The sequence below is a fragment of the Bidens hawaiensis genome, unplaced genomic scaffold (assembly GCF_021521415.1).
Source record: "Bidens hawaiensis isolate Kalapana, Puna unplaced genomic scaffold, B.hawaiensis_p1.1 tig00024808_1, whole genome shotgun sequence".
In the NCBI taxonomy this organism is placed as follows: Eukaryota; Viridiplantae; Streptophyta; class Magnoliopsida; order Asterales; family Asteraceae; genus Bidens; species Bidens hawaiensis.
In genome coordinates this window covers 254,659-326,747 of record NW_027493921.1, presented here as the reverse complement: position 1 = coordinate 326,747, position 72,089 = coordinate 254,659, and the positions used below count along the sequence as shown (strand labels likewise).

At 35.8% G+C, this 72,089-nt stretch overlaps 2 protein-coding genes across 2 annotated transcripts in view; one reads left to right on the top strand and one right to left on the bottom strand.

Annotated features, from left to right (window-relative positions):
• The window catches only part of LOC143569957 (uncharacterized), a 3,413-nt gene extending 2,487 nt beyond the window's left edge, over positions 1-926 (bottom strand). Inside the window, exons 1-2 of the mRNA XM_077055737.1 lie at positions 640-926; positions 1-453 (exon numbers count right to left, since the gene is read on the bottom strand). The exon at positions 1-453 is cut by the window's left edge and continues 91 nt beyond it. Of these exons, the coding sequence (XP_076911852.1) occupies positions 1-453; positions 640-926 (740 nt within the window). The remainder of the gene's footprint in view (positions 454-639) is intronic.
• A 35,986-nt stretch (positions 927-36,912) lies between these two features.
• On the top strand, positions 36,913-61,062 carry LOC143569956 (uncharacterized). Its single transcript, XM_077055736.1, has 7 exons — positions 36,913-36,967; positions 37,740-39,104; positions 59,033-59,155; positions 59,228-59,386; positions 59,452-59,565; positions 59,677-60,110; positions 60,199-61,062. The coding sequence occupies exons 1-7, from the start codon at positions 36,913-36,915 to the stop codon at positions 60,844-60,846; spliced, it is 2,898 nt and encodes a 965-aa protein (XP_076911851.1). The 3' UTR covers positions 60,847-61,062.
• Positions 61,063-72,089: the final 11,027 nt, after the last annotated feature.

Here is a 72,089-nt window from a genome sequence, read left to right as displayed (position 1 = left end):
TGCAAGGCCCAACGGGTCCTCGAACTTTGTTTGAGATCTCTTGTTTTTCTATTAGCCAATTCAGTTAATTCTTTCAAACATTCCCACCTTACCCAGTCTTCTTCCTCATTTAAATCTTTTGATTCCGCCTCTATTTCTAACTTCTCCAACTTGGTCTTCCATAACTGTTCATTCTCACCTTCTTTGACTTTAGTCATATCCCACCATTTTTTAATCTCGGACCTCAAAACTTTGAATTTCTTCATTAAACCCACATCCGCCGGACCAACCCAAGACCAGTTCTCACACGCAGACCGAACTACTCCCTCAAAGTCTTGGCGTTCAAGCCAAGAATTAAAGAAGCGAAAAGGGCGATGACCGAAATTAGTGTCCTTTAAAATTAGAATAAGCCTAGGCAGAACTCTGGAGCTTGCAGTTAGCCATTTATTCATAACTCCTTGACTAACAAGAAACCTGTCAATTTTGCTAAGCTTATTACAATAGAAAACGTGAATTTACCCCCTTTCATACTATACTCAGCGAGATCGTTCTAAAAAATAAAGGCATTAAAATCTCTAGCACAAACTAGTGTGAAACAAGAATTTCTCCTTTCACTTGGAAATTCGACCACATTAAAATCCCCCATCATTAACCATAAACCCATCATTGGCCTCTTTCAAACTAGCAATTCGATTCCATAAACCTTTCTTGTCACCTGTACCTTGAGGCGCATACACATTCAAGCAACAAAAATTCTCATCCCTCCCAACAACCATACCTTTAATAAACAAGAAATTTCTATCTTTGATAACATCCACAGGTTTGAAAACAGACGAATCCCGCACACACAGAATACCCCCAGATCTTCCAGACGCATTTACAAACTCCATATCAAACGGGGAATTATCCCAAAATTTGCAAACATGACTTTTCTCCAACCCCGACATCGTATTTCTTGAATAGCTAATAAAGAAATCACTTCTTTAATTTTAATTTCTTTAATCCACCTAACTTTGGAGACTATCCCCATACCCTTTATATTAATTGAAAGCATATTCATTGATTAACCATGTTAACACCTTCTCCTTTAATCACTTCTTTTACCAACTCAGAGAATTTACTTACCTCTGCTCCGACAATTGTACCCACCTCTATGGTTGTTGTAGCTTCTTTGTCTAAATCATTCCCATGAATTTCTAATTAATCCATTTGTGTCTCATCCACCTGATCGATTTGCATATCCCAGTCGTCTTCCTCAATCTCCAGAATCGCATCTAAATCCCCTCCTTCCTCTTCTTTCTCCCTATCTAGACTTTTTCCTCCCTTTCCTCCTCTGGACCCTCTTTCTCCACCTCCATGACCTTAAAAATACTAACTCTATCCCTTCCAATACCCAACAAGTCGTCAAACCCAAACGGATCCTCAAACCTTGGCCTTTTCTTTGCACGAGGCCTTTCCACAGCTGGGCTTATATTTTCCTAGGCCCTACAACTTTACTTTGTATTTTTCTATTTTCTTTGTTACTTTCTTTTGTATTAAAAATAAAATTTGACGGTGGGAGCTCAACTTCATTAATGCTTTATTGCTGATTCCGGCTCCCTAGCCGATATTCCCCCTCGGAACTTAAACTTTTTTCCACGTACGCCCTTTCATTGATTCCCAATGCCCCCTCCACCTTTTCACTTGATCTTTCATCTTCGCCTTTTCCGGTCCGATTCTGATCCCGTGATCCTCTATTTTCTGGAAGCCCCATGTCACGACCAATAACTTCCGGCTCCAAATTATCGGTAATCTCCACCCTCCCGGCGCATTCCGGGTCCCATAAGCCCATTTCTTCCGTAATCCACACTTTAAAGGACTTCTACCTCTAATTTAGTTTTTATCTCCTCATTAATTCTTTTCCCGTCTCCGACCAGTTTTCCAATACACTCAATCGACAAGTCTACATTGTTCCATGATATCTGAGACTTGTGAACCACTTTACCAATCTGAGATCCGATAGCATTAAAAACCTCCTCATCAGACAAATGTAACGGGACTCCTATCACACGAAGCCAAGTGATCCTTTGAAACGGTAAGGATTGCCCGCACCATTCCGCAAACTTTGAGAACCAACTATCTCAAATATCTTTTTTATTCAAGAAATTTTTGGCATCTAGAAGAACATCATAGGCAAGCATAATGTGTAAGCCCCCTATATAATGAATGTTCAAACCATATATGCATGCTTCCATCAAGAACTTTTTCAGATTCCTCAGACCATTAGGTCCTTCCCTTCACCACCCCTATCAAGGCTCTTTTATGAAGGTTTTCTAGAGCATTGATATTAGATGGAACTTTTACCTCAAGAACCTTAGGGACAATTTGTTTATTGTTCTCACACACCTCTTGGTTGTCTTGAGAGAACACCTCTTTCATAGTTCTACGATCAATTGATTTGGCTATCAAAACCAAATTCCCTTTAAGACTTATAAATGATGACGGTGCTTTGAGGTGGTTGACAAACATGTTTAAGGCCTCTTTCAAATCTAGGTTGGCAGAGTAACGAGTTGGATTGGGAATAAATGAGAACTCTTAGTTAGAATATAACTTATAGGGATATATATAGACGACGAGTTCATTCGTTAGACACTCCCTAAAGAATGTACCTCATTCGCTATCAGATCACATACGTTACCCTCATTTGTTAACATATCTTAACGAATGAGGATGAATAAACACGCGAAGCTCATTCATTATTAGCTACTTTAACAAGTGAGCTTTACAATAGCGATTGTAAATTTAAATAAATTACGAAAAGACCGAGACGCAATATGATGTACTAACACCCCCCCCCCCGTATCGAGCTCTTTGTACTGTTTGTCTTCCAATCAGCACAACTATGTATCCCAAACACATAATATACACATACAACCCTCTGGAACTATAAAGCCTGCTCGTTATCATTCACGTCGCCCATTTGATCCAATTCTTGTATAACATTTCATTATCGGACTCAGGCAGGTTGACTAGCCACATTGGATTTATAATTCTTATAAACTCGGTCTTTAAAATCTTATCCAATACATTTACAGCCTCTTCGGTCTTGTTATCATAATAACACCGATTAAACTTCTTATAAATAATCTGAGGAAATTCCTTTCTAGGAACCTTCTTCAACATACGCGGTGGCTTTACGTTAAGTACCAGTTTCCTCCAACCGGTACGCGGATTGATCTCATCGATATACATACGTGTAGGCATCTATGGTTTGAAGAATTTAAAACCATAATTTACCACGTGTACCGAGTGTCGATAGATCCAATTAGCTAACTGATTTCCTCCACGGTTCATGAACGGCTTGATAGCTAACGCACGAACATCCCAACATGGCATGGTAGGCACGTTAGTAATATGCTTAAAGTACTCAACTCTGTGCTCATACTTCACGATGCAAACCTTAAGATCACTTTCGTACATCCACAAGATAAAGTTACCTTTGACCATCTTAACCGCAACAAACTTCTTCATCTGGTATGCTGATTCTCGAGCCTTTATCAACTTATAATCTTACGTTCAGCATATCTCAGAGCCTCAGTCGTAGATACTTTAGCTTTCCCCTTTTCCTTCTTTTTCCCCTTCTTTAGACGTTCTTCAGGTTCTTGAAAATGCTTAGTCGTGAGCTGTCACGTATTCGCCCACAACATCATCATAATTAAAAGATGTATTCCCAGATGAAACACTCTTATCATACCTCACCCCCTCACTTCATTTAAATTAAGAAGCAAGGCGATATGTTCTTTTGTTAATGTGTGGTCCACAAATTCACCTTCTTCTATATCATTGGCATTCACCATACTCATGACAATCCCTCTATCATCCACAAATAGATGCAATATGTACCATAAGTGTATTCACGAGTTGCACGTTAGTGGAATCATGATACACTACTAATTGCTTCCCTGAACCACCTTCAACAGTGACATTCCCAGATGCTGAGGTACCAACACCTGGTTGCTGATCAAATCCTCCAGCTTCGGGATCTTTATTATCATTATTACCCTTCTATATCTTCAACATATCCTCTTTTCATGTCAATTGAAATTTAATCTCGTCGTGTTTATTCAATCTCTCCCCCCCGAGCAGTCACCAGGACCTTTAAATCCCGGTTCACTTTCTGAACAAACTACAAATGTCTCACCATTTGTCTTTTACATGCCCACAATTTCTCTTGAAATTGTCTGTCGGAAGCCATATGATTTTCTTGAATATGTATCAAATTCATCAGTTGTAACATTTGTTGCTAAAACGGCAGATTATAAAAAGTCGGATGAATGAGCTATATAGGACTAGCATGTCTATTAAACGACATAAATGAGAAGTCTGGCCTTTGCATAGGACGTGCAGGTACCGTTAGACGTGTGGTAGCCAAGGCTTGTTGTGGAAAAGGCATCGGAGACAACAATGATTGAGGAATTGACGTGAAGCGCGGATCTGTCAATGTCGTTGTCATATTGTAACCACAAGTGTACTCGGTGAAGTAGTAATCACCGGTGTTGGTAGAGTAGATAAATTACATACAGCAGAAGCAGACACCACAATCCTCGGAACTTGTGATTGTGGCTATTGTATCTCCACACCAGATCCTCTACGGGTTCTCTTCTTCTCAGGCTTATCTACCACAATAGCCTTACCCTTAGCTTTACCCTTACGTGCTGCCATCGTAGCACCATCACCGCCATCATCACCTCCCAGACCATCATTCCAACCATCATCACCACCATTATCATCATCACCACCTTCACGTTCCGAATCCGAATCGTCATGAATCCAACGATCATTAGGTGGAGCTACGTAATCAACCCAAGCCAAATGACCAATCAAATTCTTGAACTTCGGCCTAGTCTACAAACTTTGACCATGATATGCTTGAATTCTTCTCATTGAATCTTCATTCATGTGATCTAAGACAATACGATATGCCTTAACCTCTGGATCTTTGACTAAATATGGTTGTAAGTGGTTGATAATCATCTGGAGGAATCGTGGAACCATTTCTGAAAAGCTGAATGGCTAGTTCAATATCAATGCAACAAAAGCGAACGGTATCATCACCCTGCACTCATCATAACCGCCTCCTCCAAGGCAATGAATAAGTACGTGTAATAAATACTTATACTACTCGCACAATTTCGCCTTGTTATATATCGACTTATTCAAGTCTCCCATATACTTAAACCTTCTAAAGAATCCATTGATCAAATCCCGATCGAACTCACATTGATCATCCACCGGGTCAGATAATCCCAATATCTTACGAATAACATCAATATCGACAGTTATCTTCTTACTTGTGAAAACGTTACTCTACGTTATACGAATAGGATCCGATTGCAGAACATGATACGTACACGCGAGACGATACTTAAAACTAATACTTTATTTATACTTTAATGGTGATTACATTATGAATAACTTAATCCTAGAGAGAATCCAGCATGGTAACGGTACTTGGATAATTTAGGCACGAATCTCTACTCAATTTTGAATAGGAACTGCCTATATATAGGCCCAGGCCCCATTCGGTAACATCACTAACGATGGAGTATTCCATTAAGAATGAGCCCCCGTTCGTTATGATTCCATAACGAATGGGGATTAACTTAACTAATGAGCATCCACTCGTTATATCTCCATAACGAATGGGCTCATAACTTAACGAATAGCCTAGTCTATAGAGAATGGACCCATTCGCTATATAATCCATAGCGAATGGCCATATGACATTAAACATAAAGACTAGACTATCTCTAACTTATTCGATCGGCTACGGACACCAAATCATACACTTACAACTTGTACTTCAGCAATGCTATGATTTTCGCCCGACATACTTAGTAGTCTCCCATATTGTCTAATGATGCTATAGTGGACAGGAAGATCAGTAGATTTGGCATGATGGATTCTTGATCTCTTCAGAAAAGCAATAATCCCTAAACATAGCACAGCCAAATAAGTCTTCTTTTAAGAATGCACAAATGTTGTGCTTCTTACCAGACACAAGTTGATTAGCGGGCTCTTCATCTTCTTGTTGTGCTTGATCAACATATGGTTGTTCAATAGCAACATCTTGAACAAATGACTGAATTTGTTCACCCTCGTGAAAACTCGCCTGAGGAATATCAGCCATACCTGAAAAAACGAGTACGTTAATACTTGAATGATACTAAAACGATGACAACTCTCTCCTGATTCATTATACTTTAAAGAATAACAAATGAAACACATCTCATTCGTTAAGTCATTGCACATTCATTAAGTAAACAAATGCTCATTCGTTAAAGTATCCAACGAACGAGGCCATTCGTTTAAATTATCAACGAAAGTGGTCATTAGTTATCAAATAGTACACAAATATGAGCCATTCATTACTTGATAAAGGAATAAAGTTTAACGAATGCAATTTGTTGACAATCAAAGTCAAAGTCCAAATTAGAATGAACCCAGAAAGTCAAAACATGCAATTTGATTTATGAATTCACTCAATACTTGTCCAAATACTTTGAAATTTGTTTCAAAAGCATCGATGACATATCGATAACAAATCCATAGTATCTAATTAGTTTTACATATCATATTTAGGATCTAACTGAATGATTTTATGTCTGTTAACGAGCTTATCGTCAAATTCACTCAATCCTTAACCGAAACTAAAATTAAGAATATCATTATGACTTTCTATAACTTATGCGTACTTGTAGATGATAAACAATCAAAACCACACTCAATTGTTATGGAAATATTTTGCAAGAGTTTTCTTTGGTTTTGGGTTTTCGAGGGCAAACAATGTTAGACAAATGGACTCCCTTTCGTCTCTTAGGGTTTAAATATGCAGTACATACTTGCACATTTCCCAAGTCACATGAATGTCACATTCGTTTAAATAATTTAATGAATGGACCTTCATTCGTTAAAGATTTAACGAATAACACTTCATTCGTTAAGAAATGAAAGAATAACCCTTCATTGTTTCTTCATTTGTTAACTATTTAACGAATAAACCTTCATTCGTTAGCTATGAGTGGAAGCGAATGTGTGAGGATAACGAATAACAAATGAACACTAATGAATGGGTGAACATTACTTTTAATGAATGGAATTTTTATCATTCAAAACCCTTACATTTATAATCAAAATATACCTTTTTGATGCCATTTTCTTAAATATTACGTTAAAAATTATCTTAAAGGCTTATTAACTTAACCTTTTTTAACTAAAAACGTGGGCAAAATATTTCTATTTCAAATTTAAATTCGCATAGCTCGGTAATCAAAATAAAGCAGAATAGAAAATCTCTTTGAATTTTCCTAAATTTATATCAAAACACACCAAAAATATTTTTGATATTCTTTCAAATATTCAAACCAAATCTAAACGAAAACAAAAATTTAAACTACGAAAGTAGTACATGTTTTTGTGAGTTCGAGTAGGGAATCATATTGATCAGATATTCTTTACATCACAGTTTTTATATTTCAGCATATTATGACTGGAGTTAAGTCAGTCATTGGTATTATTGTCCACCTAAGCCTTTCAACAATATTACAAAAATTTTTGTGACATGCTTTAAGTTTAAATTAGGGAACATAATATCAGGAATATCAGTCTTTAATCTCAATTCAGGCTTATTTTGATTTTTACCATGTAACCCCAACTCGACTTAAACGTTAGAATCAGTAGATCAAAACATTTATATTTAAGTTTCTTAATAACTAACTAGCAAATAATCTTCACTACAAGACATACTCCCGTTATCAAGCAATACCGCGAGGTTCTTTCCCATGGATAAGTATGCACGATTTCATCTTTAAGGTTTGCAGACATTGTGTCCCTTGTGGCCCGTTTCTTAACGGTAATAAACCGTGAGCAAGGGGACAATGTATGACTAACAGTGTGGTTTGATCAAGTCAGTAGTCAATTTGTACAATGAAGTACTTTTGTGTTCAAGTTTAATGACTTATATTGGCAGAAAAATAGCGGGTTTGCTCAAAAAGAAATTTAATATTCACCGAAGTGAATACCCATTTGATATATTGCATAAAGACCTAATGGAGTCTGGAAACCCGACGCATCTCATTAATACGGGATTTAAGGGCATAACACCATACATTGTTGAAGTGTTAACTATTAATTAGAAGCTTAAAAACAATTTTTTATAACAATTTTGGGTGATCATACTAAAAAAGGCTTGAGTATGACAGGCTATTACATTTCTGCATTCATAACCAAGACTTTGCAAAAGACTAATACCCCCTTAAATTTGGCAAATTTAGGTTTATATTACATACTCTTCCTTACATGTTTGTTTAAGGCCTACCAATGCACCAATACAATTAAGCACACAATCGTTTTGCCTATTTCTTACTAGATATGAGATATAAATGATCAATGTACTATCATTTTCCATTTTTGTTTCAAAAAACTCATTTTGAAGAGCAATTTTTCAATGTTTTTGGCTTCTCATAATATTTGAATGTTTTTGGATTTTATCTATACAAACAGAAATCACACTATTTTTGTGTTTTCCCATTTTCTCCCCCTAAACCAAAAACATAATGAAAGAAAAACCGAACAAAAATAAAAATAATTAACCGAGCAATTGAATTTATGTTAAAGATTTTAAACCATTAATACCAAGAAAATAAAAGCAATCATGGATAAAATGTTAACGAATTTCAGTATGTTTCGTTTTCGAGTGGTGAATGGGGTTTTTTCGTGATACTTATTGTAACAAAATTATTAATAGATATGGGATTAGTAAGAAACTTCAAACCGTAATCCCGCAGATGTTGCTCGATCCACAATATCTGTGGACAACAACTCTTGGCTACCATGTATTCGGCTTCGGCAATTGAAGTAGAGACCATTGTCTGCTTCTTATATTGCCAGAAAACAAGCCGGTTTCCTAAGAATTGACATCATGCTGTGGTAGACTTGAAGTTATTTTTGCATTCTCCATAGTCAAAATCTGTATAAGCCATAAGATCCAAACTATTATCATTGGGATACCATAACCCGATGTCAAGATTACCCCTCAAATAGTGACCTCTTAACAGCCACCATATGAGTCACTCGGGAACTCGATTTATACATAGCAATAAAAAAATAGCAAACTTGATATCAGGACGAGATGCAGTTAAGTACATTGAAGAACCAATCATAGTTCTATAGAGGGTTGAATCAACGGTTTTTTTACAATTCGTCCGGTGACAAATTGTGACCCATGGGAAGAGTTGTCAAGAGCATTTTTCCGGGAAGAGTCTGGTAAACCTACAACCCCTAGAAGAAATTCATCTCTCCCATCGAACTCATCTCAAACTTATTCTGCATTGTCTTCTCAAAGTCCTTACATAACTTGCCATTTGTCAAGCAAAAATGATATCATCGACATATACTTGGACAAGGATAAGATCTTCTTCCATAGTCTTGTAAAGGAGAGTACAATCCACAGTCCCTCGTTTTAAGCCACTGTTTATCAGATGGTTAGCCAATGTGCTATACCAAGCTCTCAGGGCTTGGTGAAGACCATAAAGAGCCTTGTATAATCGGTTAACACTCTCGAGATAGTCCAGATCTTCAAAACCACGAGGCTGCCTCACATACACCTCTTCGCGAAGTTCCTCATTCAAGAACACACTCTTAACGTCCATTTGTAAACTTTAAAGCCGTTGAATGATGCGTAGGCCAAAAAGATACGTATAGCCTCAAGTCGAGCAACCAGAGCATATACCTCGATGTAATCTATGCCTTCTTGTTGGTTAAATCCCTGGAAGACTAATCGTGCTTCATTCCTTATGATTACCCCATGATCGTCCTTCTTGCATTTAAATACCCATTTTTCCAGGATCGCTTTCTTGACCCAAACCGGTTGATCAATACGATCCCAAACATCCATTCATACAAACTATTGCAATTCCTCTTACATTGATTCTACCCAAGACGATTCTTGACGTATCATTGAAACACTTGTCAGCTCGATTTGAAATAGAATACAAGTGTATTTGGTGATACTCATGATCCCTAATGCATGAGTATCCACATATGCACACAATACATTATCATCGCATACGTTAGTAGCCTGACATCACCTACGAACCCTCTCATGTATATCACAAATAATGTTGTCCTGAGGATGATAAGAGTGAATCGTATGTGTTAGAATCTTCAAAGTCGGCATCATCAGCAGATATAGAAACATCATCTGATGCTTTCGGTTGATCAGATTCAATAAGAACTTCATAAATTAACGATCTCGGCGTCCGTCAAAAATGTTCTTTAAGATAAGCACGAATAAGATCTTCATGTAAAACATCGATAGAGGGAGTAAAGGAATCGAATAGACCATCATAATCGAACATCCAATCAGGTCACTTGCCGGCAGGCGGTGTGATGTACCATTGACAATCAACATGGTACCACTCTTCAACAAACCAAGAAGAGAAGTTAAATACTCGTTTCTTAGGAGATGTGTACCCAAGAAAGAAACCTTCAAATGATATCTCTTCAAATTACCCGCTTCTCTCTTCAACATTGTGCAAGGACACTCAAAATGCTCGAGGAATTGGAGATTCGGCTTACGATTCTTAAGCAACTTATAGCGTGTCTTCTTGAGCTTCTTAATCGTGAGACCTCGGTTCAATGTATAACATGCAGTATTCACAGTTTCGTTACAGAATTGAATGGGAATTTAAGAATCCGCCAACATTGTTCTAGCCGCTTTAATTAAGTTCCTTTTCTTTCTTTAAGCAACACCGTTATGTTGTGGCACATACGGGGCACTGTATTCATGACGAATATCCCTTTGCAGACAAAAAAAACTCCATCGTGCTATTCTTGAAATTCGTGCCGTTATCACTTCGAATTCATCTACCTTTAAATTTATAATGTGATTCGATCTTGGTGATCAAATTTAGCACGAGAACGGGTGTTTGATCTATTATACCATAAATAACACCCACTAGAATAGAGAATCGTCTTCGGTAACAACCAAACAATAAAGATCTCTAGCAACACTCACTCTATTTATAGGACCGAAAAAATCCATGGAAGAAGTTCTAGAGGAGTATTAATGGAGTTGATCTTATTTAGTGGATGCGATTTCTCCTTCTGTTTACCCTTCTTGCACGCAACACAGTGATCGGTAATCTTATAAATCTTCAATGTAACACCATCCACCAAATCATTTGCCATCAAATGATTCATCTTTCAATGTGGGTATGGCCCATCCTTCTGTTCCCATGGATCATATTATTCTATGCTGTTTTGGAGACATAACACGTTTTTATAGATGAGGAAGTCGCTTTTGACGCCATGTTAAGAAGATAAATATCATTAAATCGAGGTGATCGCATGACAGCCATGTCCTCGGGAATAACAAATCCCGGTTTGCGAATAACAAACTCCTTATCCATGAACAAAGTTGTAAACTTTTTATCACAAACCTATGAAACTCTCAACAGATTATGCTCAACTTTTTCACAATAATTAACCTTCTCATATGTAATATGACCATTTGAGACTTATCCCTCCTTTGTAATAAAATCCCCTTGATTACCCGCAAAAGTCGCATAACCCCTTGGATATATTTCACATTTGATAGGAGATTATGATATTGACAGTAATATGCCGAGAACATCTACTATCCATGATCCATTTTCTCCTGAAATAGTCTTGGATGAACTTTGCACAATGAAGTAAGTGATTAGTTCAAAAGGGCAGCCCAGGACTCAGTCATGGGCTCATCCTTTGTTTCCTTTCGGCATAATTTAATTTCAGGTTTCCTCGTTGGAAGAACATCAACAAAAACCTTGATCTCATTTGAATTCTGTTTCAAGTTATGCCGGTGCAATTGATGAACACGAGTATAAGTCAAAGGTGGTTTGACTTTCATTTGAAATACTCATCACGAATAACACCAGTGTTTGCATTCTTACAAAGAGGTTTAACAATCTCAACATTTTTGTTAGATACATAAACTCTTGAAAATTAACCCTCACAACTTTCCTAGTGTTAACTTCATGAAACATAATATGAGTCCCATCAACCTTGAATTTAGGAGGTTGTCTTTTCAAGATGCTTTTTAACCATAGGAACTTATTCCTTTTATTTTACATTAAGCTTCACCTTAGACTCACACTTTCTGGAAATGTAGCCACGTTCCCCACATGAGAAACAAGTTCTCATATCCACAAAAGCTTGTGATAAATTAGCAGTAGTGTCACTTATAAGGTTGAAAAGACACAACCTTTACTTTAGGAAATTCTGCCATGTTTGTATATGTATTTTTGTAAAAATCAAGATTTGAACAATTTTAAAAACTTTTGAGTATATCTAATCCGGATGATTTCACAAACTTGATCGGCTTTAGAAAACTAGGTCTTTCTTTGACTTGAGACTTATTAAGCACTTTTGATTTCTCAAAAGCCTTTTCAATCTTAGTCAAGCTCGATGTCTCATTTTTAAACATATTCTCAATCAATTCAGGCTAAATCAAACTTAAAGGAATATCTTGTTCATCAAGTACTTTATTCACCCATTTTAGTTTGAAAAACCCGACCACTCTTTACTTTATCACATTGAATCAGATTAATAAACTTTATTAAATCTGCATAAAAATAACAGACTTTTCTGATGATATAACAATCTTAGAATCACATGGTTCACAAAGAATATGATTAGCAATATGTATATTCTTACCTTCGCAACCTACATGAGGTTCAAACATATCTTCAGCCTACACCCCATGGTCAGTTTCAGTAAAAACCATATTACTATGATTTTTAGGTTTTGGAGTTAACTGTGGTTCAACTAGTTTGGTTTCTCCTCACGAATAACCTTATCCACGCTCACATGTGAGTTAATAGTCAAAGGATCACCAATATCAACTATATTATCTGTGTGGGATTTCAACATAATCTAAACAAGCTTAACCAGATTTCAAATGTATGTTATTGACTTTAATTATTTCATTCAACTGGAAAAGATGAACTTCTAAATTTTTCCTAGTTTATCTTTTAACTCCATTGCCTCATTTTTAAGTTTGGTGATTTTAGTTCTCAACTTAAAAATGTCTTGAAACTGTCCATCAATGATGGTTTGTTTGAAAAACATCTTAGCTTTCAAGTCATGATTACTAATCAACAAGGCCTCAATTTTATCTTTTGATTATTGGTAAAGTTCAACCACTTGTTGATAGTTATCACGAATGACGGTGAGATCTTAAAAAGTTTGATCATTGTGATGACGAAGTGAATCAAGTTTTGACTTACATTCACCACAACGACAACATTCTATTTCATCAACACCAGATGAAATACAATTATCAGGCTCAATAGAAACAGATTAGAAGAGTTGGAACTAACCTCTTCTATTTCTTGCATGTCAACAGTTGACTCATCTGATTCTGTCTCTGAATCATCACTCTCATCCATAAGCTTATCTTCCTTAGCATCCTCAGCCTGCTCCATTTGTTCAGTCACAACCAGATTAGCTTGATTTCCCTCAGAAGATACATTACCCAACATTCTTTGGGACCAATCAATTCCTTCTTGAGTAGTCAATGCATGTGACCCTCCAGTTTTAATAGAATCAGCTCTTTTAGTTTATCCTTCAACTCAGTGTTATTATCCTTCTTTTTGTTGTATCTTGAGTTCTTGATGAAGAAAAATATTCCTTTCGGGGCTTGTCACACTCCTTGGAAAAATGACCAAACTCTTGGCGGTTATAACATTTGACTTTCAAATTGCCAAATCCAATCCTCTTGCATATGGCAGACAAATCTTTACAAGTTCTTTGCAAAAACCTTTTTACCTTTATCACAATCATCTTCATGTTCCATTTCAAGTCTATTAACTCAAGATCATCAGGATCAATATGGTCATAATCCTCATCAATCATGTCATTGTTTGCTACTTGACCACCCCCAGTTGTTCATAAAAATCCATAAAAGCTCTCATGAAATCAAAATGCATTCCTACTTCCTTCATGTTTACATTCGCTGGTGGAGTGACAATAGGAACTGAACCAACATTACTAGCAGTTGAACTTGAGAATACATTAGGTTCAGATAGAGTCTTTTGAGAAATGTCTTGAATTGTTTGAAAATAAAAGGCAGTGATCAGAGTAGATATTTGTGCACTTTTACTTACTTGATTTGTACCACCATATAAAGTAGGGTCTTGATTACCCTTGGATGACTCTTGAAATTTTAATTCAAATTTCCTTTACTTCAACTTTTGTATAAACTTATTTGTAGTTAGTTCTTCATTCTTGAAATACCTATTTTGTTTGAGGGCCGTCAGGTAAGTTGAATAAGAAGGCGGTAGGGAATTCTTCAATGTATCAGTGAGATCACCGGAAGCATATTGAAATTGTGCATTTCAGCAGTTAAACGACATAATCATGTGATCGGTTCACAAACATTCTCTCCTTGGATTAAGTTAAAGTTTCTAAACGTATACTTTAACATTGACTTCTTGCTCTCCTTTGTATTCCATAAACTTATTGATTTCAAGGCTTGATACAATTTAGCAAAGATCTTAATGTGACTCAATTGGTGAAAAATATTCTCGGGTAATGCCACAGTCAAAGTAGAATAAGCTTTAGTCTCAGTCTCATAAGCTTTTTTTTCCTCAACAGGCATTTAAGAAAATAACTTCTCATTATTACCCGGTGTAACAATGTTTACTATTATTGGTACGTAATCATCTTCAAAACTATGCATACACTCGGGATGAACAAATCCCAAATGTGCTTTAAATTTTGGTTCCCACTTCGGAAAAATCTCAGCTTATTGAGTCTTGAGCACTTAGTGTGAGACCCGATCTCATCATCAGTGGTTAACACTTGCTGCATGAGTGTGTTTTGAGATACTATTGCATAAAGATCATCCATGATGTTAAAATTTGAAAAGTTCAAGGGTTAAAACTGTCAATTCTATAAAACTTGATTAACGAATTAGAGAATTCTTTCATGAATGAACACCACGAATGAGATAACAAATGGAACTGTTCAAACGTATGAGTAATAACAAATGAAAGAGTAATGAATGTGGTGAATCAGGTAACGAATAGGCTAACGAATAAGGAACAGTATGTACGAATATGAGAACGAATGTGGTTGATATGAATGAGTGAACAAGGTAACGAATGAGTCTGAAATACGTGAATAGGTTGTTAGAAGTTGTTGGAAATCATTAACACAAACTAACAACCGTCTAACAAATGAGTCATGAAAATAACGAATGAACTGAAGAAAACAACGAATGATCATTCATCGTGTTCATCATTTTTCAGAGTCAAACCAATTCCAAACAAATTGAAACCTATCCAAACAAGTCCAAATCACACAATTCATCAATCAAACTACTCGTAATCCAATTCTAAACCTCAACAAACCAATCCAAACATCACAAACACCTCAAATCCAGTCCAATTTAACTCAAATACAGTCAAATACTTGAATACCTTCCTGCGTAATTCAATTACACCAATTCAAGGTGAATTAATACATTTAAACGATGTCAGATTATCAAATCAACATCGCGACCAATCCTAAGGTTAGTTCAGATCCAATTATCATGATTCAGATCCTTATTAGATCAATTTTAGTTACTAACAGTCCAAATATCAATTCCTTTACAATTAGTTACAATTAACAATCAAATCTTCAATCATATGAAATGAAATGGATCTCTAAACGTAATTCAGTTAGACAATGGCTTTGATACCACTTGAAAACCATGATCTAATCAATTACAAGTTCATTACATTAATTGATCTTGTTATTGATATGAATACGTTTAGGTTTGGATCAATTACGTAAGTTGTGTGTAAGTGTGTGTTGAGGGTAGATTTTGGCAGAGTAACGAGATTGATTGGGAATAAATGAGAACTCTTAATTAGAATATAACTTGCAAGGTATATATAGATGCTGAACTCATTTGTGAAACATTCCCTAAGGAATGAGCCTCATTCGCTATCAAATCACATACGTTTCCCTCATTCGTTAACATATCCTAACAAATAAGGACGAATAAACACGCGAAGCTCATTTGTTATTAGCTACTCGAACGAATTAGCTTTACATTAGCAAATGTAACTTTACATAAATAACCAAAAGACCCCTATACATTATTCTAATGAGAAAATACTTTAAACAAAGACCGAGATGAAAAATGGTGTACTAACAATTAGGCTCCAAAAACAAGAGAGAAGAAAAGAAACAGAACTTGAGGAAATTTTTTGCTTTTCTTTTTTATTCTTTTTCCTAAACGTAGATTACAATTTATAGCAAAAACAAAGACATAAAAATAGAAAATGATAAACAATAAGGAAATCTAGTTATAATATAATAAGAAAACTAAATAAAAGATAAACTTAATTAATATTTTTAAACTTGAATAATAATTTGGATATTATCAATACATGTATAATTAAATAATATTTTCAGAGAAATTGTACATACAAAGAATGATAACAGTAAATATTTTTTATTATGAATATATATATATATATATATATGAAAGGTTTTTAATTCATTAAACAAGACCAACATCCTCTAATGCAGTTGGCAAACTCGATTTCACACAACACTAATTAGGTCTCATGTTTGATTGTTGGATTGAATTTTTGGCTTATAATAAATTCTCCAACGTAGCACAACCCACAACTACATTACCGGTCCGTACGGTTCCAAATCATGTTCACCCTGGTCTAATTTTAACTCGGCCTATTTTTTAAGAAAACGAGTTATATCGCTTGACACATCATGTCCTGGTTGAACCGGTCTAACTGGCCGGTCCGGTCCGGTTGACGAGTTATATAATGTGAAACGGACCGTTTGACACACCGGGTCCCGGTTGAACCGGTCCAACTGGCCGGTCCGGTCTCGGTTATGAAAACAATGCTTTTTAAAAAACTCTTTACTGTTTCGTTAACTTTACAATCAAGAACGAATTGATAACAGAAACACAAACAAGAACGTGATATTTAGGTAAACCTGTCGCATTATTATAATCAAGAAACTAGCTAAAAACTTGAATACAATAATCCCTCTCATAATACAATAACTCCAACCACGTTTATATATTTATAGGGTGACCCATACTTGGCCAACAAGTACTTACCAAATATAAAGCCCAAATGCAACCCCATAACCCCATTACAACATTAATGAATTCCATGAGCCCAATAGGTCCAACCCGATCACCAACAAGTTAAAGGGCCTAATAAGATGGAAATTACCAAGTGATCCATTTGCATACTCTTTTAGTTTGTTGCATAAAAAAACATAATCTAATTTGTTAAACTTTATCAAGTGATCCATTTTTATATTCTATCAACGATATGCAGATTCAGCATCAGCAGAAATAGACACAAAAACGGGAACGGAAGACAACATGGCTTTAGGAAAATCATCTACTATCAACGAAGGTACATGTTTAGTAAAACGAGAAGTAAAAGTTCAAGATGCTATTCAAACTGAAACAAAGGGTAATTTTTTAAGAACATGGTACTTTGACCTGTTTACAAAGTAATGAGACCATGCGTAGTGGTAACTAAGCACATATGGACGTTTTGTAACTCGTGAGGTCCCGGTTAGTAGTTGCTTATTTTGAAAAAAGTGGTGTAGTGGTAAATGTCCCATAGCCCCCTTTTAATAATTACGCAGTTATTACTTCTGTAATCCGAACATGAACATCTTCTAGTTGCCACCGCCTTCTCATTAACTAACCTGAGGGCCCGTTGAAGCTCCCTGGAGCTCCAACACGTCAGTCACACCTGAAACTGCCACTGACACATTCTTTATCCCTACCAGCTCCCACTGTAACGAACTACTAGATTCTGAGATATTCTTGAGAACAGACACTTTTCATTTTCAACAAGTAATCCACTGAAGAAACTTTTACAGATGGAATACTAGTTTTCTTAATCCACTATCTACATGAAACTGTAACTGAAACACGACCTGTGCTCCCACTATCACAATTTCCTCTGACTGATTTAACCTTCCTAGCTCATTTATCATGATATTCACTTTGGCTCTGGTTTATTACTTGCAAAACAAACCATCAGCTAAGCACGAGATTAGGTGAAACGGGCTTTGTCTTTCACCAAAACTGAACCCACTCCTTTCTGTGACATATAGACCATATATAACGAACCCATTTTCTTTCCACGAGAAACCACAAGATTCCCTTCGACTACCTTCCACTGTCCATTACGGAAATTAACATCGTGCCCCTGGTCATCCAACTGCCCAACTAAAATTAAACGTTTCTACAAACTTGGAATAACCCTCACGTCTTCAAAGTCCAAGAAGTTCCGGCTGAAGTTATCAAATCAACATCTCCCATACATGTAACCTCTAGAATATCATCATTTGTTGTCGAACCTTTCCAAAATCCTTAAACTTTAGATTCTTCATCTTTTTACTACAGTGAGTGACATAAAACGATGCACTAGTATCCATAACACAATCAATAATGTTACTCTAAACACTACAAACCAAAGCCTCTTCACTAGTGACCCCATCATCTATATAGTCTTCTATAACATTCACTTCTTTCTTACCATTCAGACACTTGTTCCTGAGGTGTCTTTTCTCTTTACAACCCCAACATTCAATATCTTAACGAGTCATAAACTGACTCCTCTTCCTACTCCCGCTGCCTCCTTGTTTTCCCTTCCCTCTGTCTTCTGTGTCTAACATATTGCCTGATGATTCACCTGAACTTCTGCGTCTTGAATCATCTCTCAGAATCAAGTCCCAAATCCCATCAAATATAATTTTTGTAGACGAACTACAAACCGCAGTCACTATTTGCGACCAAATGTCGGGCAAAGAGGATAATAACAATAGGTCTTGAACTTCATCATCAAACTTAATGTCAACTGTCACTAAGCGGGACATGATTGAATTATTATTATTGTTACGCGTTGTAACTGATCCATCCTCTTTCATTCTAGTTGTCATTGGCTTTCGGATAAGATACACCTTATTCGCTGCCAAATGCTCCTCATACATGTTGGATAGTGCCTCCATCATACCACGGGCTGCGGTTTCTTTCATGATATTAAATGCCACATCTTCCGACAACGACAATGTAATACAAGCCCTAGCTTTCTTGTCTAACCTTTTCCACTCTACTTCTAACAACATTTATGGTTTTTCATTCTCAAGGACCGCATTCAAGTCTTTCTGACAAAGTAGTGCCTCAATATACATCTTCCACCAACCAAACCTTTGTCCGTCAAACTTCTATATCGAAACATATCTGTCTTCTGTCATGACAATGACTAAAACGAAAAATATGGATAAAAACAGAGACCGACACAACAATGGCACGGGCCTGAACTTAACGGTTGTTCTACTGAACTCTGTAAAAAATCAACCTATTTAAACGCAGCAGTATAACGAACTGAAAATTAGAAACTGGAACTTTAAACTGGAACGATAAAACCTAACAAACGCGGTTGACACTGGTTCTCCGTTTATTTATCGCTTCTTTTGTTTTGACAACCGTTCTTAAACAAAAATAGGATCTTGACTCAACCGTTCTTGGCTCAAATATGATCTTAATGGAAATAATTATCACTAGAGTAAACTGCCTAAACCATAGCCGACCCACTCAAAAATAAACCAACTGGTTACGCGGTCAAAAAAAATTGGTCTTCCCGTAAAACAAATTAATTCTCTTTCTAAGATGCTACTCTAGTTTCTTGACCCAAGAGAATATGTCATATGGCTACTGCGAACAACCCAAGAAATATTAATTTCCAAATTTAATCTACTCTAAACAAATTGAACTTCTGCCTATTTGTTAACTGATCAAAGAAGATTAGTTTTCAAAGCCCAATAAAAATGTTGAGCACGGCACTAAAATGAACCCTTGTCTAAAAATTCAACAATCTGCCTTCTTTTCTTTTCTTCTTAAATGGTCGGCGCTCAAGAAAAAAACACAGATGCAAATTCTTTTCAAAAAAAAAAAGATAAAAGAACCTGTAACGATCTCTGGACCGTGTAGAGATTTAACCAGATATTCTGCCGTTGATGATTACTTCTTTTGTCGACGCCGAAAGCCCAATTGGAGGCTAGCAGTCACGATATGGAACCCTAGCTCCAATCTCTGGTGCGGCGGCGACGAAAGAGGCTGGTTCAAACGTGTTCTCGTGTGATCTGAACTTAAGCTCTAGAAACCACTTGTTAGGACTAAACGCACACACGAACCGAACACAACACACGAAAGCAATAAACGAACACGAGAATTTAACGTGGATCGGTCTAAACTGACTTACGTCCACGGGTGGAAACTAGGTATTCTTTATTAAGTGACAACGATTACAAGTACAAAACATCAAATATATAGAGATACTATTAGAGTTTGTATCTTATTAAACAAGAAATCTAAACCAGGTCGGGCTTAGGTTTGGACACCCTACACCTGTCCGCCCTTTGGACATCAAATAATAAACCAGGCCACACAAGGCCTACGAACCCAACATGCGGCCACTAATCTAATCACCAGGTAAGCTGCCCGTTTAAGTGTATACACGTCTATATGTGGTTTGTTCTAAAACGGAAGGGTGTCATATAGATAAGTCAAATGTCAGTTCTAATTTGTTAGATCTGACAGTTTAGAAAGTGACCATTTTAGGTATTTTTGGTTTAGGGAGATCTGTTAAGAAATGTTTTTCATAAAAAGGTCCACTTTGTTCATTAACCCGAAAATTTTACATAGAATGTGTGTGTATACGTATGCATGGCTTGATACTAATTTAATGTGGCTAACGGTATGTAGATTCAGCCTCAACAAAAGTAGACACAAAACTAGAAACAAAAGTCAAAGAGGCTACTCAAATCGAAACAAAAGGTACCCTTTTATGAACAATGAACTTTTATTAGTAAGATGGACTGAAGTGATCAAATTTGATAGTAATAATACCCTACAAATCTACAATCAGAAAAGGGTTGTTGGTAGAATGCCGATTGCCGATTTAAGGAATTTATTTATGGGCATTTACGTATTTCCCCTTCCTAACATCCTTAATTACATATTTCTCCAATACTAAAAAAATAATTACATATTTCCCCTTCCTAACACATATAAAAAAGGGAAATATGTAATTGATTTTTGGGGTTAGGGATATATGTAATTAAGGGTATTTAGCAAAGGGAAATATGTAAAAATTCCTTTATTAATTAATTATTACTTTAGTTGACACAACAACTAGGATATAGCCCAGGCAATAAATGGGTGGTTGCAAAATGTATCAAAAAAGTTATACTTAATAATATACATAGTAACACATCTTATAAATTTCTAAGATATAAATTATAAATAATGATAAATAAAATTTTATAACTCATAAATATTTATAACCTCATTTAATACAACATTTAAAATTATATATGTAACCTCGTTAGTAATTTTATAAATAGTTATGGTATTAGTTATCATCATAGTTGGCTGCTCTAGTTGAATAACATGTGAAAGAATGATGTTTTATTTTAATAGTATAAGTAGATGGGTTATTAAATATATATTTGTTGGAATTTTGTTGGTTATGTCCTTGTAAGTATGTGGTTGGTGATGGTAAGAAAGTTAATAATGTACTTAGGGATTAATTTTTTATAAAATACCAGTTTTTATCCTCCGTTTTACGGGGGCTGTTTTACATTATGCATTTATGATATTTATAACTTTTTTAGATTTTAATTTTATTTATTGTAATAAAGTTAATAATGTACCTAGAGTTTGATGATTAAATGTTTTTAAGAAATATATGGGTTTTGTGAGACCCATAACCCACTTACTATTTTTTTACTATTAAATTGTTTCATAATTATAAATAAAATATTTTTAGAAAATCGGATATTAATGTTTAGTATATCCTATTTTATAGGATTTTCATATCAAATATTTGATAAGATTAATTTTTAATTAAATGAGATGTTATAAACCGTTTAAATGATAATTGGGCTTGGTGAGACCCATACTAGGGAATTCGGGTCAAATGCATGAGAAGCTTTCATTCACAAATAAAGCAATCTGGTGGTTTAAGAGAATATGAGCAACAACAAAGCATTTTTAAAGATTTCATTTATATATGTTTAAGATTAATTGAAGCAAAAGAAAGAATAATATTAAATGGTGAAGAGGTGTTTAAATAAAATACATACTATAATAGACAAAACATCTATTCATATTCTTTTTCATTGTATTTTTTATATATGATTATTTTTTGCCAAGATAAGTTTTTATTAAAAACAGATTTCTAAACCAAATCAGATTTTTTATTATTACATACATAAAAAATTGGTTACTAAAAATAATATTTTAACAGGTTTGATGTTTTTCGATAACAAACTAATTAAAAAAACAAAAATTATTTATAAACCAATATGTGTAATACCACTTTGCACAAACCACCATATTTCTCAATAATTAAATTAATCATATGTATAAAATCACCTATTCATTTTCTATAATATCATCAATATATTATATAAAACAAAATGTAATCAGTTATTACATAAAATAAAAAGTAACCACCTATTACAAATCTTCTCGTTCGCTGTTTCTTCATCATCATATTTGAACACCCAACAACCGTGAAAACAAGCAAAAAAATAATAACAATAGTTACATCACAAACACATAATTTACCTAAACTACAAAAATGATATATATAACTCAAACTATATCTACACCAATTACACAAATTACCAAATTACATTTATTACCCAATCATAAAATATGTAAAATTACATAAATACCAATTATATATAGTGCATAAAAATACACATATTGCACAAAATTACTCAAAATCATTCAAGTTACATAAATTATAAAAGTTACACACTTATGCAAATACATAAGTTTCAAAAATTAAATAACAAATTTCAAAAATTATACAAATTATACAAGCTACATACAGTACACATATTTCATTAATTACCAATTTCATATACTACACAAAAATAAAGATTATGATAAACAAAACAAATAATGTTTAAAACCAAAATAAAGCTAATAAACAAGAATTTCTTGTCTATAATAGTCTTGAAAATAGGAGACAATAATCTCTTGTTCAAATCGTTAGGGTGAGGCATCTAAATACTTCAATTTAATAAAGGGAAGGTCTTGGGTTTAAGTCACACTTGAGAGTCGAGAAAAACATAGGCGATTCAAGTTGGATAAGAAGGTTTTCTTACATACATGTGGGTTTCCTCCTTAGGATAGAATGGAGATGATCATGCTGGTATATGGGCCATCGATAATCCAAATTGGTAGCTAAAAAATAAATAAATAACAAGAAGTATATAAACACGATAAAAATATAAATTTAAATATATATGTATGTATGTATATATTTAGGGTGAAGTTATTATAATAAATGTAAAAAGTAATCTAATGCGTTAGATACGTTGATCTGACGGTGGATACGGAAAGTGTGTTTATTGTGAGGTGCGTTTTATTAGATATAATGGTGAACACATTTTCTACACTTCCTAAAAAAATCTACTTCTTATTATAGCATCGCTATATATATATATATATATATATATATGGAAAATGAATACGTTGTTGTTTGGCGCCTAAGCTTACACGTCAAACCCATCAAAACTATGTAGTTTTGATTAAAAACTTCATAATTTAACTACAAATCACATATAATTATGCAAGATTTTATAAAGTTGTAACTTTCCAAAAAAAATGTTCCTGTCACACCAAAATGTAACTGTGTATATCAAGTTGTTTATTTGTTTTTAGGATTTATTCATAAAACACATAAACTTTGCAACATTACATTGTATATTATGGATTTGTTCATATAGTATATACACAACAAATTAGAAACATTCAGTTATGTGTAGGGCGTTTGTAGGTCTCTTTGGACGGATCAAACAATACGAATACTAGTCTACTTGGATCAACCTCTCCACTAGCTAGTGTAGTGAGGACCGAGATATCGGATCTTGTTTGGTTATTATTGTCGTGAGGGAGAATAGAGGGAAAAGAGAAAAGAGAGTTTGAACTTGTAGATAAGATAGAGAAATGGCAAAAGTTGTTTGTGTATGAGTAACACACACTATATATAGTGTGTGTGCTCATACACCATTACTATATATTATTCACGACCATTGGGCTCTAAAATACATGGCCTTAGGCCCAAACATGCAAATAAACACAAGCCGACTAGCTAACATACATAAACGTTTGAAGATAAATAAATACAAAAAACTTAAACACAAAATGGGCTCTACAATTGATGTGTATCTAACGGATGCTATTTCTATGTAGCTCACAACTAAGCTTTAACTTTAAAACGAAACTCCTAATGAATCCAAAAACAACCGGCAAGTGTACCGATCACAAGTAGTATAGACCTAAGAAGTCTGAGTATCGAACACAAGGATATGTGAGAACGCCTATGATCACTAAACCCTAGATAAGACATTCCTAAGAATAATATTTTTTTAATTTGATTTTTAATAATTAAACTACTTGACCGAAATTACTCTAACTTAATTAATTAACTTAACTTAAATTAACTTGTCGAAACACTTAATGAAACTTAGAAGCAATGGAGAAAACGTCTACCTAGGTAAGAATCATATTGAAGGTCTAACAAGCTAATGGATTTAATGATCTCACGAGACCGGTATATAAGGATGACACAACTAAGGTTCGCTCAAGAAAGCTAGATCACCTCTCTGTCTCACTAACAAACCCTAACTTACACTTGATTGATTTTAAGAAATCGGGAAACGAATGCTAAGGTGATCTAATGCCGAATCTCCTCTCCGTCTCACAGACACACGACCCTAATGGAAACGAATACTACGCAACCAAGGATAGAGGAACAATTTGGTTTAACTTAAAATAGACAAACTAATCACTCATGAACCAAACCCGACAAGAACCGAACCCGGTCTCGCGCAATCCTAGTTCTAACAAGTAAAAGCAATGAGACGACTTTACTTCCCATCACCTCTCGGTCTCTAATAAGGTGTTTACCCGCTGAATTATACCAATTAACAATCTCAACAAAACCCTACGGTTGATCCTACCGCAATCAAACTCTAAACACAAATTAAAGAATTGAACATACAACTATCAATCAAAACCAATTCAATTAATCAAAGCACGAGGTTATGAAATAAAACCATCAAAATCACAGCCACTAAACACAACCTAATTCATCATTAAACCAAACTTTCAATAGCAATTTAAGTCATATTAATAAAACAATCCTTTTAGTTCATCAAAACCGAACAATAATCATCTAACCTAGGTTGAACAAAGAGGTTTAGCCAATCATAATCAATGAACAATAGATAAAATAGATAGAAATGAAAAAAATGTTCATATAAATCTGATTACAAAAGGTTTTAATGATTAAAAACCAAAAACGAACTCACAAACGTTAAAATAGTCAAAACCGACAACCGAATGATAAAAGATAGAACCGTAAGGTAGTCCTTGTTGGTTTCTCCTCTAGAGCAGGTGTGGTGGCTGGAAATATTATATAAAATCGTTCATAGGGTATTAGCCCTTTATATATATGTTTAAACACCTCATTCCTAATATAAAATAAGTTAAAACAAGCCCACAAGGCTCACTAGAAGACAAAATAGATGGGGTAGATGATTCCTGAACATTCTTGGCAGCATTTGGGACATGTGGGACGTTGCATAGCGCGGGCATGGATGCCTGACTTGGTCGCATAGCGCGGCCACATCAACAATCTCCCTCTAGTATTTAGTATTTGTTCTGTTATGTTCCATTTCTAGTTGGATTCGAACTCATACTCGAACACCTCGTCTTGATCGAATGGTTGCTTTTCAACAACCAGCCGAACAAACTTTTGAATTTACCAACTATTGCATCTGTGTTGTCATGACGAATGTCTTCAACTGTACACAAAGGTGACTCCAGAAGCTTCTTCAAGTCAGCCTTGCCGAACCCAGCTAGTTCGTGCTCATCAAATAACCGAAGGTTATGAGTTCATTCACAGTGAATAATGACCTCACCATGAACGTTGTCGAACTCCCAAGCAACAAAATCAAACCAGAAAGTCGTCGTCGAATGGCATGCCATGGAAAATAGGTTCTCCATGATCGTTTGGCATCATGTATCTTCATCCCTTAGCCAGATTCTTGGTGAAAGGGTTGACTTTCTTTGACTTATATGATCTACCCGGATTTAGTGTGAACTCAGGGTAGTCATGCTTCCATTCGTGGTTCAAAAACCGCTTGAACCATCCTTCAACAGTGCTCTCCTCCTCGCTTAGACCCGCCGTCTTTCTAAAAAAGTTCATGTCCAGAATGGACAAAGTGTTCATATTTGCATTAAGAAAGATAGGTTAATTCACCGTCGGCCCTTCGGATGGCCCATCTTTTGTTGTCCTTGTGTCAATTTGCGTAAAGGATTGGTGTTGCATCATGGTACAACTTTGATCCCCACCTTAGACTTGCCATTCTTCTAAAGCTGTAATACTTGATACATTTTCTTGACTTTCGTTGAGCAGGCTTGGCAATTGGAGTTGCAACAGGCTCTTGAATGACGGGTTCTTCAATCACCCTTTCCGGAGTGTCCGGATTAGGTGAGTAGTTGATGCCGTCATCGTTTTCATCCTTATTTTCTTCCACGGCTTCTTGAACTGGCGAGCTGGTACCTGCAATAGAATAAACGTTAAGTAAAGAGGCGATTTTGGCCTTGACTGCAGCATCAGTCTCGCAAGTTTTCTCAAACTCGCGTGGCAGTTCCTCATCTCCTACATTATTTCCCTCAGTGGCATCACCATCACCACTATCATCATCATTTCCACAATCACTACCACGAGCTTCATCATAACTATCGTACTTGCGGTCATCATCCTCAGCTTCCTCATTCTCGTTCTCATCATCCACATTCTCATCATTGTTTTGATCATCTTCTTTATCATCAGACTCATCTTCTTCACAATTACCATCACCTCCACCACCACCTTGAGCAACCAGTTGTTGCTGGAAAATGGAACCATAGCATTGGTAGTAGGATCACTTACTTGTTCACCTAAAGTAGGTACAACAAGTGGGGAACTTGTAGAACTAACCTGCCCAGTTGGTATGACAGTAGTAATTACAAGTTCAGTGCTAACTACAGTTCCAACAACTTGTGCAGGCTCATCAACACTTGTATTCACACCTGAACCATCTTCACCACCATCTTTCCTAGATTCACTAGTATATAGGAAACCATGTATGTTTCCTTGAGCTCTGACCCTCTCGACATCAGCGACTAGATTTGCAAGAGCTGTTTATCTTTTATTGCTCTGCTTAGTCCTTGGCTCATGTAAAAGTAGAAAACCACGGAAAGTCTCGATGAGATGAGTCCTCATATTGTTCACATCGTTATCTGTCAATCACATCACCTCCATAACTACAAGGTAGTGATTGACCAAGGACTCATTCACACGACCTTGAGTGTCGCATTGATCTTCCATCTCACCTTCAAGCTGCTTAATCATGTTACGCAGCCTCACATTCTCACCTATCAATCTATCCACATCCCTAGAAGGATTGGATCCACTTTCCAATAACCCAACTCTTGAGCCAAGACATTCAAAATCAATACATACTCGATGAAGTGTGGATTTTAATTCCCTCCACATGTTGCTATCAAAGTTAGAGGAGGAGGGAAGATCAGTCTCCAACTTAGAGATTCTTGATTCAAGCCTTTCTAATCCATCGTGCTACTTGGCGTTTCTCAAGGAGTTATGATTAATCAACTCTTGTTGACCGTTGGTTCTGTGTTGCAACATCTCGATCCATTATTTCTGACTCAGAATCAAGGCATGATCTAAGTCTTTCTGCTCTTGTAGAATAGCCACTCGAACAGCCAGAGCATCATGTTGTCTTGTTACTTCTTTATTGATTGCTTGTTGATCTTTGATGAACTTGATCAACAAGGGCTCACGCTTGGCTCGGTTCTCATTCACTTCCTCCAGTGCTATAATCCTATCAAGGATAGAATCCCAATACACTGGCGACTTCTTCGACTTGCCACTTTAAATGGGAGTGGAAGCTATGATTGGGCTCTTTTGGGTCGAGGGAGGTGTGTTTGATATAGTTGAGAGTGGTGTGGTTGGTATGGGCATGGTCAAGGTTAGAGTTAGGAAGGTTGTGGTGATAGCTGGTGGTAAGCTTGTAGGTTCTGTTGTCGTTTCTAAGGTTGAGGTGTTGGATTGGATGGAAGATGTGAATGTGGAGGCCCAAAAGGTTGTTCCCCTAATTGGTGAAGTGAATTGGTATGTGGGTGAAGTAACGTTTAACGTTGTCCTAGTTGGTGATAAGGCTTGGGTTACTGGTTTGGTTTCAGTTTTGGTGGTTAAAGGAATTCTATCAAATATTGAGGGTAAGGGCTCATCTAGTTGAGTTGGTGAGGTTTAGGGAGGTGTAATGGGTTCGTCTCTAAGCGATGGGGTTTTGCTTTTGCTTTTTAGGATAATTCTAGTTTTGGATTTAGATGTTGATTTTGATTTGGGCTTTGGTTGGGTTTTTGGTGAGGTTGAGGTTTGAGCTTTGGTGAATTTTATCCGTTTGGCTTTAAGGGCTTCTATGGTTTTGGCTAAAGTGGTGGGTGATCCTATGTGTGGGTCAGGTATGTTGGTGGTTTGTGGTGTGGTGGTTTGTGTGGCTAAGGATTCACTAATCATAGCTGCAGTCGAAGGAAAACGTACCTTAAGAGTAGGAACTTTGGAAGACAGAGACTTCTTGTAATCTTTCGTCTTCTTTGAGCGTTTCAACGGATGCTCCGACTCCTCTTCCTCATCATATGTGGCAGTGGCAGCAGCAACAACAGACTTTTTAGATGATTCTCCAACTTTTCTTTTACCTTTGTCATGCGTGTGCTTCGATTAGTGTTCACCCTCCACATTTGTTTCAGGTTCAGCCTCATGTTCAGGCTCGTCAACAGGATCATCAACAGGCTCATCGTATTCTTCTTCATCATCTCTACCTTCATCATGACCATCATCATGATCATCACCACTGTCTCCTTCTTCCTCAGCATCAGTATCTTCACTATCCGTTTCAGTTTCAGGAAAATGACCAATCTTCAACCCAGGCTCAGTACCCTTGTACTTATACAAGCTTCTCCCAGTCGGCTCAAGAATAGCCTTAAATGCATATTACCGAACCATCTTCACATGATACGGCTTGGATGATTCAACAACATTTCCTTCATCATCAACTTCATCCATGTATACTGGCTTGGTGATGTCAGGAAGTAAGTTATCCAAAAACAAATTGAATGAATCTAGGATACATCATGCGCTTGTTCTTGGCAAGAACATTCAGTTGCATGTACTTGAAGACCAACTTTAAGTAGTTGTACTTCCTATTGCATGTCAAGAACAACATTACCCCATCCATTCAGTATTTAACTTGTCAAAGCCTCCTTTTTGTGAAGATAAGCAGTTAGCAACAATAAGAAAAAGAAGCTTCCAATATATAGGAAGATGCTTCTTTTCACAAGTTCTCTACATCACATCGTACCCAATCTACTCAAGATACCCCGACATGTGTTCCTTTGAGAATGCAGTAATGGGTCAGCAACTTCATCTTTGATCTTTAATGCCCTACGAATGACTTCCTCATTCACCACAACATCCAGTCCATCTATCTTTGAAGTGATCTCTGAACCCTCTTTACAGTCTTAGCCTTGGTCCATAATTGTTCAACCCATGAGCTATGAACCCAGGATCAGTATTAATTGCATAAGATAGTGAAAATCCCGTAGACCCTTGATCATTGATATAAAGACTTTATACTTCCTTTTCTTAGGGATCTCCTAGGGATATGAGATGTTATGATTCTACAAGATACAAAAGAAACATTAGAGCTGATAATTAAGTATAAAAGTTACCAAATTATATACCAAGTAGATTAAATAAGATAAAAGAAATTAAAAAACTGAAACAAAACAAAAATAATTAAAAATAAAACAAAATAAAACTTTACAAAATTTGATAAACATGTTTAATGTTGAAGAATGAAAATTGTCTAAGTCTGAGGTAGTCTAATCGAATGATCTTAAAGTTTTAACAAAGATGTTTCAAGTCTCAAGTGATCGAATCGAATGGTTTGAAAACATTCTTAAGGCATAAGTAATCGAATCGAATCAGTTAAGTGAAATGAAAAAAATTACAAGTAAAAACTAATCTAACCAAGCTTCAATGTAATCGAATCTAGTTACGAGTTAAACTAATCGAATATGCATTCGATTAAGATAATATATAGTTTAGATTAGATTAGATTAAAGTTTAATCAGTTTAAGTTTACAAGTCTTAATTGATCTAATCGAATGTAAGTTCTAATCTAATCGAATGATCTAATTGAATCGAATGGTCATTCGATACGAGTAGATATTATATTCAATTCTATTATAACTCTTATTCGATTAAAATGTCCTTGTTATATTTAGTCTCATGATTTTTTAATCAAATGGAGATTCAATTAATTATGACTTAACATTTCTTGTGAATCTTTTTCCTTAATCGAATGGACATTCGATCACTTTGTCCTTGATATGTTTTCAGAAATTTCTTTTCTAATCGAATGGTCATTCGATCACTTGGTACTTGGCAGATTTTAGGCTTGGTTGATGTCTAATCGAATAGACATTTGATTACATCGTCTTTAATAAATTTTCCCAACTCAATATTTCTAATCGAATAGACATTCGATTACACTTCCTTGAACCAATTCTTATTCAACATTTTTCTAATCGAATCTCTGTTCGATTAGACAGTCCTTGATAACTTTTGCAACCAGTCATCTCTAATTGAATGAACCATTCGATTACATTTTCTTTTCCATTCAATTTCAGTGACCAAACTTTCAAACTATCCATAGATCAAACCCTTAACACTTTTTGGGTTCTTAGACACCCAATATGAACTTCTGGGTATTCAAAACTCATATTCAAACATGTTTTCTGGGTTTATTAGACCCAAACAGTATCGGAAAGCCCTAAAAATGCAAAAACTATACAAAAACTAATAAAAACTCAATTAAATCAACAAACACGCTCCTAATGATATCGCAAACAAGAATATAACATCAAACATGACAAAGAACGACATATAATGACTCAATAGGGTATGTACAGTCCCGTCGGAGACTGTTCATAAGCCTAGAAACAAGAATCAAGATGAAAACATGAAAATAGTGTACCACGGGAGGCGGATTCATCTTGTTATGATCATTTTAGTGTGATTAGAAGTAGATTTGTAGTTTGAGTTTAGATCTGGGTTTGAAAGAGTATGGCGGTGGGAGGCGGTGGAAAAGAGAGAAAAAGGTAGAGAGAGAAAGTAAGTGGATAAGGTTGGAATGTTTAAAATTAAAGATATATTGGGTTCACCCTATTACAGGGTCAGCCTCTCTCGCGATAGGGTCAAAGCATCTTGAGTTTAAAACTATTTTACACTTTCGACCCCTGAACTCTGAAAATATTTACAAATTTAAACCGGCAATATATTTACCCACCGAATCCAAACACTTTAAATATATACAAGATATATTTTTGTTGGGCCGATAACAATATTTGTAATAAGGACCTCATTTTGTAACATTAACCCTTTTAAATGCATATATAAACAAAATAAGTAAACTTAAAATAAAATTTAAAAATAACATAAAATATAATATTATTAAACATAAAATTAAAAGTTAATACATTCCTAAAATAGTTTAAAGATGTAAAACAAAACAAAAAGGAAAACTTAAAAGTAAAATTAAAAATAAATTTGAAGTAAATATGAAATTAATATTATATTAATTACATTAATTTTAAAGTCAATTAATTTACAGAATACAGGAAAATCATATTTTGGTGAGAAATATCTCGACATTGAATCACATTGTCTATAACGTCCTAGATCACATTTCTATTTGGATATTATTATGCCAATAACCCAAAGTCATTTGTAGATTTATTTTGTTCACTTTAAACTAATTAACAAGTATTTTGATGTCAACGTGATATGTTAAGGTATAAATTAAGCACGATACTTATGTGTTCCCCTATTAGATTAATATGTTACAAACTCCATCATACCTTGGGCATAATTTGTGTTTGTCAGTATCACCCCGTATTGACTCCGACCCCTAATGATTGATCAAAACATTTTAAGCTTATTTAAATACTTTGCAACTTTTCTTTCAAACAATTTTAAAGGTTAAACCATGGACTTAAATGCCATACGGACTTACAGGCCTTCATATAAAGTGTTTAAGTCTTACTTGTTTGCCCCACGTTACATGGTTCTAATATACCTCCTTTTCTTGGATAAATTATCAACATTTTTGTTGTTGATTTGAATACTTTAAAGCATTTTGTAGTTTTTCTGCTTTAATACATTTTGATTTTCAATATTTGAATCTAAAGAAAGAAATTTTTATGGTGAACAACAACCAACGTACTCATGTATGACTGACTAATAGCATTTTTGCCTTCATCGATATGACTATATTGGAGTCGGCAACCGTTTCATGAGAGTGTAACCCATAGCATTGGCGAGTATTTAAGTTTATATCACTACGACACTTGCTCATTTGTCAAGCCTTTCTACATATCAAGCAATGATCTTGTTGACTTATGATCTACTCTTTTCATGTGCTAGGATCATTAGAGATAATTTCTTATCATTTCCAAAGGTCGAATCGATTTCTCAAAATTTTAGAATTTTATATTGTCCGACTCCCTCTAAGCAGAGCTCCCTCTAAACGAGATAATATATTTATGAAACCTTTTTGGTTTTCTTAACAAAGTTATAAAATATTTTTAGTCAGTCAAGTGACTCAATTTTTTTTCTTAACTAAAAAGAAAATCTTTTTGGTGAGTTAAAGCTAACTCACTTTATCTCTCTAAAATTATGACATATTTGAAAAATATTTACAATTCTATATACAAAAAGATAAAAATAAAATTAATATAAAAAGTAAAATAAATTAGAAATTAAAATGAATTTAAATAAAAAAAATTGCATTAAAATCAATTTTGAACAAATGAGATCATGCCCAATGACTCAACAATATACAAAACTCGGGCACGATCAAAGGGTTTTGTAAACGGTCTGCAAAGTTGTAGTCAGTATGGACCCTTTTAATAGTGACAAGTTTCCGGTCATAACAATCACAAATGAAATGCATTCGGATGTCAATGTGTTTTGTCTTTGAGTGTTGGACCGGGTTTTAGCAATGCAAAATGTTGCCTCATTATCACACTAAATGAGGGTGTTAAAGAAATTCAAACTTTAATCCAGCAGCTGATGATGGATCAAAATCACATGGAAAAGCAAGCAGAGGCGAGAATGTATTATGCTTCAGCAGTGGAGTTGGACACGGTGACTTGCTTCTTGCATTTCCAAGAGATCAACCTATTACCTAGGTACTAGCATCCACCCGATGTTGACTTTCGATCAAGATTGCATCCCCCATAATCACTATCGGTGTAAGCATGCAATACCTTATGGGATACCAAAAACCTAAGCAAGGTTTTCCCTTTAGATATCGAAAGACACCCTTTACAATAATTAAGTGGGATTCTTTTGGATTACACTAATATCTGGCACACTGACAATCAGGAAACATGATGTCATGTCTGCTAGCAGTGAGATACAGGAAGCCGATCGTCGATCGATAAAGGTTGTTGATCAACTGGAGTCCCCGATGGATCTGGAGCAAGCGTGGGTCTGATAGCAATCGGAGTGAGGAAAGGAGTGGAATCCTTGAAGCCAAATTTCTGACAATGTCGCGAACGTATTTTTCTTTATGTATTAAAATCTCGGCCGCCTTCTGTTCAACTTGAAGACCTAGAAAGAAAGTCATCTCCCCCAATGAACTTATCTCAAACCGGTTTTGCATTACCACGACAAACTCTCTACATAGCATATGAGATGTAGATCCAAAGATAATGTCGTCAACATACACTTGGACCAAAATCTTATCATCCTTTACCTTCTTGATAAAGAGAGTTTGATCGATAACGCCTCTTCTATAGCCGTTCTTTAACAGATGTTCTTCTAGGGTAGCATACCAAGCATGAGGTGCCTAGTGAAGGCCATATAGAGCTTTATCAAGATGGTAAACATAATTCGGATGATCCGGATCCTCAAAACCTGGCGGTTGCTTGACATAGATCTCTTCTTTTACTTTTACATACAAGAAAGCTATCTTTACATCCATTTGATAAACTTTGAAATTCATGTATGAAGCATAGGCTAGAAAAAGACGAATTGATTCAAGTCTAGCCACAGGTACATAAGTTTCATCGTAATCAAGACCTTCACATTGAGAGAAATATTGCACAACCAATCTTGCTTTGTTTCTAATAGTAACCTCTTTATCATCTTTCTTGTTCCTAAGCACCCACTTTGTCCCAATAGGTCTCTAGCATCTTGACTAGCCTCCAAACATGAAGCTTCTTGAACTGCAATAGCTCTTCTTGCATAGCTTCAACCCACAAGTTTTCCTTCAGGGCATTATGTAGTCCTTCGATTCTACCTGTGAAATAAAACAAGAAAAAAAGACATCTGTTATTGTTACCGGATTTACTCCTTGTTTGGATGCCAGCAGATGGAGAACCGATGATGTTCTATATTGGATGATTTTGATGGATGGGCATCTGTGGAATATCATGGACAATGGTGACAGGCTCTGCTTGGAGATTAACATACAAGTTCTCTATGGGATGGAAAATGCGAGGAGCGTTAACAAGGACATCAGTGGCTTGAGTCAGGTTAATCCACTAGATGTTCTTGAGCAATTTGTGCATCCCATATATCTTCACCATATGGAACAACAATGGTATTGATGGGAGTTGATAGTGTTGTCAGAATCACCAGCAGCAGAACCTTCAATGGCAGTAGCTGCTTGAACTATTTCTTCTTGAGAGGGAGGTGTGGCGATAGATACTACCACGCTTGGAGCTGCTTGAAGGTCTGCCACGTGTTCAGTCTAGTGTTGTTCCACATTTTCGGCAGACTGAAAGGAGTCATATGAATCAGTATCAGATACATCTTCAACTTCAACCATGTCAGTTGAATCAGCCGTTTGACGAGCAGGATTGTCAACAACATGATTATTTTTGGGTGGTGGTGCAACAGGTGGTACTATTCTGTTGCAAGGCTCAGCAGGTAGTCTCACTTCACACAAACTGTTGATAATGGATTGCATCAATAGGGGTTCATGACCAGAAGATGGAACTTGAGTAGTTTCAGGTGGTGGAGTATACATGCCACGAAACTGTTTGAACAAGTAATCATAGTCAAACAACCAGTGAGGTCCCGTGAGAGCATCAGTAGTATTAAGCTCTTTCTAGTCAACATTGAATGAATCCAGGATCAGCTTGGTCTTCTTGTTGTATACACAATAAGCAGTTTTGTTAGCGGCATAACCAACAAAATAACACTCATATGCCTTTTCAGTAAATTTTGGATCAGGCTGAGCACCGGTATGGAGCTAGGTGCATGGACATCCAAAAGTTGGAAGTATTTGACTTACGGCTTTGTCTTGTAGTAGACTTCATATGGAGTCTTCTTCAAGCGTTTATTGACGATCACACGGTTTTGAATGAAACAAGCAGCGTCGATTGCTTCACCCCAAAAGAACAAAGGAAGTTTGGAATCTAACAACATTGTTCTAGCAACTTCAATCAGTGTTCTATTACGACGTTCAACTACTCCGTATTTTTGGGGAGTATATGGTGCACTGAAGTGGCGGTCTATTCCATTTAAACTGCAGAAGTCATCAACAGTTCGGTTGCTTCGGTTGACAGATCCACTAAGCTTAGTGCCACAATTGACAATCTTCTTCCCTATTGTACTGAGTATCGCATTTTAGCTGGGGCATCTGGTACCTCAAATTTACTCAGCTGGATATTACATACTCGGTTCAACAGGTTTGTTTGTTTATGTGTGCTTCGCATGATTCTCACTTTGGCTTTATGAAACGTATTCTTCAATACCTTAGTAGTATTGTTGACTACAATATTAGTCTTGTCCCGTGTGCTAAAAACACTTTAACTTCTTAGATGGATTCTAACTGTGGTGGTTGCCTAGATTATCGTAGATCTATGTTACGTTATTTTTGTGTTTATGGGAGCTAATCTATTGTCCTGGTCTTCAAAACATTAGGCCACCATTTCCAGATCTAGCAGAGACTGATACGGGGCGCAATCAATTTTGTGGCTAAAACCACTTGGATTTGTCGATGTTCCGTTAAAAAAGGCCATTGTTGTCTATTGTGACAATGTTTCCGCTGTCTATTTAGCACGTAATTCAGTTCATAATTAATGGACGAAGCACGTTGAGATAGACATTCACTTTGTTCGTGAAAAGGTACATCTAGGTCATGTTCGGGTTTTGCATGTTCGGTCGTCCATGCAATATGCTGACATATTTACCAAGTGCCTATATTGGCAACTGTTTTAAGAATTCAGAGCTAGTTTGAGTGTTTTGGCAAAATCACGCTCAAACTACGAGTGACTATTAGACGATATATTTTAAATAAATATATTAGTATTATATTATAGTGAGAATAGAAGGATTTTTAGTTCAAGTTAATTACATTTTGGGTCAAAATTTGTTACAGATCAAAATTGAAAATATGAGTATTTTTAAAAGTTTGAAAATACAAATAAATTTATCGTCAAATTTCTTACGATTCAAAGTTTTGACTTGAAATGTCAAAAGGATGAAAGTTAGAATATTGAACATGATTCAGGTTTCTATTTATTTCAAGAACATTTTTTGAAATAATCAAAAAGTTCGGGATTTGGCAAGTTGACTATTTTCATTCGACTATTAAAATAAATAAAAAACGATAGCGAACACTTCCGACATGCCACCACCAGATATATCAATGCTTCTAACGTTTATCACTTTGAAACATTTGTGTCAGTATTAACTTTCCTTCAATAGTGACCAAAACGTTGTATGAGAAGCATGTCATGCAATACAATGATCAAAATAAAGTAAAGTATTCACAAAATTGAATGAGTTAACATGTTATTTTTATGTTGTCATTATGGCAAAGTCGAGAACCCCCTAAAAATTATCAAAATCTTTTTCATGGTGTAGCTTAGAAAACATAATTCTTGAAAAACATTCGTCGTTACAATTTAATGTTTTTCTTTCCTTATATAGGTGGTAAATTGATAAATATATCAATAAATGTAATGGTCTTTTTTTTAGGTTGACTGGTAAGAACTACTATTGTATGGAAAGTCTTCTTTCCGGAATTTGTTCATAACCAAAATTCTTTCTATTATACATATATTATACTAAGAATCGAATTTTCAATAGAAGAATTGTTTTCAGATACGTTTTTGCACATGCATTTCTGTTTATTAAGTTCATTTAAAAAATTGTGATAAATAAAATCAATTTATGTATACATACTATGTAATTATTTGCTTAATTGTAATTTTACAGTTTGAATCATCATATTTGTTACACGTCCTCTAAAATTATTTAGTATTATATTGTAGTTAGAATAGAATGATTTGCATTGTATTCTCCTTATGATTCACTTTCCTTATATCTTTGTATTTGTCCCCCCTATTTAAAGGATATTACATATCAATAATAGATTATTAGAAATATTGATATCATAAGGAATTTTAGTATTACCAGATTATTGTCATTAACTTTACTGAAATTTAAAAGGTTACACAGATTCGGCTCCAAAAATAGTGGATACCGAAATAGAGATAGAAGATGAAAATGCAAATGCAGAAACAGAAACCAACAAATTGCGACAACGAATTGCGGATACTAATCTGTTTGAAGAATGCTTTGAACAAGAAGAGAGAAATGATTTAACAGAAAAAATGAATGGTGATGGCACCACGTTACTTCACATAGCCGTTGAAAAAGGTCGTAACGATTTCGTCAGAAGACTATTATGGCGTATAAGTGATATTGACTTGACCATGATAAAAAATTCAAATGGACGCACAGTCCTTCACGTTGCTGCCATTGTTGGCAACACAATAGCAGTAAAGCTCTTGGTTAAGAATTACTCAACTCTGTTGTATATTAAAGACAATGAAGGCCATACACCATTGGATAAAGCTAATGAAAATGGGCATAGAAATGTTGCATCTTTACTGGTAGCCGCAGATAAAGAAACCAAGAAGTTGCGAAAAGAAATTGAGGACGAGCATTGGACTCCAGTTTTCTACATGCTAAAAAAGAGAGATGCCTTAGATGTGAAAATCAATAGTGACGGCTACACATTACTTCACAAAGTTGTTGAAAAAGGTCGTAACGATTTGGTGAAAAGTATATTACGTCATTTGTATTATGACTTAACTAAGATAAAAAGTTCGGATGGAAGCAGTGTCCTTCATATTGCCGCCATTGCTGGCAACACGGATGCAGCAGAGCTCTTGGTTAAGCACGACAAACAGTTGTTGGACATTTGTGACAATGAAGGCAAAACACCATTGGATAAAGCTACAGAAAAGAGTCATACTAAAACCATTGAATATTTACGCAAAGAAGCTACCAAGAAAATAGAAACCAAGGGATTTCGGCAACTAATTATGGATGGGAAATGGAGTAAATTATTCAACAAGCTAACAGAGATAAGCTCTTTAAAAGAAAAAATCGATAGTGATGGCAACACGTTACTTCACATAGCTGTTGGTAAAGGTTTTTATTTTATCGAGAATATAGTAGAGCGTATAGGTGCAGATTACTTCACAGAGATAAAAAATTCAGATGGAAGCACAGCCCTGCACATTGCTGCGATTGTTGGCAACACACATGCAGCAAAGATCTTGGTTAAGAAAAACAAAGATTCGTTGCATACTAAAGACAATGAAGGCAAAACACCATTGGATAAAGCTTATGAAAATATGCATCTTCATACGATTGCGTGTCTATTGGAAGCGGCAGAAGATCACCAAAAACACAAGAAAGAAGATCAAGAAGCCCCCACTGTTGACAGAACAAGGTCGACTCTTCTACCTTCTGATGGAATAGGCGTCGACCTACTTGTTAATGCTATTTCTTCAAAGAAATACGGTGAGTAACTCTTCTTGTTCTTGTTAATTTCTTTTATCTATTTTAGTTACATTACCCTCTCGTCTGGCACATGTTAGTTGGAGCAGATTAAAAAAATGGATTTCTCAAATAATAAAATGGGGGCTATATGCGTCTAGAAATTAGAATCCATATGTATGTGCAACAAACAAGTGAATTAAAAAAAGCCAATTCAAGTTAAGTAGTTTCTTTTTAAATAAAATCAAAACTCAATAGTGTGCATGGAATAAATCGTCATAAACAAGTCATTTTAGCGTACAAGATATGCGTCACTGATGAGTAATACCTTAATCGGCATTTTAATGTGCAACTAATTAAATTGTTTTATATTACATAGGTATAATAAGTTACTTTGTTGTGCAAGACACGTTCTAGTTATGGTTATTGCCTTGGTAAGCCCATGGATATGAGTTGCTTTATCATTTTTGTGTTCTGTGTTAGTAACGAAAAGTACTTCAACTGGCTTTGTCATTCGTTGTTTTTGGTTACATAAAGTTACATAAGGTAATATCAAGTCATTTTGGTGTACAAACATGTGCTATGATTACTGATAAAAACGCATAATCCATGTTCTTCAAAGTAGTGATCCCGAAGTGATACAAGTCAGCGGCGTCCGGTAGTTTTGGTTCATTGTCCCCGGAAGTATATGCATGATTGGTATCCCAATGAAACAAGAAAAAACAACAATTTGACACATGATGATTGTGATCGTGTGGCTGTGTGTCAAACCGGAGGTTTGTGATCATGGTCAAATGGCGTTCTTCGGTGGCAGCTGACGGTGCTCCACATGAGTTCTACATGGTATCAGAGCCTAGGGTTTTGTTATGCCCCTTTTTCCGTTTCACATTCTCATCCTGCCTTGGGGAAGTTTGTACACACGATTTTTAAAGATGATGAACAATGAACTGTCCTCATTCCATTCAATAGAGTTACATATGTAGAAATAAACATATCTATAGGCGTTACACCGAAACTCTAAATACTATCTCACAGTACATTTGTGAAGTCTAAACTAGTGAACTTTGAGGCTAGTTCACTTATCATCCGGACAAAGTCATTGATTAATTGTACTTGTTGTTTGGTTTTGGTGGTGATCTATCACACCCCAACTTACGGCAGAACATGCTGGGGTGCGACATTGATTGTATCATAGCTCAGAAGACACTAAGTAAAATACACGTGTCAATATCTAAATTATTCATTCATATATCAACGTTCAAAAACACAATCATTGTCACAAAAGAAATACAGCTACAATTAAATATTCAAAACATAAATAACATAAAATAAGTGTTTTCTTCAATCATCAAAGCAACTAAAGGTCGCATCTAACTTCGAATAATTGATTCATCCGATAAAGCTACCAGCGTCATGCGTGAAAATATATATTTTTGTCAACATAAAGTTGAGCAAGTAAACCACAGTTTTTAAGTATATATAATAATAAAATGACAATTCCATGCGATAATCGTAAATTACTACAACTAGTAAACAATAAATAAAAGTTGTCTTTTCAACCGAATCGCATTGATAACGGTTTACTCCGACGGCGTATGATCATACTAATGAGGATGAGGATGAGATACCAACCACCACAACAAAAGTAAACACATAGTCATATTTACACGTATCAACTAATCGAGCAATTTCAATAATCGCATATATTGGAACCGTAGTGAAAATCTATAACACATTTAATTGTGAACGTATAACGCCCCCAAAACTTAAAATGGTAAAAAAAAAGGGATGTGAATTTACTTACCTTATAGAGTAGGATAAACTAGTACGAAATAAAAGAAAAAGTTAGGATAAAAACGGTCAAGCTCCTCGAGATTTGCCGACAATTAATCCTAGTTGTTAACGATAAAGTGAGTTAAATATAAATGACAAAAAATAATAAGACAGATCTTGGGTCTCGATGAGGTTATTAATCTTATTGTCATTTTATTATGGTTGTGATTATTATCATTAACGTGATTATCATTATTGTTATTATTATTATTATTATTTTATGTTTGCTTCCGTTACATTAATAAAATAGATATTTAATACATTAATATCTACATAAAGTAATAAAATCTTTATAATGAACAAAAACTTTGAGTTATTAAGCAGTTATCATTACACACACACACACACACATATATATATATATATTCATACATATATAAAAGATTTTATGAAGAAAACGACAAGTCTAGAGGTTCAGTATATTAAATTTACGTTTATTAACTGTTATAACATGTATTAATATACAAGTAATTGATTAAAAGTCTTAAAAAAATAAATAGCAAAAACCGTGTCCAGGGGATCGAACCCACGCCTGGACCGGTTCCAGGGTGTTAACAGCTCACGCACCAGCCATTGGGCTGGTGTGTTGATTTGTTTTAGATATCAGTTTGTTTATATAAAACCAGTTAACCAGAAAATCCTCATTCAACAAATAAACCCTAGGATTTAAAATGTCCCAATCGTTCATAGATTGATTAAATTGAGTTGGGGTTAATGTTTGTTGAGCAAAAACGATTTGAATGCACCTTATAATTACTTTGTATGTTACTGAATTGAGGGAGAACCAGGAGTAGATGGTTGCGGCCCTAGTTTGATATCGAACAGGTTCTTGACGGCCTTGTAAACTGAATTTAGGTTAGGGTTTAGGGTCGCAGTGGTGAAGAGGTTGTGTGGTAGCCTTTAATTGAATTGTAAACGAGTATTTATAGTGTTATGAAGAGGATTTGAGCCGCGGTTCGTTATGGTTGTAACTGCGAATCAATTAGTTGTCAATTGCCAATTGTTTTCTATAATTAGGGTGTCGGTAGGAAGCGATAAAGGTAAGGAATGATATGGTAATATTAATTTCGTCAATAAGTCCGAAAATTAAGGTCCAAGACAGGGGGAGTGCGTCGTCGGTGGTGGGAGAGGAAGAAGAAGGAAGAAAAGAATTTTAGTAATATTAGTTAGGGGTTAATTTTGTACATGAATCATAGTTAAAATAAAATAAATAAATAAATAAACAAATAAGATACTAAACACAATTGCGCGATTTATTGATAAAATACCCGAACCCGGGTCGGGTAATGATTGCAAATAAGAACGAAACGAAAAACCCGAAATGTCACAACATTCCCTACTTTTGGAAATTTCATCCCGAAATTAGAGATTAAGCCGTAATGAAGAGGTGCGGGTACTTGGACTCCATTTGGTCTTTACGTTCCCAAGTGAACTCAGGACCACATTTATATTCCTAACGAAATTTGACAAGCGGAATACGACTACGCTTGGTCTCTTTGTCCATATGATCCACGATTTCAACGAGTTTCTCGATAGCACGCATAGATCATCAACTTGTACTTCATTGAGGGGTATGTGGAGATTCCCCTCGGCTAAGCACTTCTTGAGATTGGAAACATGAAAAGTTGGATGAACAATGGAGAGCTCTTAGGGGAGATTGAGACGGTACGCAACTTTACCAACCCTTTCAACGATCTCAAACGGGCTAACAAAACGAGGAGATAATTTGTTCCTGTTGCCAAAACGAACTACCCCTTTCCATAGTGATACTTTAAGGGGAACACGATCACCCACATTGAACTCGAGAGGTTTACGGCGTTTATCGGCGTAGCTCTTTTGACGGCTACGAGCGGGAAGAAGATTTTGACGAATAAGAGCGATTCGATTGGAAGTTTCTTGAAAAAGTTCGGGACGGTGATTTGCGATTCACCAACCTCGTTCCAACAAATCGGGGAACGACACTTTCGGCCGTAGAGAGCTTCAAATGGTGCCATGTCAATACTAGTGTGGAAACTATTATTGTTGGAGAACTCTACAAGTGGTAAGTGAGTATCCCAATTTCCACCAAAGTCTAGTATGCAAGAGCGGAGCATATCTTCGAGAGTTTGAATTGTTCTCTCAGATTGACCATCGGTTTGCAGGTGATAAGCGGTGCATAGATCCATACGGGTACCCAAGGCGGTTTGCAACAATCTCCAAAAATGAAAGGTAAACCGAGCATCACGATCAGAAATAATGGTCAAAGGCGTTCCATGGCGGAAAATGATTTTCTTGACATAGAGTCGGGCTAATTCGCTTACGGAGGATTTTTCTCGAAACGGTATGAAGTGAGCTGACTTGGTCAAACGATCAACAATCACCCAAATACTATCATTGCGACTTTGAGAAGTGGGGAGTTTAGTAACGAAATCCATGGCTATGTCTTCCCATTTCCAAACAGGGATCGGAGGTCGCTCGAGCAAACCAAACGGCTTTTGATGCTCGGCTTTAACCTTAGATCAAGTGAGGCATTTAGATACATACACCGCGATATCTTTCTTCATTTCCGGCCACCAAAACATGGTACGAAGATCGGCATACATTTTATCCGCACCAGGATGAATAGAGTATCGTGACTTATGAGCTTCATCGAGGATGAACATGCGAAGACTGTCACGATCGGGAATCCATAATCGATCCAAAGAATAGAGTAAGCCATTACGTGTGGTTTCAAGTTGGAGTTCGGCGCCAGAGACGTGTTGTGCGTCGAAGATGCGGTATTGGAGGTCAGATTGGATGGTGACACAGTGGAGCAAGACGGATTTAACATGACTCTTACGACTAAGAGCGTCAACCACAACATTCGCTTTCCCAGGGTGGTAGCGAATTTCGCAATCATAATCACGTAACAATTCGGCCCATCGTCTTTGTGTCATATTGAGGTCCTTATGGTCGAAGATGTGTTGTAAACTTTTATGGTCTGTGAAGACCACACATTTCGTGCCATAAAGGTAGTGTCTCCATATTTTCAAGGCAAACAAGACCGCACCAATTTCGACGTCGTGAGTCGTGTAATTTTTCTCATGCACCTTGAGTTGACACGAAGCGTAAGCAATGACCTTATCTCGTTGCATAAGAACACAACCGAGACCTTTAATAGAAGCGTCACAAAAGACAACAAAATCGTCGTTGCCTTCGGGAAGAGCAAAGATTGGAGCATTGCAAAGCATGTCCTTGAGAGTTTGAAACGCTTCTTCTTGGTCGGAACCCCATTCGTAAACTTTCCCTTTCTGGGTTAGTGCGGTAAAGGGTGAAGCAATCTTCGAAAAGTTGCGGATAAAACGACGGTAAGACCCCGCTAAACCAAGAAATGAACGAACCTCCGTTGGAGAGGACAGGGTCATCCAATTTTTAACGGCCTCAATTTTAGCGGGATCAACGTGAAAACCCTTGTCGTTAACGATGTGGCCCAAGAATTGAACTTGCTTTAGCAAAAATTCACATCTGGGGAACTTGGTGTAAAGTTGTTCTTTCGTAACAAGTCGAGAATGGCGTGAAAATGGTCTTTGTGCTCGGTTTCGGATTTAGAGTATATCAAGATATCATCGATGAAAACAATCACAAAATTGTCGAGGTAGGGTTTACAAACACGATTCATAAGGTACATGAAAACGGCAGGAGCATTAGTCAACCCAAAAGGCATACCTCGGAACTCAAAGTGGCCATAACGAGTACGGAAGGCGGTCTTGGGTACGACATCTTCGTGGACACGGAGTTGGTGATAAATCGAACGGAGATCAATATTAGAGAAACATGTGGCTCCTTGGAGTTGATCGAAAAGATCATCAATACGCGGAATGGGAAAACGATTCTTGATAGTAAGCTTGTTGAGCTCATGATAATCGATACACATACGAAGAGTACCGTCTTTCTTCTTAACAAACAAGACGGGTGCGCCCTATGGAGACAAACTCGGGTGAATAAAACCCTTTCCCGTGAGTTCTTGGATTTGGTTAGAGAGTTCTTGCATCTCAGAAGGTGCAACGCGGTAAGGTGCTTTGGCTACGGGGTTTGCTCCCGGTAGAAGATCGATACCGAACTCCACTTGACGAATGGGAGGGAGTCCGGAAACGTCTTCGGGAAAGACTTCGGGGAAGTCTTGGACAATCGGGATGTCGGAAAGTTTCTTTTCTTAATCGGATTTTGTGTTGATGTTGACTAAGAAGGCGACATACTTCTTACGTAAGTAAGTTGGGCTTCGAGGCACGACATGAGGTTTAGCTTTGAGAAGGGTCTTTCTCCAAGAACGTTTTGAATCACGCCACCATTTATAGGGATTCGAATGAGTTTCTGGAAACATAAAATTTCGACATGGTGGAGAGAGAGCCAATCCATACCAATGATAATGTCGAAGCTACCCATTTGCATAGGAATAAGGTCGATAGAGAACTTTTGCCCATTGAGAGTAATTGTGCAATTTCATATGACGGAGTCAATAGTGATCGAACTACCGTTGGTTATCTCTATCGTGAATGGCTTAGATAATTTACTACATGGCACATCAAGTATGTATTCAAAATCAAAGTAAATATAGTAATCGTGCATTCAGGTTGGGATTGTGTTTGAGGTTGAGAATTTCATTACTTATGAGACTTGATTATATAACATTTTATCATCTTTAACATTTGAGAAAAATCAATATATAATAACATCATAACTTAAATCAAAATACATGGGTTCATTTGTTAGTTAGGGCTTCATGAACCACCATGGGCCCTTCCAACAAAATGAAAAACATTGAAAACTCAAATAAAATCATATAAAATCAAACTGAGGGGGTGTTGAGGTAGACGGTTGAAGTAATTCGGGAATCACCCCGTATTTACATAGTTCTCCCATCGACTCAACAAAACACAATACGGAAAAACCGAGTTTAGCCACGTATCACAGCGAATTCGGTTTATAATTTAAGAGTGTGATCGTCACATGACCACATTTGATACAATGAGGGTAGTAGATTCAGTTTCGTTTGGTGTGATATGCTTTGGCTTAATAAGTTTCACACCGTAACCGAACACTCCAGGAAGGCAACCGGGTCTCGCGGTTGATTGAGATTTATGCGTATTGCACTTCCTTAGGCTCGCAAGCCTTGGTGTCAAGTGTTCGGTAAAAAAGTGTGTCACTCTTACAGTTTACTACATATCCGTCACTCGAATCTTCCTCAAGGAGAGGGGAGTGAAAAGGCCGGATTTCTTAAGGAATTTCCCATTTTAAAAAAAAATCGTCCTAAAGTTTTGAAAATAATTTTGAGAGTGAGGCATAGCCTCGTATTAGGTGTGTGCTTTTGTGAACAATTGTATATGGTGAACAATATAACTATGCTAAGCTATGTAGAAAAATTTAAAGAAGTAGGGTGCACGTATAGGAACACATATAGGGACCCTAAGCATGCTACTAGGTCGTTACGTCTAACCTCCTATCTTATAGCCTTCGGATCTGATACTAATCTTTCATACCCCAACCTACAGCGGAATATGCCGGGGCGCGAAATTGATTGTATCATAGCTCAGAAGATACTAAGTAAAATACACGTGTCAATATCTAAATTATTCATTCATATATCAACGTTCAAAAACACAATCATTGTCACAAAGAAATACAGCTACAACTAAATATTCAAAACATAAATAACATAAAATAAGTGTTTTCTTCAATCATCAAAGCAATCTAAGGTCTCATCTAACTTCCAATACTTGATTCATCCGATAAAGCTACCTGCGTCATGAGTGAAATATATATTTTTGTCAACATAAAGCTGAGCAAGTAAACCACGGTTTTTAAGTATATATAATAATAAAATGACAATTCCATGTGATAATCATAAATTACTACAACTTGTAAACAATAAATAAAAGTTGCCTTTTCAACCGAATCGCATTAATAACGGTTTACTCCGACGACGTATGATCACACTAATAAGGATGAGGATGAGGATGAGGACGAGGATGAGATACCAACCACCACAACAAAAGTAAACACATAGCCACATTTACACATATCAACTAATCGAGCAATTTCAATAATCGCATATATTGGAACCGTAGTGAAAATCTGTAACATATTTGATTGTGAACGCATAACGCCCCCAAAACTTAAAATGGTAAAAAAAGGGGATGTGAATTTACTTACCTTGTAGAGTAGGATAAACGAGGACGGGATAATAAAAGAAAAGGCTAGGATGAAAACGGTCAAGTTCCTCGAGATTTGCCGACAATTAATCCTAGTTGTTAACGATAAAGTGAGTTAAATATAAATGACAAAAAATAATAAGATGAATCTTGGGTCTCTATGAGGTTATTAATCTTATTGTCATTTTATTATGGTTGTTGTGATTATTATCATTAACGTGATTATCCTTATTGTTGTTGTTATATTATTATTATTATTTTATGTTTGCTTCCTTTACATTAATAAAATAGATATTTAATACATTAATATCTACATAAAGTCATAAAGTCTTTATAATGAACAAAAATTTTGGGTTATTAAGCGAGTTATCATTACATATACACATATATATATATATAATATATATATATATATATTCATACATATATAAAAGATTTTATGAAGAAAACGACAAGTCTAGAGGTTCGGTATATTAAATTTATGTTTATTAACTGTTATAACATGTATTAATATACAAGAAATTGATTAAAAGTCTTAAAAAAAATAAATTGCAAAATCGGGTCCAGGGGGCTCGAACCCGCGCCTGGACCGGTTCCATGGTGTTAACAGCTCACGCACCAGCCATTGGGCTGGCGTGTTGATTTGTTATAGATATTAGTTTGTTTATATAAACCAGTTAACCAGAAAACCCTCATTCAAGAAACAAACCCTAGGGTTTAAAATATCCAAATCATTCGTAGATTGGTTAAATTGAGTTGGGATTAATGTTTGTTGGGCAAAAACAATTTGAATGCAACTTATAATTATCTTGTTTGTTACTGAATTGAGGGAGAACCATGAGTAGATGGTCGCAGCCCTAGTTTGATATCGAACAGGTTCTTGACGGCCTTGTAAACTGAATTTAGGTTAGGGTTTAGGGTCCAGTGGTGCAGAGGTTGTGTGGTAGGTTTTAATTGAATTGTAAACGAGTATTTATAGTGTTATAAAGAGGATTTGAGCCGCGGTTCGTTATGGTTGTAATTGCGAATCAATTAGTTGTAATTTCCAATTGTTTTCTATAATTAGGGTGCCAGTAGGAAGCAATTAAGGTAATGAATGATATGGTAATATTAATTTCGTCAATAAGTCCGAAACTTTTGGTCCAAGATAAGGGGGGGGGGGTGCGTCGTCGGTGGTGGGAGAGGAAGAAGAAGGAAGAAAAGAATTTGAATAATATTTGCTAATTGGTCCTCGTTCTATGGTGGATGGTTCAAAAGTGACTTAAAATTAGTTGAGGGGTTAATTTTGTACATGAATCATAGTTAAAATCAAATAAATAAATAAACAAATAAGATACTAAACACAATTGCACGATTTATTGATAAAATACCCGAACCCGAACCCCAGTCGGGTAATGATTACAAATAAGAAGGAAACGAAAAACCCGAAATGTCACATGATCAATCAAAATTTTATAATCAAATAATCTCGGTTCGAAAATAATTAGTTGATAAATTAAACAGTTTATTAATATAAAAGCAATGGAAATTTAATGCGTAATCAACACGAAATGAAAGTCGACATGATCACGGTTACATATGAATACAAGAATCGGATACAAATAAATCTATCAAATATACGTTAATATAGATATACCTTGGTGAATCAATAATTCATTGAGACAATAAGAGCCAGCGAATGAGTGCTAGTAGACGAACGAAAAATGGGGTAACGAAGGTGTAATATGTAGGTATTTATAATGAATCAAACAATAAAAAACTAGAGTTCTTGGATCAATCTAGACCACTAGCTAGCGAAAATTACTAATGGTTAACCAAGATCTCGGATTTTGTGGTGTTTAGCCTATTACCAAAAATAGAAAGGTATGAGGAGAGGAGAGGAGAGAAGAGGAGAATAGGTAAGAAGATTTTTGAAAAAATTTTATGGAATGCATGGCCATGCTTCACTATGCCATGCTTCCTATTCATTATGAACGGCCCAATGGGCTCAACATTACAAGGTCCCGGACCCAAACATACAAATAACAAAACCAACAAGCTAACTAACATACATCATGAATAGTTAAAGTAAATACAAAAGACTATAATACAAAACAAGACCCTACAATCTCCCTCTAGTCTTTAATATTTAATCCATTGGCTCTTGCCTTCAGTCGGTCTCTTAGTCGAAGCCTTCGTCGTATTCATATAGTTAATTGTGAACAAGGAAGTGTACGAACCTGTTGAACTTCTCAACTAAGTGATCGGATTTGTCTCGACGAACATCTTCAACAGTGCCCATGGGGGAGTTGTATAGCTTCAACAAATCTTCTTTGCCAAGAGCAGCCAGTCCATGCTCGTCAAATAAGAGGAAATGCGTCCGTTCACAATGGATGACAACCTCTTTGGTTTTGTTGTCGATCTCCCATCAAATGAAATCATGGAAGATGTTGGGCTTGAAAGGTTCCCTATGATATATCGGCCTCCTATCTTTGTGGGTCTTGTATTGCCAGGCCTTCTTCTTCCTTCCCGCTGATCACCCTCAGTTCAGCGATGGTAAGACTTACCCTTGAGTTTAAAATTATGGTAGTCTTTCTTCTAATCCTTGGTCAGGAATCTCTTGAACCAGCCTCGAACCTCGTTCCCATCTACACATGGACCAACAAATCGTGTAAAGAAGTTCATGTCTAGCTCAGATAGGGTGTCCATATCCGTGTAGTACATGTATGTCAAGTCTCCATTGGCATGTCGGATCGCCCATGTCTTGTTGGACGGGTGTCACTTGCAGTAGAGGATTGGGGAGTCATCGTGATACGGATAGAGATGATCTCTAAGACTTGCAACCTTGGTGATGTAGTGCAGTTTCTTCATTTTTCTTTTTGGTTGTTGAGAATATTCACCACCTGGAAAAGCCATCAATGTTTCTGGCCCTTGAGATTGATCCGTTTGCTCAACATGAATTGGAGTTTCGGGGTTCAATGAGTAGTTGATATCATCTTAACGGCTTCTTGAACAATAGAGTCGGTACCTGCAAAAGAATCAACATTAAAGACTTCGGAGATCTCAACCTCCAGAGCAGCATCTGCGTCTCTAACTTTTCATGCGGGATCATCAGCCACGTCCCTTGGCGAGTCCTCTTTTTATTGACTCGCTTTATTTCCAGTAGTGGCACCATCAATACTTTCATCATCATCACCATCACGACTATCATTCCGCGGCTCATCGTAACTATCATGAGGATCATCATTCTCATCATAACTTTCATCATCACCCTCGGCATCATCATTAGAGTCATAATCTTCAGACTCGTCACCATCATCGTCATCACCTTGAATAAACATTTTCTCCAATAGCTGGAGCAATTACTTGTGTGACTGATTTAGCCATCACAAATGTAGTTTTAGCTCCAGCAACTTGACTGGTACTTGCATCAGTAGTACCAACAGCACTTGTGCTCACAATTGTTCCAATAACTGTTATCCGTTCATCACCATCATAACTAACACGGCTACCATTCGCATCCTTCTTTGAAGATCCAAACACAATCCCATCTAAACTGATTTAATCTCCAAACCTTCTAGCATCAGCAACAAGGTTAGCAAGAGTAGATCGTTTCTTCTTGCTTTGCTCAGCACCTTGCTCTCCACCCTGTACCCATCCTCTGAACATCTCCATCAGACGATTTCTCAAACATCTCTATCAGACGATTTCTCAACTCCTCAACATCATCGTCGGTCATTCGTATAACCTCCGTTGCAGCAAGATACCGATTAACAAGACCCTCATTGATAAGGTCTTGATCGTTGTTGAGGCTTCTTTGTTCTTCAGTTTCTCTCTCCAATCGCTCAATCATTGATTTGAGATCCACATCCTCACCAATTAGGGTACCCGCATTACTTGAAAAACTGGAATCACCCTCTAACAAACGAACACGTGAGTCAAGAGTCTCACATTCAATCAACGCTCGACCAATACTTGATTCTAGCTCCCTCCACAGTTTTTGAGAAAAGTTTGAAGGAGAAAGAAGATCAGTTTCAAGATGTGTGACCCTTGATTGAAGTCTAATAACGTCATCATGACGTTCAGCGTTCAACAAGACTCTTGACTTGCCATTTGTTGTTGATTGTCCACCGGTTTTTGCTGGATTTCAATTCAAAGTATTTGGCTCTCAATCAGGGCTCGATCAACCTCCCTATCGTGCTCCAGCTGAAAAACTCGAGCAACAAGCTCATCTCTCTCCTTCACGACCCTCTCATTAACAGTCTGTTGATCTTTGTCAACTTGATGAACATGTGTTCCCGTTTCACCCTCTTTTCATTTGATTCTTTTAGAGCATGAATCCTATCGAGGATAGGATCCCGAAATACTGGAGATCTCCTTGATTTTCCACTTGACAGGGAAATGGCCGATATGATAGGGCTTTTGGTGGTTGAGGGAGTTGTAATGGATAAGGTTGATTGAATGGTTGTTTGGGTTGGCATAGTGATGGTTTGGGTAGGTAAATATGTAGTTATGGTTAAGGGTAGGGTAATAGGTTGGGTTGAGGTTGGAATGGTTTGTAAAGTGGTTTGGATGTGAATTGATGAGGTGAAGGTGGAGGTCCAAAAAGATGTACCTTTGATGGGGGAAGTGAATTGGTTTATCACTTCGATTCGTTTCCTTTTGCCTTTGAGAAATTTTTTAGTTGGTCATGTTTGATTCAAATCGAGTTTGAATTCGATTCGAATGGCTTAAACTTTCGATTCGATTCAAACTGAACTCGAATCAAATATCACACTTAGTCCAAATCTTCCATTTCTCCTTTTTGGGTTCATACAACCCTGATATAAGTTTCTGGGCAGTCCTCATACACATTCAAACTCTTTACAAGGGTCAATTAATCCTAAATAGGTCCAATAATAACCAAAAATCCAAAAACTTCACAAAATAACACAAAAGCTCAATTAGATCAATACAACATTCCATCTTGATAGCGATGATAAGACTTTATCTTCTATAACACCAAACAACAGCGTACAAGAACCCTTCTGATCTTGAACAGTTATGATGGAAACTGTTAAAGACAAGAACAAGATTCAAGTAAGATTCCAGCAAGAAAGATAGATTACCATAGGAGAAGGGAGAAGGGTCCATCTTTGATAATTATCAAGTGCAGCGAAGAAAGGCAAAGGCTCTTGCTCGAATGCGTGACTTATGTCTCTTTTTCCATTTATAAAAAGTAAGATGAATCTACGCTCCTCGGCCTATAGTAAGTGAATGAGAGGGTATGGGGTTCCGGGTCTTTTTCCAGTCAAAATTGACTAAGAGGCAATCCCCTTTTTCTGTGATAATGTGAAAAGACTCAATTCCTTCTTTCTTCCCCAGCGAAATGTAGCAGGAACAGCCTTCCCGCAGTCGCATTAAGGATATTTTTTATTGAAACTCTTTACTCCTTCACCCGTAGCAAGTACTCATTTCTATTTAGTTGTTTTCTTACTCTATCCGGCTATTGAACCTGGTTTCCCTCTGCATATGGTAATAGAGAGTTAGACAAGTAAGATTCCAGCAAGAAAGATAGATTACCATAGGAGAAGGGTCCATCTTTGATAATTATCAAGTGTAATCACAAAGAAACAAGCATAAATGTTTTGATTTTAGGGTTTGAAGGGAAAAAGGCGGTGGATAGGATAACGTAGAAAGAGAAAGTATTTGAGAGAGATTGAAAGTTAAAGTGAAAGTATTAAATAAAGGATATTTTGGGTTGGCCGCATTTATAGTGTCAGCTTATCTCGTGATAGGGTCAAAATATATTAAATTTTAAACGATTTTACACTCTCAGCTCTCGAACTCTGAAAATATTTACAAAGTTAAACCCCAAAAATATTTACACACCGAATCCAAACCCTCAAATATATACAAGATATATTTTTTGTCGATCCACCACATAACAACTTTTGCACAAAGGACCATAACATAAACCCAAAATATTACACTTGAAATTTAAAATTAAAATATAAGAGTAAAAATATAGCTGAAAAAAATAAAATAGGAAAAAAAAACTTAAAATAAAGATAAATGAAACGTACTTAGAAAAATGTAAGTTAAAAACATAAACAATAAATTTAACCAAACAAAAAAGATTCATAAACAATTATTGTTCCTAAATCAAGAAAAAGAAACCATAAAACAAAGAACCTGATGAAATAGAAGAATAAACTTGGGAATAAACTTGAAGAGACTGAATAAATTGAACAATACGGAGATCCATTGAGCAAAAAAAAACGGAAAAAAAACTAAACCAAACAAAACTTAGGTCTAGAAGAAATTCTTCGGCTCCTTCTAATCATCTACAAAGACCAGCGGTCTTAAAAACAAATCTATAAAGACCAACAAAAGTCAAATCCCATATGAAAACAACAAACTGAAATCCAAAATGGTAAGCTACATTGAATCCGTTTGGCAATATTTTTGCAAAGAGCCAGTTCGTGCAAAAAAGTGAAAATGTTGTAATATCATACAAATTGAAATCCATACTTATAAAAAAAGAATTAATGAGAAACATCACTAAACATTCAATATATTACTGATTGTCACATTTGAGCCGGGTCGAACCAAGCTTGCATGTTTAAAGCTTGAGCTTACCCAAGCTCAGTTCGGTTTGGCTTGTAAATAGCCTTAGGTTGGGCCAACCTGTCAATATTGGTTGTTTCTATAAAATTTTGTAATTATTAACTTACTGAATATAACATTAATAAATTCTTAAAATAATCAAATAAATTTGTTTGTAAACTATTTAGAACATTGTAAACACTTAAAACATGTTTGTTGACTATTTATTGGTTCGACTCATTTCATTTCTGTAGCTAATTATGTGTTTACCCATTTGACCGTCACCAATTAGGTGCAACCCAAATTGACCCGTTTCCAAATACATGGAATAAATTGTTAACATAAATAACTTAAATAGATCAGATCACATACATGAGCTAGAACCGCCAAAGCAATGAACCTCATTATCCATCTCAGCCCTGAATAGGATGCACATGCAGCCAAGTTCCCATTAAAACAAAATACACTTTAGTAAACTGGAGAAGAACGAACTATGAAGTCACCCTACCGAAAGTGAATGTTGATGAACCAATAAAAAGGGTGCTCCTAGCCATGACGGTGTCACCACTAAGATTACTTGCCACATCTTTCTCCCCATCTTCCCTGTAATAGTTTTTCTGATTGACTTTATCAAAAGGAATTACATCAGCAGCCCTCCATGAATCGCATTACTATGGCATGACTCAATGGGCTAACTTACAAGATCACCATTAAAAGTATTTAAACGTTAAAAATAATTTAGCAATAGAAGTTGTTACAAAAGGAATATATTTACCAATAACAATTGAAACCACAGATTACACAATTTTAATATAAATTGAATGATCAATCGAGACATAAAAAATATTTATTCAATATTGGGGGTTTATTCAATACTGAGAAGGTGTTTGAAATTGCTTCTTTAAAATGTTTTTTGCTTTTTGGAGAGACAAAATGTCTGAGTATATAATACACTGACTATTGACAAATATGTTTTTAAATACATACACAATCCTAATACTAATATAAAATATTAGCCATACAAATTTAATCAGGTCAATAATTTCCAACACTTCCTTCACCTGAAGACGCTCAAACTCATTCTTTAGTGTTTATAGTATAGCTTTCTTACATTATTTTCTTCATGATGGCAAGTTCTTATTGAATCCCAAACCTTCTTGGTATCCTTATACTTTGAAACTTGCACTAACAAGTTTACGGGATTTGTTTATGCTGGATGGGTATGTTATTTGTTTGGGGAGTGATTCTTTTAATTTTAGTTGTAGGAAGTCTATTAGTTTTGTTCATGACACAAGGTTCAGTTTAATCGGCATGCATTGCCGCATTGACTTAAATGGTTGTCCCAAAAATCTGCACCTTGTGAGTTGGGCTATTGTACACAAAATGAAGATCGCCAGGGCTGGCAGTGTGGCTGTTTTTTTTTTTTTTAAATAACGAGCGGAAGATCTAATGCCCGCCGGCCACTCTCATTGTGTCAAAGTGGGAAAGGCCCACTTCGTGGGTTGGCTAAATTTTGAATGGCCACTTCTTCGGGCTTGGTTCATGGAATTTTATTTCACAACCTTTAAATGTTGTGTTCTATTTGAAGGCTATCATTTTCTGGGTTGGGTTGCTAATTTTGGAGATGATATCATTCTAGTGGATACTGTTATTTTTCGACAAAATTACAGAAATTGTCATTTATGTTTGTATCAAATTTCACTCGATGTCCTTTATCTTCAAATTTGATGTGTTTTATCCTTTACGTTAAACAATCTAACACCATTTGTCCTTTAGCCCTAACTCAGTTGGTTTTTCTTGTTAAGTCTAGTCACATGTCTTGCTCATGAGGGTAAATTAGTACTTTTATCAATTTAATTAAAAAAACATTTTAAAAATCAAAATTAAAAGAATATATTATATAACCTTCCTTCTCCTTCTTTGTTTCTTTCTTTCTTCACCACCACCAACCCAAAATCACTACCCACCACCGTTTAACCTCCAGCAGCCACCAATCACTCTCCACAACCACCACCATCTGAAACCTCCGCCACCCTCCACCACCATCGCTCATCACCCACCACCTTCCCTACCAAGTCACCGGAACCACACAACCTTCAGATTCTGAGTTCTGGCCATCTCATACCTTAATAGAATCATTCTTACTAAAAGGCTATTCATTTAAAAAAAAAAAGTGAATGGAATCGAAATCAAGAAAAAGAAATGGTCTTTGACTAATTAAAGTCAAAATTAGACTAGATCCGCAAGTTTTGAAAACTCTAAAACGGAATTAAGTGGCTGAAAAACAGATTGTGACGGAGATTGATTCATCGACCCTACCTAACTCGTTTCGACTCCCCAGGCCTGACCAAAGTACTGTTGGCCGGAAAATCGATTGTAACGGAGAGGGTTAATTCCGGTGAAGTAAAAGATGGTAGCAAGAGTCTTAATGCAGGAAAAAGATAGGGGGACAATGGTGATGGCTGCTTTTTAAAGTGTTAATGATGGCAGGTGGTGGTGTAGGGCGGTTGGTGATGGTGGTGGCGGGTTGTTTGGGAAGAGAAAGGGCTGGGGTGTAGGTTAATTTATATCTTATTATTATTGATTATTTCATTTAATTAATTAATTAATTTATTTATTTATTAAGATGTTTTTTAATTAAATTAATAAACGTACTAATTTGCCCTCATGTGCAAGACATGTGACCAGACTTAACGAGAAAAACTAACTGAGTTAAGGCTAAAGGACAAATGATGTTATATTTTTAAACGTAAAGGATAAAACACATCAAATTTGAAGATAAAGGACATCGAATGAAATTTGACAAAACACATAAAGGACAATTTCTGTAATTCTGTCTTATTTTTCGCTCGAACTACCTATTTGGTTTGATTGTTAGGTTGAGTAATTAGATTTGGAATTTTTTGGAGATACTTCTTTGTTTCTTATTTTTTTACCCCTAGAGAACCTTATATATGGAGAGAGAGGTTTCGGGGGAAGCCCCATTGTAATAGTTTTTTAGAGCATTCTCAACCTATCCGGCCCCTTAATTCGGTGAGGGGAATTTGCAAATTATAGGGTGAAGTTGTGAGTGGTTGTGAGTGTAACTTATATGGTGAAGAGAAAAATGTGATGATTTTTTATCAATCTAGGGAAACTCTGTTTGCTTATATATATATTTTTTAATATTTATTGAATTGGGTGTAAGTAGAGAAGAGAAAAATGTAATGATAAAGATAAAAAAATTATTATTTAGTTGAACAAGAGAGCAAAATATAGTGTTTTTTTAGTGTAATTACAGAGATAGAAGATGTGGACATGCTGTGAATGCTCTTAGGGTTATAAAAATAAAATAACACCAGACTCTGAAATATCACACTGCCGGTTTCCCTATGGGCCAGAATATCCACAATTTTTCCCATGTCATTGATTCAGACATTAACAGAGATTGCATATTGTGATCCGAAAAATATTGACAACAGAATATAATTAAATAATCTTGGCTTGCCACCAGAACCATAAATGCTTTGACATGCACCGATTGAGCTTCGCAAGCCTTGATTGAAGTCGTTGCTCAGACAATAAAAGAAAACACACCAATTAACCACCACAACGGTTCAGATATTATACGTTAGCTCTAGCTCCAAATTTTGGGGACCTTCAGTGGAGGTTGGCTTCTTTCCCTATTCGTTGCGGAGGCTTAGGAATTTTCTCGGCTGAGGATGTCTCTGCATATGCCTTTGTGGCTTCCAGGCCCCGGTCATGGAAATTGCAGGACCACATCTTGCCAAGCGCTGGGTTATGGGTAGAGATGGTCAAAAAAACCGGTCCGGGAACCGGTTTGCCGGTTTAAACCGGAAACCGGTTTTTACGAAAACCGGTTTTTTAAAAACCGGTTTGACCGGTTTACAAACCGCCGGTTCGTATTTCGGTTACAAGTTTTAGAGCCAAAACCGGTTAACAAACCGGTTAATGGAAAAACCGGTTTTTTTTAAAACCGGTTATTATGAAAAAAACCGGTTATTAACCGGTTATTTTAAAAAAAAAAACCGGTTTAACCGGTTATTAACCGGTTCTAACCGGTTTCTAAACCGGTCCTAACCGGTTAGACCGGTTAGGGTTTTGACATACAAAAACCGGTTATTAACCGGTCCGGTTATCCCAAAAAAAAACCGGTCCGGTTAATAACCGAACCGGTTTTTTTAAAAAAACCGATTTGTGCACCTCTAGTTATGGGGGTAGATACTGATTACTCCCTTGCACTTAGTAATATTGGAACAACTCTTCCGGACCTTGATCTAGGCGGTTTTACTGATAAGGAGACCGCCCCCAAGAAACCTCAACAAACCTTGGCGAGTGCTCTTTATGGTAAACACATACATGATTTGGAGGAGCGATTCGATATGACTCCGAGAGAAAAGGCAGTTTTTGATTGTCTTAATGGGGCTCATGCCCAAGATTTTTTTACTGTTGTGCCCATTGAAGGTCTTGGGCAACGAATGTCGGCTATTGAATGCAGAGCCATCCTTAAATATCGGCTCGTGATTCCTATTTTCCCTCCAGACGAATCATGCCCCATTTGTAAAAAAGCATGTTTGGATAAATTTGGTGAGCATGCCCTCTACTGTAAGGAATTGCCGGGGTTCAAGTATCGTCACGACTGGGTTAGAGATGTCCTATGGGATGTACTTAGACGTGCCAGGATCTCAGCCAAAAAAAAGGCACCTGTTAACTTTATGACTGATCCGATAGAGGGAAGATCTACACTGCGTCATGCGGACGTTCTTGTGTTTGGATGGGCAGGGGTTAAGCATGCATGTGTCGACCTCACTAGGGTGTCACCATTGGTGGGGCTGATAGACAGTGGTTTCGTTCTGAGACAGGCGGAATCTAGGAAGGTTGCTAAGCATGAGGCAGCGTGTTTGGAGAAACAGCACGTGTTCATTCCATTTGCCTTCGACACAATTGGATCTCTAGCTCCCGAGGCGGTTCGCTTCTTGGAACGGGTGCAGAAGGTGGTCCACAGTGACTCGCAGAGCCCGAGGAACCAAAGATTTATATTTAGTAGAATAGGCTTTGCGATCCAAAATGGGATAGCGGCGCAGCTTGTTGCTCGCTTACCCATTATCCAGATGTAGTTTGGTTTGTGTTAAATGTTAATAAAAAGTATCATTGTTAGAAAAAAAAATGAGCAAAACATTCTTGTTAATAATTTAGACGTTATGAGAATAACCTTCTCTCTCGACTCTTGTATTAGTAACACGCATATTAAAATATAAAATAAATTATCAAAACCATATAACCCTTTTTGATATATCTCGATCTCTTTGATTTCTCTTTTTTGAACTCGTTATTATAGCGAATACATACCAAAATAAATACTCGACTCTCAAAATATCCTTTCAGATTTTGCGTCAAATTTAATTAGCAGAAATCCTGAATATGCTGTCTTGAATGATAATGTACTGATGGCTTTGGCTAGAACCTTTCCGAGTGGGTTAGACTATGGGGAAAGACTTATCTATCCAAGTAAGTCTAATATACTTTTTGCTTACAATTTTCATTTTCCTTTTAAAGGTGTTTAAGGTTTTCTCATTTCAGGTTTGGACAATACAAGTAAAATGGTAATCAAGAAAACTAAAAGGTTGTTCAAATTATCAGTATACATATGTAAAAAAATAAAAGAAATGTGGCCTGTTTTATGCTGTGAAGATGGCCTCCAATACTCTGGGATATATGCATTAAATTTATTTTTGATTGGTAAGTTGTTTGTAACCATAGACAGCTCCAGGTATCTTGCTAATTAAATTTGTGTGTTCATGCAGTTCCAATAGTGATGGGTTTTTGGATTTACCATTTCATTCATATCCTCCTACTGATGGTTTATTTCTCATTATTTATGCTTTATTTGCCATGGTGGAAGGCTGCAGCGATAGTAGGTAAGAGTGTAATGATATTGTAAGAGGAAAGAGCATAAATTGCATGGGTTTCATTTTGAATAGGAGAAGGAACAGATGATTTTAACATGTTGATGAATTTCTATCTTGCAGTTCCACCTGTTAAGAGTATAGAGCAAAAAAAGAATGAATATAAGGAAGCGAAATATGCTCTAGAATTAATATTAAAAATAATTATAAAAAAGTGCCCTGGTAGAAGTCGTGATTTATACGCTAGGCCGATTCTTGAGGCGGCATGTCAAGATGCTTATGAAGTTGTATATCAAATTTTAGGAAGATGGCCTGAAGCAATCCGTTGCAAAGATAAAAATGGTTATGACATTATCCAGTTAGCAACAATACATCGTTCAGAAAGAATCTACAACTTGATCTATATCATTGGCGAACGCAAGAGGATTTATCGAACAATAGAAGATTCTTCTAAGAACAATTTGTTGCATTTGGCGGGAAGATTAGCACCTTCAAACAAACTAAAACGTAGAACAGGTGCAGCATTACAACTACAACGAGAGCTTCAATGGCGCCAGGTGCATACCAAATACATTATACCATAAATTGGGAGCTTTTAATTATTTAATATCTATAGTTGAATAATTTAAAGATTAATTTATATAGGAAGTGGAGAAGCTCATGTTCCCAACATTTGTAACTAAAGAGAATATCTTTATGGAAACACCAGAGATGGTCTTCACTAAGGAACACGAGAACTTGGTGAAAGAAGGAGAAAAATGGTTTAAAACCGTAGCAGAATCATGCAGCATCACTGCAGCACTTATTACCACAATCGTGTTTGCAGCAGCCATTACTGTACCAGGTGGAAATAATCAGGATACGGGTATTCCAGTGTTTACGAAACAAGCTGCATTCACAGTCTTTGCAATAGCAGATGCAATCTCACTATTCTCATCCGCTACTGCGCTATTGGTGTTTTTGTCAATCCTAACTGCACGTTTTGCTGAGCAGGACTTTCTAGTCCGTTTGCCAAGACGGCTGTTTATTGGCCTTTGCACCTTATTGATCTCCACAACTGCCATGATGGTAGCCTTTAGTGCCACATTGTTCCTTGTCTTTGCTCAACAGAAACTTTGGGTACTTGCTCCAATATGTGCATTGGCACTCCTACCGATTGCATTCTTTTTTGTACTACAGTTTCCCCTTATCCTAGATCTACTCCAGTCCACATACATATTCAAGTTTGGTAAGAGCAACAATGAAAGTAGTAAGTTAGTTCAGAAGAACATACAGTTCATGTTTAGTAAGTGAAATGGGCACGCCTCTTTAAATTATGTATTCTATTGTATTTCCTCAAGTGTGTAATAACTATATTCTTATGTGTTGTAAGATTTTTACATTAACTCCTGTTTTAGTTGTATTGTAACATGTTACATACATGGCGTGCCTTCAATTCAAACTCTTGGATTTGTTTAAATATAATCAATAATGTATTATTCATATTAATTATGTTAGTTTTGGTAATCATTTTGACCGTTGTTGCAAATAGTTGTTCCTATTAGTAATCATTGCCTCGAATGGTTACAAACTTACAAGGTATGTTCAGTGACGGATCTAGACATAAATCTCATGGGTAACTTTAATTTATTTTTTTACCGTATTTCATATAATACTAGTAGGAACCCGCACGATGCGGCGGTGCCGCAATTCACAACATAATACTTGTTTTCTGTTAGTTTACCAATTTTTTTTGGTTATATATTGTTTAGTACATCTGTATTGTTCGATTCGTTATAGTACCGGTAAAAACACCATCACTCGGTGCATAATAAGCTGATACAACAATCCAAAAAGAAATGGACAAAAGGTTGTACACAGCTCAAATTAAATGAAACTACAAAATCACATGGCTAATACAATAGTAAAAAACATAATACTCAAAACAAAAACAATGATCCAGCAAGTAGCACTATAGCAGCCTCATTTTCAATCTTCATTGACCGCATATTTCATGCCATTCATCCTATTCTCACAATTACTTCCCATATCTGTGCAAACAATATGATTACAATTACAATCTAGACAACTAAATAAAACAATTTAAAAAGATATGCGTACCTATTCTTACCAACACGAACGCACATAAACGAACTTCCCGCCGAACGTTCTTTTACAGCCTCTGGCAGCCTGTGAGTTCAGCTAAATCTAAATCTGACCATTGACTTCTTTGTACATTCAGTTTATCTGCAGTTTGGTAAATGTGGCTGCAGGCAGGTAGATTTGTTTCGAGTTTGTGACATATTCAAGTTGTCAATAATTTTGTTTACAAAAAAGTATTGCGGCTTGCAAGGATTTGGTTACGGGCTGAAAAATAGTACACGTCAAACATTGAAGGTTCGACATTGGTAAAGTCAAACAACTGATTTTTAGAGTTTTGAGGTTCGACATTGGTAAAAGTCAAACAACTGATTTTTAGAGTTTGCCTTTGAATCAGTATTTGGTCATCTTCGGTCGGTCAATTGACCTCAGTAACGGGCCAAATTGACCCATTTATATAAATTAGATTATTTAAAACTAAGTGGTTTAGGAGGCTTTGAGCATTAAAATACACATTGGGTAAAAACAGAGACATGCTTGATATATGATTGATATCACAAACGTAGTTGTAAAATGCATGATCTACTCCGTTCTTCTTCATACCAGCAACACCTAGCAAATGCCAATATGCCAAAAGCATTAAAAAGAAATCAAATGCCCAAACTTCCCCTTAACACATTTGATCCAGTAGCAACAAACAAACACATTTAAGGCCTAGTGCTAATAGGCCTTAAATATAATTATCAAAAATCAAAACTACTGTTGTGGTAATTATTATTATATAAAAGTCTCATTTAGGCTATTCAGAAAGAACCCAAGAGACTATTCAGAACCTTAAATGTGTTCATACCGATCCATATGACCCGCTAAGGATGAGCAAAATCGGTACCAGTACCGATTGGTACCGGTGCCGATTTGGTACCAAATCGGTACCAAAGTTTTGAGTTCCGGGATCGGTACGGTACCGGTATTTCCCGAATTTTTACCTTCAGTACCGGTACTATCCCGGTACCGGTACCAAGAATTTCCGATTTTCGGGATCGGTATTTTCGGTACCGTGCTCAACCCTATAATTAAAGAAAATCTCTTAACTACCCTTTTGATCTATGAACTTGACAGCAAACTGGCCCATAATCAAAGGTGTGACTCGTTTGCAACAGTGGACTTCAATTATTTATTGAAGTCAAACTTTGACTGTTCACCCATTTAATGTTTGAAATTAGTAGATCAAGTTTAGATTTCCGAATCAGAATATTGATTTATATTAGTTATAACAAACTTGATATGTAAAATTATTAGGCAAAAAAAATGGAGACACTGACAGTAAATGGTGGACTTAACAGGCGTCAATAAATTAAAAAACCTTAAAAAAAATAATGTCATACTGGATCAGCAACGAATAAGAATCGATGTTATCCGCGTTACAACACGGTGCTCCAAAAATGGTAAATAGTGGCCAGTTTCTGTTAAAAAAAACAAAAATGTTAAGATGCAAATTCCAAGATAATTAAAAAAAGGATGTTATGTAATGAAAAATAGAATACCTACTAATCTCACATTTGTGGTCAATACTTCAATAAGCTCTTCAATAACATTGATGATACAGCCAATGGTTGCTCTATTAACAGGTACAGATACCAAAGAAAAAAAATAAAAATCAGATACATGAAACTCTACATACAATTTGTGTTCGTAGATTTTCAGATGTTTGAGCTCCATTTCAAAATCTGAACGGACATGAACAAAGACAAATGCCACAGTTTGTGTTTGTTCAGTTCGTTTACATGCCTATATAAGATTAACCGACAAACCTTTCTTTCTTCTTGAAGTGCTTGTACATCTGCAGCTCAGACATGAAAAATAAATATGACATGTCAGCAAAGTCAAGAAAACTGACTTTTTGAAACATAACTAATTTAATAACCATCTAAACAGCTTTGTTTATATGGATGGGCATTATCCGGTTTTTAATCATATCCAACCGATCAAAATTTATCTGAAACATGCAGATAATTTAACAAAAACAAGGGCATTTAACAAGGGCATCAAAATTTATTATCTGAAACATGCAGATAATTTAACAAAAACAAGGGCATTTTGGTCATTCAAATTTACCACGATTCACATGACATTATACCGATGCTTAAACATACCTGAAGAGATAGCCCTTTATTAATCGTTCTTAAATGTGTTTTTTTAAACGAAGACCTCTTTTTCAGACTTTTAACTATTTTAAGAATTCTTTTGCATGCAGGGGCTGTATGACATCAACTAATGCTACGAAATCAAACCATATGTAAAATTAATTATAATGAGGTTGATTGCTAAATTGGTTATAATATATTTTACAGCAAAATAACAAACAAAAGGTGCACATAGTAACACAAACACATGATGCACTGGTGTATCAACTAATAGTTGAAGATCATTTAAAGAATTTTTGTAGTTAGAAGTAACGTATAAAGTAATCATTTTCTAAATAAACAAATATAAACGAATAAATAACAAAGAACCAAAATTAAAAACTCAAAGAGACACATAACTACGTAATTAACTCAATGCCTTTATGATATGAGAAAAGTGTATCCCAGTTAACATAATATTCATTATAATATACCTGCATAATTCTGAATCATTGTTTGGAATGCGCCCTCTAGTAAAATAACCTGAAAAATTAACATTATACACAAGGTTAAAACATTAGTGTGTCTCAAAGCTTAACAGGTTGAAATCGTCTCTGTAATGCTTGATATTTTTCAATAAGTTACCTACAAATTTCCTCTAAGGAGAATGGGTTTTAATATATTAGCAAGTAGCAACATCAATAGTTCTTTCCATTAAGCCTATGAACCTCGCCAAGATCTTGCAGATGAATCAAAGATGACAAATTGAATCCTATGATCCTATCACAAAGCAAACAAAAATATTATTTTATCACTTTAGAACCAAACCTAGGAAGAAAACAAAAACTTTGATGTGTGTGCACGTCCTGCAACCAAAATTCACTCTATAAAATAAATTTATGGTACTTTAAACCCATTTGCCAATTTCCCTTTCTAAACTTTTTATTTGATCTGTTTGAGATAAAAACATAACAAAAATATTCACTAAAGTAAAGTAAAATAAGCCAGAAAAGGTCGTTCAATTATCAAACTCGAGCCTTATATGAGAAGATCGTTTAGGCTCGTTGAGCCCTGTATATTATAAAGTTTAAACTATTTTGGACTTACCGTATTAACTTCATGATACACATCCGAGCGTGAGCCAAGCTCTAGCTCGTTTAAAACACTGCCACAAGCCGAGCTAGGCTCATTTAAGAATTTTCTCAACATATAAAAATAATAACAGATATAAATTAATTAATAAAAAAACGAGCCGAGCTCAAGCTTGAAAAAACAACTCATTAGCTAAGCTCGAACCTAGTTAAGCTAGAGTTTGGCTCGTTTATACCCCTAACAATGTAAAAACATATCCATGTTTTCGAAATCGTCATAAATGTTTACAAAGTAAACATCTATTACATAAAAAATTACCACATATCATTATATCAGATGCTATATAAACTGAATTAAAAAATTTATAACAAATAAATATGTTAATTTACAAAATGTTCATTTAAAATTAACCAGATCATCAATCAAATCAATCAATCATACCCAGTAAAATCCCACCGACAGCAAAGCTATAAGTAGGGTCTGGGGAGGGTGGGATGTAGGCACACCGTACCTCTATCCAAAGGAATAAAGAGGTGGCTTCCAGAGAGACCCTCGGCTCTAAGTACATGTGTATGAAGCAAAATAAAGGAAATCAAAGTTTAACAGTTATATAAAAACTACTACTAATTATAATAATATTAATAATAAGATCACAGTTTAACAGCTATATAAAAGCTAATAATAATTATAATAATAATAATAATATATGTAAGGGAAATACCATTATGGTATGTGACCTAAATAAGTTAAGTCTAAGCCCTAAGGTATTCCATTCTCTCTAAAAATCCTTAACTTTAATTCTACTTCTCCACGAATTCCTATCCTCAACCATGTCCTCGGAGAGGTTTAGGTCTATCAAATCATGCCTAATCCTCTCATCCCAAGTCAATTTCGGTCGTCCTCTACCCCTCCTCCCCTCTATAGTAATGTTTTCTACGGATCTAATAGGATTCGTCGTCTGTCTTCTCTTTACATGTCCAAACCATCTCAATCTCCACTCTCTTATCTTGTCTGCTATGTTCGCCACCCCTAATCTCTCGCGAAACTCAACGTTTCTTATTCGGTCTAGCCTTGTATGCCCACACATCCAACGTAGCATTCTCATTTCTGCTACCTCCATCTTCCGCACTTGTGCCTTCTTGATGGCCCAACAATCTGTTCCATATAGCATTGCAGGTCTAACTGCCACCCTATAGAATTTTCCCTTTAGTTTAGTCGGGAAACTCTTGTCGCACAATATACATGTGGCTGCTTTCCATCTACACCATCCTACCTGAACTCGGTGGGTCACATCACTGTCTAATTCCCCATCGCTCTGTACAAATGATCCTAAATACTTGAACTTCGTTACCTGCGGGACCACCTGACCTTCAATTGTGATCTGTGCATCTTCATTGTCGTTTATCCCACCAAAATCACAGTGGAGGTACTCCGTCTTAGATCGGCTAATCTTTAAACCTTTTGTCTCTAAGGTTGTTCGCCACTCCTCAAGCCTCATGTTTAGATCTTGTTTTTTCTCAGCAAGTAACACAATATTGTCTGCGAACATCATGTACCACGGGAGAGTCCCCTGAATCGACTTTGACAACTCATCCAAGACTACTGCAAAAAGAAACGGGCTCAATGCTGACCCCTGGTAAAGACCTATCTCTACAGGAAAGAAATCAGTACCCCCCACTAGTGCACGGACACTTGTTTCACTTCTGGTATACATATCCATAATTATCTCTATGTATTTCCTGGGCACTCTTCTACCCTCCAAGCACTCCCAGAGCACCTGTCGTGGCACACTGTCGTAGGCCTTTTCTAGGTCAATAAACACCATATGTAGATCACGCTTCTTCTCCCTATACTTTTCCATTAATCTTCTTATAAGGTGTATTGCCTCTGTGGTGGAACGGCCCGGCATGAAGCCAAATTGGTTGACCGTAACCTGAGTTTCTCGTCTAAGTCTACCCTCAATCACTCTTTCCCATAGCTTCATAGTATGACTTAGTAGTTTGATTCCTCGGTAGTTACCACAACATTGGGCGTCTCCTTTGTTCTTATAGATAGGAACTACAACGCTCCTCCTCCACTGGTCTGGCATCTTACCTGATTTGAGAATACTATTGAACAGAGTAGTTAACCACATGACTCCTTCCTCCCCAGAGACTTCCACACCTCGATGGGTATGTTGTCTGGGCCAACCGCCTTAGACCTTCCCATCCTCCTAAGTGCATCCTTCACCTCTTCTCGTGTGATCCGTCGGCAGTAGCAGTTATTCGATTATTGTCGTTGAAAGTTTGTGTTGTCATGTTCTTCTTAGAAAGCTCTCCCATTGTTAAAAAGATTGTGGAAGTAGGTTTGCCATCTTAGCTTGATGTCCTGCTCCTTGACCATTACATGCCCATCTGTATCCTTTATGAACTTCACCGGTCCTAGATCTTGCCTTCTACGCTCCCTGGCTTTGGCAATCTTAAACATAGCATGTTCCCCCTCTTTTGTTTCTAGACTTTCATACATCTGTTTAAAGGCCGCCTTCTTTGCTTCCGCCACTGCCTTCTTCGCCTCTATCTTGGCCGTTTTGTAGTTGTCCCTCAATTGATCTAAACCTAACAAAATTACCTGACACGTCCAAGCCAATCGAGGTCATTTCCTTACTCGTTGATCCATATTTGCTATGAGGAAACTCGATTATCCTATGTGTATCCATCACATAACACGAAGTACAATATTGAGACCTGGCGAAAGATCAACACCAGTTAGAGATTTATCATGAGAGAAACAAATAGCTAGAAAGCATAAATGCGGTTCAAACTTACTGTTACAGATCTTTGAGTAAAATTAGTGAAATTATAATGTTTCCTAGATTACACAAATCCACAAATAAAAGCCAAATTTAAAAAAATAAATCAGCCACACACATAGAACCTAGACAAAAAGCCTGCAAATCAAAGTATGAAATCAAAAAACCTAAATATTATCAAACAGTTAAACCATGAAACCAGAAGCGCTAACATAAAAATTCGAAACTATCCTATTCAAAACCGTAGAGCACATAACTATAAAATTAGTCGCTTACCTCTAGTTGCTCAGCGGCCTTCCCACATAGCGGAGACCGACGCTCATCCTCCGCTTCTCTCTTCTGTAGGAGATATCAAAAATGCATTTTAATATAGTATAGATAAGTGAAACAAAAGTAAAAACACAATTATAAATATAACTAGTTTTTATCCCCAGGGGCTGTTTTACATTATTCGTTTTTAATATTTATATATTTTTTTGGATTTTAAATTTATTTATTGTAAAAAGAATTATAATATACTTAGAGTTTGATGATAAAAGCGTTTCACAAATAACTAAGATGTGTTATAACCCGGTTTAAAAGTTATATTGGTTTGGTGAGACCCAAGACCCGCTTATTTTTTTTACAATAAAATTGTTTCTTAATTATAAATAATATCTTTTTTAAAAAGAAATCATATAATAATTTTTAGTATCCTAGAGTGCCAAAAGAAAATATGTTAAAAGTTGGGAGTGTTATCTACCAATGGGTCAAAGTTTGGAGTATTTAAGACCAATATCCATTTTTTTAATTGTAAATAATATTTATGAAAGTTAATAATATACTTATGGTTTGATGAGACCCAAGACCGTTTATTTTTTTTACTATAAAATTGGTACTTTAATTTAAATAATATATATATATTTTTTTAAATAAATAAGATATTAATTTTTAGTATATCCTATTTTATAGGATTTTTACATCAATAATGAGAATAATTTTTAATTGAATAAGATGTTATAATTTGTTTAAGGAATATTTGGGTTTGGTAAGACCCATACCCGTAAATTCGGGTCAAATGCATGAGAAGCCTTCATTTAAAAATCAAGCAAATCTGGTGACTCCAAAAACATAGGGAGCGACCACATCGCGACACTTAGATTTTTATGTCTTCGTTTATATATACTATAGATTACATACATGGGTGCAAATTTCTCCTCGGTTTTTGAATGTTTAAATTTAAGCCATTACATACTCTTCTTTTATTTTATCAAACGTTTCTCTTTTGAACACACAAACTAAAACATTGTTTAAATACTCATTACCCATTTGCTTGTACAAACCCAGATTAGTAAGCTTCATTTTAGAAAATAAAAAACATATTTCAATAGTTATAGTTGCAATTGATAAAACCAACGCTAGCTTCCTGTTTCCACCATTACACGATTAATGTTACACATTCCACACAATCTTCCAAATTGATCATCTTTCTTTAGAATGTGATAAAAGGTTGTATGACCACCTAAAATACATCCTCTTTCTTCATTACTGTAACACCCCGGTTAGAGCGGAAACGCCTGAGTGCGACGTACAGATTGCCCAAAACACATGTGACACTATTAAGTGACAATATTATCATTAATTCATTCCAAAGCATCAAGTACACAATTTATTTCGAATGAACAAACACAAGGGAAAAGGAACAAAACAAACATCTTCTTGTTTATTATCTAAATAACCTAACTTCTAGTATCTTCTAATGAAAGTACCTGTAGCATATATATAAAATAAAGTTAACTAATTGAATAGTTGGTGAGTTCACACAGTTTAAATACTACATAAAAACTATACAATTCCATGAAAACTTGTGAAAAACACATTAGAGTTCTTTACACTAGAAACAATGGTCCATGAGTGTAAAGAATAAATGAAGGTCTTTTCCAGTTGGGATTGTGCACCAACGTACTCAGATCGGAGTCCATTTTCCACCAGAAACAAATGGTCCATGGGTGCAAAAGGGGGCGTATGATCATAATTATCGAAGAAATCCATGCACGTAATAGTTGAGCAAGTAACAAGTAAACACACAAGTCCATGATGCGAATTGTAGTTTGTAAATAATGAATAAAATAAATTGAATTTTTGATAGGATATATATACTACCCCAAAATATGTAAAAACGTTAAAAAGGGGGTGTGAGAAACTCACCTTGAAATTGAAGACAAACTTGAAATATAATAGAAAGTGCGTAAATGAAACCGAAGCAATTGAACGCCACGAACTAGATTTTAAAAGTACAAAAAATCAATATTAACTAACGACTTAAAAAGTAAATAAATCGGGTTGTTGGGAATTAGAAGTGTTGAATGTATATTTTATTATGGAATTGGGTGTTATAATATTATTTTATACATTAACGAATTATTAATAAATTATTAAATTAATACTAGTTTAAATTACGAGATTAATATCAAATTTGAGTATTATATATAACGTTTTTGGAGTTTAGATGATAACGATATATTTTATTTTGACAAACGAAAACGAATTTTAAAGCTCAACGAATGAAAACAAAAGTCGGGTTTAGGTGAAAAGTGTTTAATATCATTTACAACTTATTTTATTTAACATAAAAAAATGACATTATATAATTTATCATAATTTTTAATATATTAATTTGATTTATAAGAAAATAAAAAGAAATGTTTAGAAATAAAATACAAAAAAAAATATGTTCTGACCCGGGTCTATGCTGTGAAACAAACATGAATTAACCACTGGACCAGGCTGTTTTCATTGTTAGCTGATGGAAACAAATACTTAAAAACCTCAGTTTCCTTACTGTCCGTTTCGGTCTCCTCAAACTGACCAAACTTCTCACTAGGCTGTTGACCCTTGTATTTGTATGAGATTCTACTAGTAGGCTTAAGGATAGCCTTCATAGCAGATTGCTTGATAACTTTCACATGAAAAGGTTTAACAAATTCAACAGCATTTCCCTCTTCATCAACCTCATCAGTATGCATAGGCTTGGGTGTATCTGGCAACAAATGATCCAAAATCAATTGGATGAAATGAAGATACATCATCCTTCTGTTCTTGGCAAGTACATTTTGCTGTATATACTTGAAGAACAGTTGAGAGTAATTGTACTTCCTCTTCCTGGTCAAGCATAGCATCACACCTACCCAATCAGCATTTAGCTTATCAAAGCCACCCTTCTGAGAAGATAGACAATTAGCTACTGTGTGAAACAGCAGCTTCCAGTATATAGGAAAATGCCTTTTCTCACAAGTTGACCACTTCACATCATATCCTATCTCTTCCATGTAATCAGAGATCAGTTCCTTTGTGAAAGTTGGGAATGGATCAGTTGCATTGTCTTTTATCTACATGGATTTTTTAATAACCTCCTCATTCACAGTCACCTTCTGTCCATCAATCTCTGAGGTTATTCTAGAACTGCCTTACCTTGTTCTTTCCTTGCTCCAGAATTGTTCTATCCATGAACAGTGAATCTAAAGGTCAGCTAAGATGGCATATGACAATGGGCACTCTTGTAATCCCTTGATCATTCGAATACATTATCCTTGGGAAATTTATGACATATGTCCATTCAAATGCTTTTCTTAGTCCATTTGAATATCAATCACCAAACATCAAATCATTTGACATCATTTGAGCACAAAGTTCATCCATTTAAACAGTCATTCGAACCGAATGGTCATTCGAATGACCATTCGAATACATTATCCTTGACACATTTTCAACAAGTCAAACCTTCCCATTCGAATACAAACACATTCGAATGCATTATATTTGGCCAATTATCAAGAGTTGATGATGATTGATTTAAATAGCAGATGAATCAAATGAACATTCAAACCGAATGTTCATTCGATTAGAATGGCCATTCAAATGTCATGTCCTCAACATACTTTCACATAACCAATCCTCAACCAAGTTTCCACTTATATTCATAAAGCTGTTCAAATGCAAGTTCATTCGAACACATCCTTCATTCGAATACAATTATTCAAACTCAAAATCATCATAACTTTGACCCTTGTACATATTTTTGGGTTTATCCTCATGTGACTTGAAGATCTGGGCAAACCATATGCATATTCAAACACATAAACTGGGTTTATTAACCCACCCCAAATAACATTGAAAACCCTAAAAATATGATAAACTATACAAACAACAACAAAATCTCAATTAAATCAACACCAATAATCTAAAGGATATCGACAATAAGGAAATAACATCAGATTCAACAAAGAATAACACCAAGATGACCAATCAGGCTTGAACAGTTTCGTCGGGAACTGTTCATCACCCCAGAAACATAATAACATGAATCAAAGCATAAAATCTTTACCACTGGGAATTTATCCATGTTATATGATGATTTAAGAGTGAATATGAAGCAACTTTGTGTATATTTTGAAGATCTTGTAGAAGAGCTGGAT

Coding starts and splice junctions, on each gene's coding strand:
- LOC143569956 (XM_077055736.1), top strand. CDS start 36,913: ATGCCACCACCAGATATATCAATGCTTCTAACGTTTATCACTTTGAAA. Junction 59,156..59,227: donor GGAAAGACTTATCTATCCAA/GTAAGTCTAATA, acceptor TTCTCATTTCAG/GTTTGGACAATACAAGTAAA. Junction 60,111..60,198: donor GAGAGCTTCAATGGCGCCAG/GTGCATACCAAA, acceptor TAATTTATATAG/GAAGTGGAGAAGCTCATGTT.